Below are 60,948 nucleotides of genomic sequence, written 5' to 3'. Positions count from 1 at the left end.
TTATTAAAACATTGGTTGTGGTGCAGTTTCACCTAGGCACTCTTTATTGAAGATATCCATATGTTGAACTTCTCTGGACTATATTAAGGCACATTAGGTAGAACCTTAGTTCACACGTATAAACTTGGGTGGCGTCTTATTCATATGATGTGGTGCACCAATCTGGACTCCCTTGGTGCAGTATGGATTGTCATGACTTTAGGTCCAAAAGAAATGCTGATTGTTTAACTTTTTTATTGAATGAATTGATTTTAATTTGAGACATATTACCATATAATGTTCTCAGAAATTGTATGAAATGTTTTTTCCTCTTAGCCCTGATTGCAAACAAGCAGTCTTGCAAGAAAAACAGCGCATTTTCATCTATACTTTTCTCTGTATGGACTATCAGACATACTTTCAAGGCTTCTGTTGGCTTTATTGGATGGAAGATGCCTCAATGCTACCTTGGAGTCTGTGGAAGTATTTCAAATAGATTTAAATATTATTAATAGGTTTGAGTATTCTGATGGTACACATTTTGATGAGATTGCAAGAATTCCATATAGTATGTCACCCTTGAATTCTACTGTACAATTTGGGACCACCAGTTATGTCTAATATAGTTGCACGCAAATTTTGGAAATAAACCATATTACAGATTAATAGAAATCTTGCAAGTACACATTGTTTCAAAAAAATTTTAGAAAATATGAATGTATTATACAAGCCTTCTCTTTATGAACTTGTAAGACTCCCAATTCACCTGCTGTGAGCTGATATCCATAAGCAAACTAATTGCAGATTACATTGTGTTCTTGCCTTCAAGATGCTTCATATTAAGTTATGGATTTTCAGCCTTCCAGATTTGTTCCATTGATGGGATCAGAGATTGGTTACAATCCTTCCACGTGTCCAGAAGTCCATGTGCTGCCTTGTGTGAACAATCGGGATATGGTTAATCTTTGGCCAATCTGGTCCATCTGCAGTGCATCTCATGAGAAGATTTTCATCTCCAAATAGCTCCAGCGTCTGTAGTTGCCTGATGTCTCCTAACCATTCTGGCAGAGCCTTCATATCCTTATTAGACAATCTTAGAAATTTCAATGCTTGAAGGTGGACCAAATTCAATAATACTGGACAATTTTTAATTTTCAATCTTTCCATTGCTAGAAAATTTGAAAGGATCTCCTGGTTGGGATTGTCGGTAATCTTCAGATTTGTAACCGAGAAAAGGTTCTTGATTTCCTTCAGAGTTTTAGCTTCAGTAATCTCCAACTTCCTCAGTGTAGGAATATGTTGTAAACCCTGTGGAAGAAATTTCAGCTTAGGACAGTTGATCAGTCGCAACTTTCTCAGACATGGGAGTGATCCTGCATCTTTAAATCCACTCCATTCTTCCAAATTTGGCATCTGTTCAATGTGAAGGTCATGCAGCTTGCAGAAAACTCTTGCACTGCCTAAGAATTCATAATCAATAGTCGATGCAGAGAGCATCCTATTATACTAAGGAATCTTAATTGTGGCAATTGACCCAAAGGTGGAAGTTGTTGGCAAAGCTCACAATCTTTCAGTTGCATCCAGTTTATGTTGGGAAGTACCTGACGAGATATCCATTTAGGGAATTCTCTACCGAAGAATCCTTCAAACTCTTAATCTTTTAAGGCATGGAGGTGGATAGAGCTCTTCAGTAATTTCCTCAATTTTCTTGATCTCTTCGTCTTCCAATTCATCAGCGTCAACTCTACTTCTGAAAAAAAACTATAAGAATTCAAGGTTGCGCTTGTTTCTCAGTGCTGCTTCAGCTGCTTCTTCCCTGCTAGATGGTCTTTCCAAGTTATGCACTGAAAGTGATCTGAGCTCCGACAGGTTTGTCAACTCTTTTATGTTGCTTCCTGGAAGATCATCTGTGTTCTCATTATTGTCATTCAGTACAAAACCATCCAGTGTATGGAGTTGCTTTAATCTTCCTATTCCTACTGGCATGCAATCCAGTCCAGTTTCACCAATGTCAAGATGTCGTAGATTTTGTATTTGTGTGATACCCTTGGGTAGGTTCTTCAGGTATATGCACCAATAGAGGTCCAAGGTCAGAAGGTCTTGAAGGTACTCAATGGATTCTGGCAGCTCCTTGAGTTCAGTCTTAGAAAGATTTAAATATCTTATGTGTATCAGCTTTCCCACTCCATCTGGCAGGTTGTTGATCCCTGTGCCACTAAGATCTAAAACTCTCAGGTGCCTAAATCTTTCAAAAGGTGCATTCAAAGCATCTCCTTTGAGGGGATTATCAGAGAGCAATAAGGTCCTTATGATCTTTTGCTTCTGAACTGATTCTGGAATTGTTGATAGGCCTTTTTTCACAACAGATAAATGGCGAGGCTTCACTAAAGTAGTCTGTAAATGCTGAGGATCACCAGAAAAATACTGATGTTGTGCCACAAAAAGAGCAAGGGCTCGCAGAAGATCATGCATTTTACAATCCATTTCTCCAAAGCCTTTACCAATTATTTGAAGGCTTCTTGTGACTAGTTCACTGTAATAATTGTCTGCCAAGTCTTCCGCCGCCACCTGCTCCTCAGCTCGTACAAAGCCTTCTGCAATCCACATCCGTGTAAGTTGTATCCTTGAATACTCGTAGTCCTCAGGAAACAAAGAACAATAGATAAAGCACTGCTTTAGATGGGAAGGCAAATCCTCATAGCTTAAATATAGCACTGGCATTATCCCATGTGGTAGCTGATTGAAGGTCCATGTTTGGCTAAGAAGAACCTTTTCCCATTCCCTGTTGTTCCTCTCTTTTGTCTTTAGGACTCCTGAGATTGTTTCAATGGCTAGAGGAATTCCATTGCACTTCTTGACTATCTTCATCCCAACATCCTTCAGTTCCTCGATGTCTTCTACCTCACCATCACTAAATACCCTTCTGCAAAGCATCAACCAACCATGTTCAACAGATAGTTGCTTCAGTGGGTGGCAATAGACAGCACCCATCTGTTTGGCAATTGCTTCATTCCTAGTGGTCACAAGGATTCTGCTATCTGCTGCACCACTGAGCAAAAGAACCCTTAAGAAATCCTCCCAGGCTCGTTCACTCCATATGTCATCCAACACAAGAAAGAATCTCTTCTATCCAAGAGCTTTTCTTACTAATGGATAGAGATGGGCAACGGCCCGGCCCACCCATGACACGGCCCGGCCCGGCCCGACACGAGACGGGCCGTGCCTACACGACCCGTCAGCTACAGTGCCATGCCGTGCTTGGGACGGCCCATGAGAGGGGGCCGGGCCGGGTTAGGATTTTAGGGCCTGCGGCCCAGGTCCGACATGGCCCATAAGGGCCTCGGTCGGCATGACCCGTGGGCCAGGCACGGCACGGCCCGCGTGCCAGCCCGGCCCCCTTAAAATGAGCTGTGCCATGGCACGGCTTGTTTGGGGTGTGGGGTGCGGGCGCAGCGACCGGGAGAAGGCGGAGGGGCTTCCGGGGAGGGCGGTTGTCCGCGCCGCACCCACCGTACTCCGCCCCGCCGCCGTCCACACCGCACCCACCGTCCGCCTCTAGCTCCACATGACCACCACCCTCCCTCCCCTCCCTTCGAGCCCCGGCGTCAGTCCGCGCAAAAGCCGGACCCCCCCGAAACACCCTCCCCTCCCCTCTCTCTCCTCGCGAGGCACCTGCCGCGGCCGTCCGCACCGCACCCGCCGTCTACCTCGGGCTCCGCACAACCACCACCCTCCCTCCCCTTCCCTCCCCTCAAGCCCCGGTATCCGTCTGCGCCAAAGCCGCCCCCCCAGTCGGAACCCCCTCCGTCCTCCCTTGGCTGCTGCGCCCGCATCCCACGCCCGTAACGGACCGAAATGGGCCGTGCCTGGCACGACCTGTTTGCATTTTTTTTTTAAAAAAAAAAAAGGTCCGCGGGCCAATGGGCCAAGCACGGCCTGCCACCCACTGAGCCTAGGGCCGTGTCGGGCTGGGATCTGATGCTAATCGTGCCGTGCCTGGCATGGCCCGTTTAGTAACGGGTCATGTCAAGCACTGCCCGTTTAACCTTAGGCCCGGTGGGCCTAAGCCGTGCCGTGCCGTGCTACGCACCGCCCTGTGCCCTTCACTACTAATGGATCAAGTTCGGCCTTGGTTTTAGCATCACCATAGTAACCACCTACACATCTGATGATTTGCTTCAGCAGATGGATCCCTACAAAATCCTGGGAGACACACACCCAGATCTTGATGTCAAAGTGGGCCTTGATCTGTTCAGTACTGAAAATCTTTTGTGCAAGACTAGTCTTACCAATTCCTCCCATCCCTACAATTGCATAAACAAGGTTCCTCCCCCTGTTTCCATTCATTAAAAGCTGAACCAGATTGCTAGCCTCCTCATCAATTCTAGAATATATGATTCTAAATATTCTGAAGATGTTTCTCGACAAATTCTACGTGACGTTTGAGAATTTCTTTGCTCACCAGTTATAGATACTAGTTGCAATTCCTGTCTCTCTTTGGAGATATTCTCTAGTTTGATGTTTAAATCCTTAATTTTCTTTCCAATTTCATGATGAAACGCAACTCTACTAAAGCAAGGGAACAAGAAAGAGTAGCATCTTACTGGTGTATTCAACTTCGATGGTTGCAGCTGCTTGGATGATTGAACCTTCCAACCCTCAATTCTGCACTCATCAATGATGTCACCGGCATCGTACATCACTTCTCTGAGCCCAGTCTGCCAGTGGCTGATGGCTTTGTCCTGAAGCTTCTTGTTCTCGGCATCATCAAGGACATCTCTGATCTTTTCTAGCTTCCCCTCAAGCTTTTTCAGCTCGTCTGTTACCCCAAGTGACATGGTTGCCTCTTCCCTCGATTAAAGCGGTTAATTTTTGGACAAACACATTGACGAAGGCAGTTGCGATCATTGCCATTTTTTCAGAGATGTGGATTCTCCAAAGGCTACAGATGGTGTGTATTAGATCTGTTTTCCTCTGTGATACAGCAAAGACATCTTCCTTAGGCATATATGATAGGATGACCATTTCCATCTCTTTGCTCTGCTCTTGTAATAATTATTTAATAACTTTTTCAAGAAAGAAAAAGTCATTTGAATGTAAGATTACAAGAACTAAGCAATTTCCTAGTGTCTTTATATCCACTTGCCTGCTTGTTATTTTATTTTTATTTCCTCATAGGACAAGTGTTTTTTATAAGGTTATTTTATTTTAATAATTTATATCCACTTGTTTGTTAATATTAATGACCTTGCATGTTTCTGTATAGTATATCCAGGGTTGGAAGAGATTATATAAGAGTCAATGGAATAGAAGTTACACATCTACCCAATGGAAAGCTAACGTTATTAAAATACTATTATCCTGACAAGTAACAATCTTTGGAGTTTGGCCTACATTTATTTGAATGGCTTGTTGCAAGTAGATGTCTCTTCTTCCTCGTGACCAGGTCTTATACTGCCTGGTATACTATAGACCTCACATGATATCCATGCTCATTTCTAACTTAGTACCTTTGGCCTCTATTTATTGGATGGTGACTCAACTCGACCTGCCATATATAAAATTCAAATGTTGGAACAAAGTTGTGCAGGCAGTTGTTTCTGAGTCAGCATGTTACTCAAATACAGGTCTTCTGTTGGTTATGAATCCAATAAATCAATAGAAAGTTCTAGATTCATGGTTCCTATATTTTTTGTGGTGTTTCAATATTGAAGCATTAATTATTTGGTATGCTAAGAAATGATTGCTGATGCATCTATAGTTCATTGATGTTCCAGCAAGTTAATCTGTTATATATGCTCTTTCTGAGTAGTATGGAATTTTCTATTGATCACTATGCTACATGATTTTCGGACAAAAGTTGCATTGTTGAATATATTTACAGCAGTGAGATACAGCATTTTTGCACATGTTTCCTTCTTTAATTAGAAGTCTGGTTAGTTCAAAATTATTTTTATTGAAAGCAATCTTCTATCTACTAATATAATATATGCTATGTACCGATATATACCCATAATTTCATACAACAGGAGAGTCCTGTCTTAAAAACAAAAATGAGAAGTAGGCTATCTGTCACCATCTTCAAGTCTGGTAAGTTTCTACCATGACTGACAACAAACTAAAGCAAGAAATGGAGATGAGAGGATGGATGCAGGAGCTCTTTCAAAACTGATAAATGATGTACACAGTGTGGCATCTCTAATTAACAAGATTCTCGCAATCGCTAAGCCCTTTTCCCAACGAATGAATGTATGATTGAATGAATAAAGTTGACTTAGAAAGGTTGAATTTGTTAAAATTGAATCTGTTTTCAGAATGGGTAGAGGGATTAAAAGGAAATCTTGGGCTAGAGATTGGTCTTACTGTAAAAAGAGGATGGCTAACTCCTTTGCCCTGCTTCGGTGGTGGCTTTTGGAGTATGGGCAATCTTGAGTTAATCTGGGTTTACATCCTGTGTCACTCTTGCAGGTTTAAAGCCTAATCATATAAAAAAAATTGTATAGTGTAGTAGGGTGGAAATAAAAGCCAAAAGGCTATGCTAAATTTAGCAGCGAGGAGTCATCGATGAAGATATAACCTTCTGCTTCTGTCAGAGTCGCTGATCAATGGATCAATGATTAACCATGCTGCTGCTTTTGCCGCTGCAATGAGCTTGTGGCGGTGACAAATTTTTATGTAATTGAGGGAGAAGAGGCTTCTAATCCCTCAGTGATATCACCTCTTTACATTTGTAATTTGCTTGATCTTTGAAGCATCAACAACCTTCCAAGAGAAGGGACGTGATGTTTTAACACACTGCTAATTCCAGCTCTAAAAGAGTGGTGAGGTTCTTCAGCAGGTTGAGCAAAGCTAAAATCCAGATCACCACCACCTTACATTTACTTCTTCCAAGTAATGAGGGTAGAAGGGAATCCGAGGTCGTCATATTTTTGATAGCTTTGTTCATTTATATACAAGGAGATTTCTAAGTAAACTGGAGAAGGGCTTGAACGACTATTGCACATATGCGCTACGGTGCTACAGAAGGATGGCAACTTACATGACATATTGTTATTATGGAGAAGATTAAAGCAATAAAATATACAAAGTATTGCACTGTTGTTGCAAATTTAGATATTTTCTGCAAGTGGGTAAAGAATGGCGTCTAATGATGATGACGAATACATGTATATGTCCCCACAACTAGCTCAGTCTGTAAACCAGACATGGGAAATGCTCACCTCCCCACATGATTTTCCCTTGGTTTCCTCATCGAAGAAAAAAATAACGATGAAGCAGGAAGATAACCAAACATGAACACATCTATCAAAGTTACTATTGACATGAAAGGGCATCACCCTCAACATTATGTGACTGGATACTTGATCTATCAGAGATGAAGTGACATTCCATGATATGATGAAAAAAACTGCATCAGGCCGCTAAACATATTACAAGCTGAAGCCCATCCTTCATTGCCAAAAACATGCTAACATCATCTGGAAAGAAGACTGACAATTGGGTCGATCAGATATTTGAACCACCTGTTAAGCAACTAGAAACACATCAACCGCCCCCTGCTCAACCTGCGATCTTCCAGTTCATTCAACTCCAGCAGACAAATTGCATTTAAATATTTAGTGCAGTTTTGAAGAAACTTGTGATTGGCCCACATCAATGTAAAACAATCTAACATGTTCAGGAAAGTGGACTGCTATTGAGCTCTGTCAGACTGAATTTCAGGTGATGCCTCCGTTGCCTGCAATTTAGAAATTCCCAACATTTTCTGGAAAGCAGAGCAATATTTGCCTCATTCTACTAGATTTTTTGGTTTTACCTATAACATGACCTGTATATCATTATCAGCAGCCAGACAAAACCATGATGTTTCAAAGCATTCATTTAGCTGCATTGAAGGAACATCAAATATTTGTTGCAATTTTCAAGAGAACGCACAGTTGCCTACATTGATTAGTGCAAGGCAAATTTAGCTGTAGCCTTCTGTAAAGCTAAGACTCATGTCTTCACAATTTGTCCTTATTTGCATTTGTTAAGGGTATTTTACAATTGTTTCAAATTAACTACAACAACAATATATACAATAAGAAAGAAAATGGGAAAAATGGAAATGACATTAGAGCTACTTGTGTAGCTGAGGTGAAGATGACTGCTCTGGTGAAGATCGTGGAGAACCCCCAAAGTATGTGCCATGTCTTTGCTCATATAATCCACTTTCTGAATTTCCATCATTTGGCCGGGGTACTTCATTGGTACCAGATAGATGCATTGGCCCCAAGGATCCAAACTCGAGTGGTTCAGTTGATGAATCATACCCAACACTGTGATCATGTGAATACACCATGAAAAGAGGAGGAATTGCAGGCCTGGCTGGATTGACACCTTCTGAACCTGCAACAGGCGGTGGATGCAGGGCATATGCCATATTTGTTGAGCTATGTGCCGATTTTGTAGACACAAAGGAATTGTTCGGGACTAAATAGGATGCAACCGGCTCATGCCTTTGTGACTCCCATTGTCTGTCAGCATGATGCTCGGATGCAGCCAGTTGGTCATGCCATGAAGTTGGCCTCTCAGCTTGGCTGCGTACATGGCTTCGGCCAGCAGCTCGTGTTTTTGAGTTGATCCAGCTTCCTTCTCTGTCACCGTGGTCACTCCGGTCATAGCCATAATTCCCTCTGTGGTTTCTACTAGTTGGTTGTCGATCTCTGAATGACATCTTCTGTGCCAAAAGAAGGGCCAAGAGAATCAGCTCCATGTCTTAGCCAATGCCCAACATTACCCGAATTTTAAAACATTCTGTTAACTTCTAAATGAAGTTTGCACAGTCAAAAAGCATTGCAGACATCAATATTCAAATGGATGGAACAAGTAGTGGTAAAAATGTCTCAAACAAAAAATATCTAAACAATATCACGAAACATGTATGGAACACAAGGTAACACGGTAGAACACAGCAACCAATGAAAATTGTTCATCAATGCTTTCTCAGCTGTTCCTTGTACTCTCTCAGCCACCCTCCAGCAACTTATTCTTTTAATTTGTCTTATGCATTTTAATAGTGTTTCCTGTATTCTTCCCAGCTTGCGGAAGCCAGACTGCACCCACCTCGCAACTATACATCCTCTGGAATGCCTAGTGCCATCAAGGAACCTAGCTGCATGGGAGGACATCTTCCAGCAAAAATTCTTCTAATTTTACTTATTAGAGTTAAAGCCTTGTTGCTTGCAACCAAGGTTTTACATCCCAGCGGGACAAGGGGCGTTCCGGCCGTCCCATCCTATTCCTGTGAAAAAACAGGATTAGGATTAGCTCAAGACTCTAAAACCCATCTACGCAGGGAGAGAAGAAGAAAGAAGGAAAGGAAGAAAAAAATGAAGAAAAGAAAAAATAAAAAAAAGAAGAAGAAAAATGAAAAAAAAGAAAGGAAGGGAAAAGGAAAAGAAAGAAAAAGGAAAGAAAAAGACAGAAAGAAAGAATGGAAAAAAGAAAGGAAGAAATATGGAAGATATCCACCAGGACTACTATCGGGATGAAACAGTGGGGTGTCCCATTCTAGAGAAAAATGGGGACACCTTTGTCCCACAGAATTTAAAACCTTGCTAACAACCACTATCATATTTCTGTTGTTGATCAAATGAAAACCATATTATATATGGAAAAATATTTAGTAAACCAGGTCCGGTCTCTCATCTGCAATAGTTCGATGTTCCAACATGACCTCATCTTCTAATTGGCACGACAAAAAAAATGACAAGAAAGCAGTAACATAGACCTTCCCAGCTGTTTCTGCAATGGTTTCACTATATTATCCTTTCTCTAATTGTATTTGTCGTGTTCTTTGAAAAAAACCTATCACCAATATTTGTAAAAAGAAATATTCCTCTGGTTCCTAAATACAACATGCTCCCTCACTGAGGTATAGAATTTCAATATGCCTGCTTCCATGATAGCCTAAAGTGGAGGCAAGGGGGGAAGCAGATTCAGGTGAGAACAAGTATTTCTACTAAAAAATGTAGGAAATAATACTGGAAAAGCATCAGATGGTCATTTACTTACCTGGATGCAATGCATCAAAAATTAAATTATAAAACAGTTCAGCATATGACCAAATATGAGATACAAATTAATAAAAAAAAAATTTACACAGAGGCATAGGCTTCATATAAAAAATTAACAATGATATGGTAATATTTAAGAAAGCCCAGAAACACTAGGCATGAGCAAAGTTTTGGAGCTGTGACATGTTACGAAGAAGATCTCAGCAATAGGAGTTTGTCGCTGCCACATTTCCCTAGAAAGTTGCAACATTCCCAACAGCATAACTCAGATATATTAATGCTGAAACTAGAGAAACAAAATGCACGAGCTTGACTGAATTCCCAGATTAATGTTCTTCACGACATATGCCAAGTATCTTTCGAATAGCAACTATAAAAACAGCAAGACATACAAAGTTTTTGTGTTTAAGAGGATAACGTGGATTAGTTCTTTGCTTCCATACAGGAAAGGTTTGACAAACATGGCCATTGCATGAAAACAGTATTTTAGGGACCATTACGAATGAAAATATTAAGGCTATATGGTCAATCTGGTTGGCTTGTTAAATATTAACAGCAACCAATGGTAGGAAGCAAAAAGAATGTCACTGTAGCCGCTTATTTCAGATATACAATTATTAGGAATAACCAACGACAAGAACAAACCAAGGAAAATCTGATGTGCAATCAAACAGTGCCCTAACTTGACAATTTAACAAGTCAGAAGTCAAATCATCAAGCATCAACTCACAGTACTTAAGTTGCGAGTAACCAAATCCCTTTCCAAAGTCCAAAACCTTAAACACAGAAGATGCAGACACAATGTGGACTTAACAATTAAAAGAGAAAAGTTAACTGGAGTACTATCAAGAATTCTCGTAGGAAGCACGAGAAGGTCATGGAGATGTTAACATGCCTTACTCACCGGATTTGGCAGGTAGGTCCCAGTACCACCACGATATCTTGGTGCTTCATCCCCATAACGCTGGAAAACACCGGCAGTCCTATCAGGGACCGGTTGGATAGGCATCACAGGAACTAGTTGAGGCCCATAGTTCATAACCTGTGTAAAATTTACATTGGCAGAAAGTGGTCTGCCCGGACCATCCAATGGAAAATGGCCTTGTAAATATGACGGTGGCACTACGGCAGGAGAGGGGTAAATTATAGGTCCATGAAAATCTTGGCAGAATCGTCCATATAACAGGTTTTGCAAATGGCTGGCAAAATCACTGTTCAAAATGTCAGACTTCTCCTCTAAGGGCTCAAAAGCAGCACCTCCTGAAGCAGTTGAAGTCAAGGGGGCTTCAGATCGATCCAGGTCCCTTAGTGAATCAAAATTCTGATCCGGTGGGTTAGTTTGACAATTGTCAGCTCTTTCATCATTATCAAATTGCCTTGCCAGTCCATCAGAATTTTCAGTATCAGATGTGAAATTATAAACTGGAAGCATTAAGAATGGAACTGGTGGACCTGTTGGGAAAAATGTCATCGGTACCAATCCAGAATTATCCGCTGTTCTCTGCTGCGAAGAACCAACAAGCACCGGTGCAACCGGAATCATTGAATCTGGTCCACTTATATGTGCTGGTTCATAGCCAGGCAATTGATGGTTGCTAACATGTGAAGAAGTCGAAGAAGCAGATCCTGCAGTTCTCTCAGATATGTCAATACCCATGGTTGACAGAGGAATCGAATCTCTATTGTCATCCTCCACCTCCGCAGAATCATGATCAGATGAACCCTCAACTAGCCATCCACTCCTTGCCTTCCCATAAAGGGATGTTGGACCTGCAGAAGAAAATGGTTTTCTTCCCCATTTGTCCCTTGCTGATCTGAAGACCCTAGAGGCAGATCCATCCTTAGAACTTTCATAGGCAGGCTTGTTTCTTGAAGAATGTGACACAGGAAAAAACTTAACATTTGCATTCCTAGCATTGGAGTCAATATCATTCCTAGCATCAATATAATCTTCTCTAACTGGTCCTCTATCCTCTCTTGCAAACTTGTGCTGACCCCATGATCCAGCACCACTAATACTGCCTCGTGATGAAGAACTAAAGTTAGACCCACTTGGAGTCAACTGTTTCTTGCCATCAAAATGAAGCATCTGGGAAGTTCTATTTTCAGGGTTAAACCCTCTGGTGGATCCAGCATCGTCTTTCCAGAAATCTTGGTCATCATCTTCTGTGTTCAGTCCTGTCATGCCAGAACTCTCACTAACAGACTCAACCATGTCATCATGGTTTGAACTAAGGCCAGCAGGATGGTAATACTGGGACAGAGGTGATGAGAAAAGACCTTGAGGAAACTGCATATTGGAACCCCATGAGTGTCCAATCAAAGACAGATTACTGGGTACCATGCCTGCAAAGTTTCTCGGGACATATCCCATTGAAGCTAAGAATGGAGATAAGGTTAGAGGTAGATGAGGAGAAGGCCAATGCATTGGCAGCTGAACCTGTCCATTCAAGTTATGTAACTTGGATGATGCAATCATATTTACCAGATCCTGCTCTTCCTGCTGCACCTCCAATGCCTCAGATACAGAGGCAAGCTCTTCCCCCATAGATGCAAAGTTAAAATCATCATAACTATTTGAAACACTATTTGCATCTGAAGCAGCTTCAAAGCTTTGATGGGATGTGATGTGCCTTATTGATGTGGGATCATCAAGAGAAGACCTCACACTATGACTGCCTGTAGCCTCAGAAACCAAGTTCCTTGTTCTTCTGCCAGAATCCAACCTTGCAGGAGTATTCTGGGTTTTTGTAGCTCCTACTACTCCATTACGCCTTCCTCGAGACAAAACTTCAACAGATGCCTCTGTCAGTTCAGGACTGGATCTTGTCCTTGCAAAGTGAAACCTAGGATATCCTTCTTGATCATTGACAGAATTTTGAGGCCTTAATATTTTCTGATTTTTGTCACTCTGAACAGATCCACTTGAACTGATATTTCTTTCAAACTGACCATAGGCCCTAGAGTTCATTTGCACACCATTATTTTTCTGGCTCTGATTGCGAGAAAGTGTAGATGGGTTGTTCGTCCTGTATATATTCTGAGAGCGTTGACTGATGGAGTAAACAACCTCAGATGAGGGGTCTTCAAGATCATGACCACTTCCTGTCACATGCTCATGACCATCTTGGAACACAGCATTTCTACCATTCTTGGTGCTTCCAGTGTTTCTGGAACTATTTGATTCTTCAACTGGAATAGTTTTTAATGGTCGCAAGTGCCGCAAATTTGGACATGGAGCATCAGGACGATGGCCACTCCCATGTCTTTCCCATGTGTTCATGAAAAACTGATTCACTTCAGCAATCAGGTCTTCTTTTGGACAGTCAAGTAACCTTGCCAATTTTTTAGCTCCAAATGCAAAGGCACTGCGTATTCTAAAAAAGTTTCCTGGCAAAAAAAAGTTACACGTAAAATGTAACAGACATATATGCCACAATATGGCAACATGGACACATATAACAGCACTTAATATCTTGTAAACAAAAAGATAATATAATTGAAACATGCATAAAGATGTGCATATGGTCATGCATAATACCACAATTTACATGCAGACATGACAAACATGCATAAGCTGAAGTGATAGAGATGTAGGCCGCAGACATCATTCAGTTTTTGAATTCTCTAAACTTAATTTTAAAAAAATAATAATAAGGTTCAGAAACATTAGGTATTATATACATGCAAATATTGGAGTTAAAAGGCAGGGACACTAGCACAAAAAAAAACAAAATAAGCCTCTATGCAGTACAACAGACCTAGGGTGAAAGGAAAACAACAGTCAAATGAAGCCAATTTTTAACAAAGTTAATTTCCTGAAAATCCTAAGAGACAAACAACAGTCCCAATGTTGATATACAACTGATACAGTAATTGCCAGGAAAAAAATCAATCTGACAGTTGCTCATGAGCAAATTCAGTTTTCATTCATGGTTAGACAATATGTAATCAATAGATGTTCAAGAAATTCTTCAAATTTCAAAAAATATGCATATGAGCATGCATGTTCTGTGCATGTGCCACATATGCACATATGCAAGCTAGCATGTTCATATACATGATTTCTTGAATGAGTGCCTAGGTCTAGACAGGAGCCATGGGCAAGCAATCGCAACAAAGAAACTGCTGGTGCCACCCTGCCACACTGCTATTTTACTAAAAGACCCAGAAGACATATTGCAAAAAGTCTGTAGCAAGTACTGTCAAGAAATATATATAACCTATCATCATGGATTGAACCTGTCAAAAAAATTAAGATATCGAGTCTGACACTAGATATGTGATGCTAGTAAAGGAAGCCTATTCCTAGCAGAAAGAAATAAGATATTGTTAGCGATGCCAGGGCTTCAACATTTGATGAAGATTTCCTTTGGTGGTGGTGGTGTTTTTTTGTTGGGTGAAGCAGGAAGGTAATGAAAAATTGCTACTCAAAATCAACAAGAGGCTGTTCGTTTCCAGCATTATCTTACAGTCCTAGAAGATTAAGCAATTCCCTATACCCAATTTGGCTCTAGAATTTCCTTGTCAACTCATAACAATATGGCACTAAGTGAAGGATAAAAACAGTATATGACAGTTAGGGCTGGAATTGGGCCTAGGCCGGCCACAAGCTCATCGGGCCAAGCTGATTTTGGGTCAGGCTCTGGGATAGGCTCGAAAGATTTTGGACCAATCTGGACTTAAATATAAAGCCCATATGTTTTTCAGGCCGGGCTCGAGCATATCATTGGCCTAGCCGGGCCTGGCTCTAGCCCAAGCTAGGCCCGAAATGGAGCATTTGCTTTTTTGGTAAACATGTTTCTAATCATCAGATGGTTGCTAACATGAAGCTATAGTATTTCCTCAAAAAAATGTGAAGCTACAAGTAGGGTGGCAAAATATGAGCCAACCCGCCAACCCGAACCGCATTCGACCCGCCATAAACAGGTTTAGGTTTGACTTAAATGGATTCGAGTTATAAACAGGTCGACCTGTTTAACCCATTTATTAAATAGGCCGGACTTGGGTTTAAATTTCTCAACCTGCCCAATCTGTTTAACCTATTTATGATTTTTATTTAAAATATTTGGGCCTATAGCCCCATGGGCTCCTGGTAAAATTGAAACAGTCCACCTAAATTTCAGTCCATTCCCGTGGTGATCCACATTTTTTGTTTTTTTTTTTCTGTCGCCCTCCTTTTCCTCTTCTATCTCTCCAAAACCCTAAGTTCTCACCTCTCCACCCTCCCAACCGCCACCTCTGCCTCTCCAAACCCCTCCAATCCCACTCCCTCTCTCACCAAAATCCCGTCTCCTCCTCGATTGCCCCGATGGAGAAGGCCATCAGGTGGGCGACGTCGAGGGCCCGAGCGAGGTCGGCGAGGATCCGGTGGGCGGCGGTACCCGCGAGGGCAAGGATGATGCCTAACGGGCCAGGAATCAAACACGAGGCCTTGGAAAGTGCCCATGCGACACCATCGAAGAGAGCCAGACAGTGGTGAGCGTGATGATTGTCGATAACCAGAGAGAGGATGATTGAAGAGTCGAAAGATCTGCAGCTTCGTGGCCGCCTGGGTGCTGCTCCCCTTCCTTAGCCATGCCCTCGCGAGCCACGGCAGATGCTCTCCGATGCTGCCTGAACGAGCTTGCGGCCGTGATCGGGATGGAAATTTGGAGCTCTCCGCCTGAACGAGCTCACGACAAAGGTGAGAAACCCTCTCGTCCTCTTCGGTCTCTTTGTTGTCCTCTCCAATCATCACTTTTTTAAAAAAAAAAAAAAAAAACACATAGGCGAGGGCAGAGCAAAGGGGGTTCGGACAGAGGGGCGAGCGCGCAGCAATGCCAATGAGGGCGGAGGGACAAGCCACGGTCGGGCCAAGAGCATGGGGAGCCGCAGAAATCGGAGATAGAGGTGAGAAGTAGATTTTTATTTTTTTTTATTTTAAATGGACCACAAATGGTTTTTTTTTTTAACTGGGTTATAAATATAAACAGATTAAATAGGTCGGGTCGGATAACCTGTTTATTAAATGGGTCAGATTCAGATTTCAATATCTGACCTATTTAATAAACAAGTTAGGTTCAGATTTGGACATTTTTGACCCGACACGCATTTGATCCGACCCGTTTATGATCCGACCCGACCCGATTGCCACCCCTAGCTACAAGTATGAAAGATTGAAAGATTAAGCTTCAATCAGGTTTGGGTTGGCCCAACTTTTAGCCCAAATGGATAATTCAAATTAGCCCAATCAGTCGGGCTTAGGTTCAGGTCGGGCTTGGGCTGGGATTTTCCAAAAGTTTTCAGACCTAAGCCTGGCCCAAAGCTCCAAAAAAATTTTCAGGCCAGGCTTGCAGAGGGGAGTGGCTCCAGCCAGTTTCCAGCCCTACTAAGAGTACAATTAGCATCATAAATTTAGCCTTGTTGCAATCTTAGAACCAAGACAAGGGTGATAAGGTGCAGCAAATCACAAGCTATACATTCAAATGTATCATGGACAATAAACACAATCTTTAATCTATACCAAACTATGGTAATGGCTGCTTATCAATGAAAATAACCCTTGAACTGAACAGCAGACAACCTTTTGGTTGGAAATGCTCATTAAGGATGTAACAGTACAGACAATGAAATGAATTAGACAGGGAACATGCAATGTCTGATTCATTTATAGCCATTTCTGCAGAAATAGTTAGTCATTCTTACAACTTTTGCATATCTAAATTCCACATTAACAATGGCAAACCTGTATATAATGTGTAAGTTAGCTTGTTATATATTTGAAAACTCCAAAATTTGATAGCAATTTGGGTCCAACTTATATTAAATAGCTCATACTATTTTGCAAAAGCAACACTTGCTTGAAAACATCATTTCTTGTGTAATCACACACTTAGCTAATGAAAGCTGATGAAAGTGGGTGATAATTTGAAAGGCCCACTCTATTTAAGGTCAGCTTTATGGACCCTTGTCTCTATAGTTCTTGTTATAGGCCACATCCTCTGTTGCCCTCTTTCCAAATATTCACCTCCCACAAGTTCCATTCTATATATCTCAGGTCTATCTATTTGATAGACCAAGGATCATCATCCAATTATTCTTTCACGGAAGCAACCATGCAGATCAGTTTACAAACATTTCATTCCCAATAAATGTAACACACTCATTTCTATCCCTCCTTTCCCTGCCACACATTCACTTCAGCATTCTTAATTTTGTCATGATCATCTTATGTGCTTGGATCTCAGTGTTATCAAACATTTTGATCCACTGAAACTTTGCTGGTATAGCGGATGCCATACCAAATTTTCCTTGTGTTTTGCAGGCATGTGGCAATCATTAAACACCGAAATACCCTTCTTCACATTGTTCACCTAAGTCCATTCTATTTCAAAGATCTTCTTCACCTCTCGGTCCTTTAAAAAAAAAAACAGAGAGAGTTCAGAACAGGTTTTTTATTTGCTTCTGTCAAAATGTACAATGAAAAAAAAAATATTAGGGCAAAGCATTGCATTAAGTATACAATCTGCATCTTCTATCCTCTTCGACAATGTTAGATAGTGTAAAATCACATTTGGAGTCCTGCAATAGAAGCATTTCTAAGGGCTCTCATGATTCCTCTATAAAGTAGGTAATAACCCAGTTCCCTTACTTGCACAGATTAATGTATTAAGCCTCAATCAATACATAGTTTGTAGTCTGCTTCTAGCTTTATAATGGTATTTTGAATAAGGAAACTAAAGCCATGAAGGATGATTTCACAACTTGACGTTATGACTTTAACTTGATGGCCCTGTGGTAGAGTTCCATCATGATTTCTCAAATTATGTGTCATGTTTAATTTGGTAAAAAGCACAGCTCTGATTTCTATCCATCTAACACAACAAAGAAGGATCACATCAGATACCTCTTTGACATCCATTAGACTCCATGTTCATTCACTAGAACAATTCCAAATACTCCATATTGATTTTTATGCACTCTAGACAATTGGCCCCAAAAAGGTTCTAACCAGTATTCCTATTTGCATTCAGATATATTCTCATCTAACTGACACTAAATTGATGCAAATAAGAAGCACCATGGCACTATTACTGTACTCTAGTGGTGACTCATAATAGGTTAGCATTAGGGCCAAAACAGGTCAGATCTGATCCATCTGTTTCCATATCCAGTTCGGATCAGATATGGATAGAAATTCTAATATCCAATTGGATCAAGATACAGATTCAGATAGTTACTTATAGATCTGCTAGATTCAGATCAGGATTTGGATTTTAAAGATTTTTCAGATCAGGATATCCAGTATAAAAACCCTCCATATAAGCTCTTAAACCCAGAGTTCTCAAACCAGTGACCTTTCAATTGGATAACAAGCACTCAACCACAAAGCCTGAATATTCAATTTTGTTTTCCTAAGTGTATTTTATTTGTTGAAAAACCTAGTTATGATATTTTCATCAAAAAAGATAATATATTGTGATATTTCATACTTTAAACATTATTTTTTAAAAATAAATTCTTTTCTCTTTGATAAAAAAATGTGCAATGAAAATACTTTATTTTATTCTTTATGATATTTTCAAATTTTTATTATTAAAAATATTTAAAAATATCAATATCTTCTATGCATTCTTACATTTATATAAGATATAAGCTCTCTTAAAATATATAATTCATGATTTTTTTTTATTAACTGCAACTGAAGAGCAATGGTAGTATTTCATGCAATATATATATATATATATATATATATATATACACACACACACACACACATTATATATTCTTTAAATATTCTTTTTTTTATAATATAAACCTGATCAACCCAGTGACATGGATCCTAGGCAGGTGAGTTTATGTGTGGTTTTAATAACAATGCCTTAGACCCTTAGTTACTTGTACATAGCATATGATTTGGATAGTGGATTCTATCGCCATCCTTTATGACATATAATTAATGTTAGTTTTCATGACTTAATTTCCTTAAAAATCCAAATTATATCCAAATAATATCCACTTATATCCGTATTTGGATAAAAATATGGATATAACTAACATCCAACTTGTATCCCTATCCGCTGTGAACAAATATGGATATTAATTTTGGTATCCGTTTAATATCCGTATTCATATTCATTGGTAAAGTATGGATATACCAATATCCAATCCGTATCTGATCCATTTTCAGACCTAGTTGACATAGACAACAAAAATAGAGAACACATCTTATGGTTATTTGTAATGCATATACTTGACAGTTTGACCTTTTCCATATCACTTATAATTTTAGTATACCACCGTGAAGACTGGGAGACTGCCTCAGACCCTGGGATTCTGGGATTCTGAATATCGGTGTATACCATTTAGCGCTCTTTGGTAAGTAACTTTGGAAGTATGGGTTCGAATAAATCATGTATGTATAAAGGTCATTCTAGTGAAGCACAAAGTATGCCAGAGGATGGACAAAGTACATTTAGGTAGGTGTATCTCAATCTCCAATATAGTTATGTTCGAAAACTCTCAAAAAGAAGTCACTTTCTTGTGTGATGACGTGATTAATCAGTTTCATGATATGAACTTTTCTTGGGTCATGGGCCCTATAGAACCATTTCCTGCATCTTTGAGGGTGAGCATGAATGGACATTTCTTATAGATTAGTTTTAGAATCAAAAAATGGTCCTTTGGAACCAAAACATTTGAAAAAAATATTTACAGCAACCCATGTGTCATGGTACACTGTACAAGATCTAAAAAACTAACAAGAAATTCCCAAACTTAACCTTTCTTGAGTCATTAGAAGTTTAACATTTGAATTGCTATTGATCATTATTAATCTATACAAAATGAATGAACATGGGGAGAAAGGCATTAATAATGCCTGAACTGCCTCATCCAACGACAAATTAGAATAGAAAACAATACAGGAAACCAAGATATAGATGAAATTAGGGACCAAAGAAACTCAGCATGCAATAAAAATTTCCAAACCTTAATTTCCCCCTTGGTACAACTTACAGGTAAATTCTAATGAAATCCAACATAGTAATTTGTTAAGCGAAACCATCACAAGTTATCTAGGAACTAACAGAAAATGTACGTGGAAAGAATTTAAGAAAAAAAAGGAGGATAGATCGTGAGATGCAACCTTGGAAAAGGAAAGAAGAGAGCAAAAGATGTGTGTTTGTGTTTGCAAATTAAATAAATATTTAAGATACTGGGAGAAACTAGAGAGGTCTAATGGATACAATTATAGAAGTATTTGAGCTGCATCTTATCTTGATTTGACTGAATAGTTTATTTCAGGAAAGTTTGCTCTTCTTTCGAGTTTACACAGTCAAATGCTCTTCAAAAAGAAAGATAAAAACTCAAAATCAGAAGAGGTCATGTTCAGATACATGGCATGGTGAATGATTTCATTTTAAAATTCCATTTCACACCAAAATTTGAGTTCTCCAAATTATAAGCAATTTTGTATTTAGTTAAAAATGAAAAACAAAATCTCTCCTTGGAATTGTGCTTCATGTTCTAAAGGAATAACAGAGTCAATTATTGCCTGAAAGAAGGAGAAATAATCTATAAAATAATAAAAATCAAAAGTTAAATAGTGAAACTTAAGTATTGGAGCATTTTCCACATATCCGTACCATCAATGAGAACAAGTTGTCACTAATAAAGGCTAATCCCATTCACATGCTAGTTTTTAATACCTTTGCTGACACTGCGTCCGAGATTGTTGTTTGTCCGTAGAGGATCAATAACATTGAAATGCTTTGAAACAAAAGGTTGGCCCTGGTTTTCTTGACCACTTGGCTTAACAGCATACGCTCCACTCAAGGCATCAAGAAAGGGCTTACTAAGTAACAATTCACCACGATCCTTCCGAGGAGGTACCGCTGCAAGATATTTCAAGGACAGATGAGACTACACATTCTATAAGAGTGTTCCTCCAGTAGTTGCGATAGATCGTGATGACAAAGTTACCAGTCATATCTGGGAGTGAACTGATAGGGACTGGACCCCAGAGGCCAACACAAAAATTGTCCCAGTCAAAATTGCTAAAAAATTCCAGAAAACGATATAAGACCTGTAATTGCATGACCATAAATATTGTTAAATTCAAAGAACACAATAAAATAGAAAAAATTAAAATTTAAGAAACTAAAGTTACCTCAAGAGGTCCAGCAAAAGAATTATTAAAAACATGAAATATGTAAAGAACCAAGGTCTCTAAAGCATATGTAGAAATGAGCCCATGATGAGCACCCAGTATACGACTCTCATAGTAACACCAGGCCTTGACCAATATAATACTGCGCTTGAAGAGATGATTTTGATTTATCAGATGGTCAATCTACAGTAAACAGATGCACATCAGTAGAAACTCATACAAGCCACTTAAACATCAGACTTCATGCTCCTAAATTAAGTTCAAGAGATGTTCCGGCAGCTCACCTCTTCAAGGAAACAAAGTGTACATAACCCACCAACTTGATTAAAAGATATGTCTACAACAATGTCCTCTACAAGACACTTTATTATCTTTACCTGCACATAGTTATGAAAGTAGGGCAATCAGAAAATGCAGAGATGTCTAAAACAAAGTCTGAGAGCTGTTCCAACATAGAAAAAGCTATGAACATTATCCTGATTCTCAATAAAGAGAAAAAACAAGCTTTCAACATCTACATGTCACCAGTTGCATAGGAAACGATTTGCAGAAAGTAGGTGCAAAACCTATTCTTGATGAAATAACAGAAGACATTGTCTAGAAAAGGCTTCTTAGATTAAATACAGAATAAGCATACAACCATGAATAATTTTAAATTACTCTAGAAAATAAAGAACATTAGCTAACAATCTAATATCAAGCATACATCAAAGCATTCGACATAATGAATTCCTGTTTATATAACAATGATGGAAACCAGGGAAAAAAGGAGCATCAAGAAATAATAAGAAAAAATAATATCTGCACTTCTAGGCTGAGGACCTGGAGTCTATTCCATCTTGTCAACGATTCATCACAGAAATTGGTTCGTTTACTGGAGATTTTGGTATCTAATCACCTGATTTTAATATGCAGTACAGTAAAACAAAGACAATGTTTACAAACATCACAAGCATCACATTAGAAGAAAGTGAGGGACAAGAGAAGTGAGTTAGGAGGTGTCCCGTGGTTTTAGTCACAACCATGTGGTACTTCATACTTTTTTGAAGCAAGATCTAGCTCACAGGAGGAAATAACCTTATGTTCTAGACATGATAACTTGACATTATTAGTTGGGGAACAACTGGATCAATCAAAATCTTTAAGTGAATCTAAAACGAAACAAAAGCACTTCAATTTAATTTTGAACATCTATGTTATTGTAACCCAGCTTGGAATAACCATAGAAAAACTAGACAAATCATAGCATTTTGGTGCAATATTGGCTAGTCGATTCTACGATATGATATAGGGATCGTAAGTATCCTCATTTTCAAACTGTCATGCATAAAGTAACAATGCACTTTAATGTCCTCGATTTATCATTACAGAAAATGATTGGCTATCCAAGACAGCATAGCCAAACTCATTCTTTCAGCATAAAACGATAAGAATATCATAATAATCAAATAAACTCTTTCATTATGCATATCCAAGTTATTGAAGGAAAATATTACAAATAATACATAATAATAAACCCATAAATCTTAGGTTGTGTTTGGTAGCTGGCAATCTATCCAGATTGCTAGCAATTTAATATGGTAATCTGGATTACTGCGTTTGGTATGCTTTTTGGGTGGTAATCTAGATTGCCTTAGCAATTTAGATTGCCTCCCACCATATTGCCTTAGCAATTTAGATTGCCTCATGGGAGGCAATCTGGATTGCCTTGGGGAGGGATAGCTATCCAGATTACCATTTCTTTGGCAATATTGCAATAAAAATTTTAGACAAAATTATCCTTCAAAAAAATCACATAAAACCCATTGCTCAACCCTTCCCCCCCATGCATGCGGCCCTGACCTGCGGCTCTTCCATCTCCCTTTGCCTGCCTGCGGCTCCTCCGCCCTTGTCTCCCACCCCCCCCCACCGTGGCTCCTCCACGCCCGTCCCCACCACCCCCACGACTCCACATGCGCCCGCCCTTCCCATCCCCCAATACCTGCAGTTCCCCACATCCCTCAGCCCGCCACTTTTCCGCACCACTATCACATCCACATCACTCCTGTTACTTCTCACCAGAGAAAAAGAAGAGCACCAGGGCAAAATTATTGGGGATATTTTGAGAATTTGATTTCATATTACCAGTAATCTGATTGTCATACCAAATATATCAATCAAGATTTTCATTTAATTTTACCGTCACATTACCTGTGTACCAAACACAGTAATCAACATTACTAGCAATTTAATGGTGACAATCTATCCTGAAGGCAATCCACATTACCTTCCAAGATTGCCTAGCGATGCACCAAACGCAACCTTAAAGATTTGCATTGACCTAGCACATCAGAATGAGCAAAAGCCAATGAACTAGTATTACAATTTCTACCCAAAAAAGAGAACAAGTATTACAATGATCTTTCAGAGGAAATGAAATTGTACAATTGTCTACAATTGTTTCCTAATCACAAGTTTTACATTATAGCTCAGATAGGAGATAAATAGGGAACTAGGAAACTAATCGTTTCAAACTATAAGGTGGAAACAAGTGTTGGAAATAAGATTGTAGAATATGTCTAAGGAATCAATCAGCGAATTCACAGCAAAGAATCTTTATTAAAAATTTTAATGTACAAAGTTGCAAAAAAGATAAGAAAGAAAAAGAATGTTTTGCACCCACTCTTAACTCCAGGGAGCTGCCATTACCCACAATAAATGCAAAGAAAAGTGTAATCTCAGCTTGTGGTCAGCCTATCCCTCACCAGGCTGACCACCTCTATCACCATCAGCTTTTTCACATCCTATCACATAAGATGTAACTTCCATCTATGTTAAGTTGTTAACATAGGTCTTTCCCTCAATAATCATTCAACACACATCCAAATGGCTTTCCTAACCAAGGTTTCCTCAGACGTTTGTTGCAACTACCATATGAGTCAGCTTAGCACCAATTCAACTTGAGCAACTCTTGCACTTCTTTAATATACTTATTTCTAAAACTGTCCCTTTTCGACAGACATCCACCTCAACAATATCTGAATTTTTGCCATGCTACTTGTGCTTAAGACTTTTTTCACAAAATTCTCATATATGCCTTACAGGCCTTGTTACTGTTTTATGAAATCTTTGGCAAGCCATAATAGTGTAGGCTATCATGAGAAATAGGTGAAATGGCATACATGTCAGTAACTACATTGAAATATAATTGACATGATCTACCGTACCATCCGGTATAGGGCGGACCATACCATACTAGGAGGAAACTGGTATGAAACTCAACCTTGAGTTGATACAAGCCTCGTCCACCCCCATACCAAGCTGTACGGCCCTATACCATGGTGTACCAAACTATATCGAGGCATACCAAGGTGTACCGACATGTACTGAAGCGTATTGACCTGTAGCTAGGTATATCGAGATAAAAATTGAAAAAATAGTTAAAAAGCTATTTCGGTATAAGATGTGTACTGTAATGTATCAATCGTACTATGTCGAACTGATATGCTTCAAGATAAAAATTGAGAAAAATAGTTAGAGAGCTATTTCAGTATAGGATGTGTACCGTAATGTACCAACCGTACAATGCCGAACTGGTAAGGTACCGATATGGTATCTGATACAGCGATTGCGGACCTTGAACTTGATATGTTTTTTCTATGTTTCTAATAGATTTAGGATAACGATGATGATTGCCTAATGTGCTCTGGCCTCAAGTGCATCTCCAAAACAGTTTCACCAATGTCTCCAATAAGATGCATAAACTATACTAGTCCAACTAACTTGTAGACCCTTGCACTCATAAGTATTCTCCCAAGATTCAATGATGCACTAAATGATGTTCTCATCTCATTAAACAGCATGTTGCTAGTCATTGGCCAAGGGAATGGATTAAATTTAAGTAGACTTATTCAATCAAAGAAAAGACTCACTAGTCATATAAATCAAAGGAATATTAATTAATGAGCCAAGGGACGAGCGTATCTAGTAATATTTGATATATCAAAAGACTGATGCTGAAGTTTGAGTAATAAGTGGTTTGCATGCTCTTCACTTTACCCACTGTTTGGCACAAAGGATGGATCAGGGAGAGGATGGATGGAGAATGAATCTTCCATCCATCCTCTCTTGTTTCTGATGAAACATGGAAGATTGAATGTGAATGATTACCTCCTCTGTTTGGTATAGACGGAATGAAAGAGAGGATGGATGACATTTGCATGACATTTTTACTAAACTATCATTTGATAAAATATATCATTATTATTAATTTATAACACTTATTTATACTAAAGAAGCAAGCAATATATAAACTTATTATCTTTATAATTTATAATTATATAAAATTATATAAATATTTAATTTTAATTTAATTTTAATTTAATTTAATTTAATAAATTTATAAATTAATTATTAATGAATTAATTTTATATACATTAATTTTATAAATTACTAATTACTTTATAATTTAATTTAAATAGTTAATTAATTTTATACAAATAATTAATTAAAAATAGTAAATATAAATAAAAAATAAAAGATAATTCTAATTATTTAATTATAATTATGAAAATTATGTACTAAAATTAAAATAATTAGTAACAAAATATAATAGTATAGGATTAATAGTATAGATAAAATAAAAATATATATAAATAATATGAATGAAAAATTGAAGAAGTATTATAGTTTTGTCCAAAAAAATTTTAATAAGAGATAATTTATCAATGCAGAAATCCATCCGCTTCATCCATCCTTTCTTGCATTCTCCCAAATGCTTCATTCATCCTTTCTTGCATCCTTCCAGTTTGGAAGGATGCAAATTGATGAGCCAAGATGGTGGGCAATTCCTCCTTTTCATCTATTCTCCTTAAAATTTTTTGAATCAAATGGTAAATGGAGATCATCCATCCTTCCACTGAAAAAAATGCAAATTGATGAGCCAAGATGGTGGGCAATTCCTCCTTTTCATCTATCCTCCTTAAAACTTTTTGAATCAAATGATACATGGAGATCATCCATCCTTCCAATCCCATCCATCCTCCCTCTCATAACTCCAACCAAACATAGGGTTAATGTGATGGTACCGTGATTGGAGCTGGAAGATCAAATCAACACAAATACTAATCTTTAGAAATGGTTTGATCACCAAGATCTCAGGTGCAAATAGTTCTTGCACATATACAGCAGCAAATTACAGACCAGAATTATTGCATAATGAAAACATCATTATGGATCCCTCTCTGAAAAGGATCTGCAAGATCAAGATTGGTATTTTCGTGATAAAGTGCGGTCATGAACACATATAGATACCTTGAGCCAATAAAGCACGAAAAACAATAGAATGAAACTGAAACAAATACTGTTTGAAAATGCTCATGGGTTAGTTTTAAAGAAAGACACACCTCTGCCTGAATGTATTGAACTTCTTTTACACGAAATTCAGCATTCTCACTCTTCTCTTCGTTCTCTAGCACATAACGCACTTCATTGGCCCATGTATCCTTCAAATTTTCATTATTGCTAAATGCAGTCAAGTCAATATCTCCATCAGGTAGATAGGTCTTGAGAGGTACTGACCCAAATGTGAAAACCTGCAAAAACACCACAAATCATAACCATAGTTGTAATCACACATCGAGACTTGTCCCAATTTCCATGAAGATTAAAATGACAAAGCAACAGGAATACAGAAAGAGAACACATTGGGTGAAAAAAAGTTGATAATGCAAGTAAACAAGGAAAAAAAGAAAAGAAAAGAAAAGAAAAGATTCATGTCACTAAAATATATTCATGCTATCCTTTACAAGGACATGCTTGCTGCTGAGGGACTATATATGGTTTCAATGTGATCATATGTAGCATTTATACTTTCTAGTCGCTATACCAAATGACAAAACAACAGGAAGGAAAAAAAGAGAAAGCATAGGTTGGTCGATGATACAAGTCAAAAAAAGATAAGAAAAGATCAGAAAAAATTTATGTCACTAAAATTCATTCATGCTATCCTCTATAAGGACATTTTTGCTGAGGGACTATATATGCTTTCAATGTAAACATATGTAGGATTTATGCTTTCCCCTTTATGGTTCCATGTCTAAACAAATTGACCGTGAATTGCATCTTTTATAGCAAGATCAAAGCAGTTTTTGGTTAGAAATATAGTATTAGACACAAAAGCACATACAAATATGAGGACAAAATGCAAAGAACAAATATGAGAACACACACGAATAAAAATCCAGCACTAAGAAAACAAGAGTGATCATTCAACAACAATGATCAAAATAAAATTGGTGACTGATCATTCAATGTGCTCACACACTAGAAATCAATTGTCTCATAGATCTCCCATTTTACCTTCTCCCAACTCCTACCCCATCTTACATGACTTGGACAATTTAACCCTGATTTCTACATGGTGCTTTTTCCACATTCTTTTAAAGATATGCCAAGTTTTCTCACCTTCAACAAACAGGTAAAACTTTCACTCACCATATCCATGGCTGCTATTATCCCCTTAAATATTCCTAATGAAATCACAATCATCATAAATTAATGTTACTTTCAAATAGCTTCACAGCCACCTCTAACTGCTTCCATTCATCATGCTTCTTATTGTCCAGTAATAGGATCAACATCTCAATGATACCAAGATGGCACGATGGCATATAGCCAATTAAGTTTTTTTGCAATGAGATTACAGAACTTAAATAACCTGAGAAATAACGACCTATGGAGTTGGGGCTATTTTGACCATGACTCTTTTCCATGACCAAGTTGATTGAGTTTTTGAGGAAATTGTCCCATATACTTGATTGTAATATTAATGGCTAACTGGCAATTATGGTAGCAACTGATGTCAGCATAATAATGTAACCTGAAAAAATATGACTAAATGAATGGGGAACAAAATGCAATTGATGCTGACAAGTTCATTATATTCATTCTACTGACTTATTTGGTGAATAATTTTTCAAAAAAAAAAAAATCAATATGTGCAAGTTCGATGGTGCAAAACTAAATATAGGACAGCTCAACCATGTGCTTTCCTCCATGCAGCAAAACTATAAAAAGCATCATGGAACCATTAAAAATTTTGAGCAACATTCTCCCCATTTTCTTCAATAACTACCAGCTGGTCATAACATGCAAAAAGCACTAAAGCAAACCAACCTGACAGGAGAAGCACTTCATTATAAGACGCTGGACATAGTTTGCCACAGCATTCCTACGCTCCTCTGACGGTTGATTGGGCTGGATACGTGCAATCAGCTCTACAGTTCTCTCTTCAGCCTTGGACCATCTTTCTGCATCAAGGACTCGGGTCACATTGGCTACTTCATTGGGCAAAAGGCCATTGGGCAAAAGGCCACTAGCCTCTGCCCAGCCTTCATGCTCGCCCATGCAGGGCTACTTAAGTGTAACTGCCCCGTGCTGTCTCAGATGCCACCTCTCCCACGTCCTTTGATACAATAATCTCAGGAAACAACTCTCCGTGCAATGGAATCCAATACTCTGTACATGAAAAGTTGATGAATTAAACTCGAGCCAATATGAATGAAGGTATCGAAAATCTTCGACCACAAAACAAGAACAACTTTTTCTATTTCCTCAACACCAAGAAGCCAGAATTTGAATCCCAAAAGATGAGCTCTTTTTTCATCACATGGACCTTAAAATCGTCGGCTTTAGGCATCTAGTTCTTCTGAAAGACCCCAACTTGCGGCATTCTCTAGAGAATCCAGTAACCCTAATTCTACCGCACCAATCCAATCAAAACACCCAACTTTCTTGAATCTCCACTGCCGCCGAAAGATGGAAACCAAGGAAATGGGAATCGAAACAGTAACCTCAAAAAAAAAAAAAAACCGAAAGCAAATCCGAAGCCAAAAAAGATCAAAGTGCTCGCCTTTCCCGCCACGCCCTTTAATCCAACCAACGCCCAATCGATCCAGGCCCTAACCTCTCGAACAACCCAAGAAACCTCGACGCCGAGAGCTTCGCAGCGAGATCTCTCCAACGCCGTCGACCTCGACCGCCCGATCAAAGCATAGAGAAGCCTTTTATCTCATCAAGTGCGGAAACCCTAGGGACAAAAGGGGATGGGGCAAAACCCTAAAGAAATGCAGCGGCTCCACGCACGAGTTTACGGAGGAACTCGCTTTGCGCAAGGATTTTTGCTGATGGAATGTCGAGATTGGCGATCGGGAGGTGGCCCGAAAGGTTTATGGGGATTCGGAGAAAATCGAAGAAGACAACGATAGAGAAAAGAATAAGAAACGAAATGGGTGGAAAAGAATAAAGAGAGAGAGAAGAGAGGAGAGAATCGGTTTCAGAGAGACAGGTTACGTTGACACAACGTTTCGATGGAATGCCATCATGCTTAGGTTATATTTTTGGCTTCTCCTCCCACATCTCTTTGGTTCATTTGGTTGGGGTGTATCGGAATAATCTGATAATTTTAAAAAGATATTTATCTGACAAAATAATTATAAAAAATAAATTTTATTATATTTGAATGATGAAAAAAATTATTCAAAAATTATTATTAAAAAATTATTTTTTTAATCAAAATTAATTTTGTATGAGAATAATACTAAATTTTTAATAATAATTTTAAATAAATAATTTAGATAATCATATTTTATCTCAGCTATTTGTTGGCCTTCATGGCCTAATAGTATTCACTAGTTCGATATTGGAAGATATTTATATTAGTTAATAAGTATTTTTTAAATTAATTATATATATTAAAAAATATATTTTTATTCTAAATAAAATTTAGTATTTTTGATAAATAAATAAATATATTAATTATTAATAAATCTTATGTTAGATTTATTGATGATTCATAAATATTTGTTAAACAGTTATTAATAATTGATGTTTATTAAGAAATAGATTAATATATTAAATATATTATTTATAAATATTATTAATCAAATTATTGGTATATTTATAATACATTAATAAAGTATAGGCTAATATAGTTAATATTAATTATCTTAAAATAATTAATATGGTATTAATATAATGTAAATAAGTGCATTTCTATCAAGAAATGATATTTTTAGGTTACTGTCATTGTGTAATCCAACATGAAAAAAACTAAAATCATACTCTCAATGGTATTTATTTTATCTTTTCTCTTCAAATATAAACATGAAATTCATTATTTATTTTACCATCTTTCTCATCCATTTTTTATACAAAAAATAATAAATTAATATGAAAATTATTTTTTATGCAAGATGACCTCCAACCAAATTGGTCCTTTGAATTTTTTAGTTTTTAAAACCCCCTCATTCTCCGATCAAAAAAAAATACATTGGCTCATGTATGACAATAATTTCAAGAGAAATTATGCTATCCTACATTATATGAATGTGCATGCCATTGACTACACCTATTCATTTCTAAAGCAATACACAAGATATGTGCTTGATGAATGGAGCCCATACAAATAAGTAATTATGATTGGTGGCATGCATAACCATACAATGCACTCAGTTTAGGATATAATTTCTCTATTTTAGGGTTTTACAATTGGCTTTCTATTTTTGTCTTGATTTGGGAAGGCTAGATGAAAGTTTAGGTTGGCAGTGCCTTTGGATAGAATGTGAGGCATGTCTAGGGTAAAAATGTCTTTTGAGAGGAGGGGTGGGGGACCTGCCTCCAGAAGAAGTGGGAAAACAAGAAAAGGTGAGGGTGTGGGGTTACTGTTTATGACAACGCTGGTTGATGGGTTCGGTGAGGGATATGGATGGTATTGAGATATTCAACATCAGCATTTCAATCGTGGATGGTGGATTGATGCTAACAAAGGTAGAAGAAAATGTTGTCACGTGTGGTCAACTAGTGGGTATTGTGGTCTAGAAGGTGGGCCAACTTGATGTCTTTACTGTTGTCTTATAAAATATTTTATAACTTGATTTGTGATGTATTTTACTTTCTTATAATTTCAATATAGCTAATTGTTTGTCACTCTACGACTAGCATGCCTTTCCACAGGCACAAATCTCACTCATCCCATTCTTTTTAGATTAGCCATCCCAAACTTAACCCAAGGGTCTTATAAAAAAAGATTGCAAGCATGACCTAACACAAAAATAACAAGTACCAATTTATGACTTGATTTTTTTTTTCAGGAAATAAAAAATTTTATTTATACCAATTCAATCTAACCAGATTAAGTCCAAATTATATTTGGGTAAAAAATTTGGATGCAATTTTTTTTTTTTTTTCAGCTTGGCTGATGAATCATATGATTGTATATCTTGTCAACCAAGTTGTACTTCTCATGACTGTTGACCTATTCGACTTACTCAAATTGCACTCCAACATGTGATACAGGCTGGCCTCCAAGTCTGATTTAGACTGTGGACGAAAATAGTGGGTCTTTGGACCATCACTTGAGATAGCAAAACAAATAGCAAAACAGAAAAAAATAAAATCTCTAAAATCTCCATCAGATGTTAATACATTCCAAATTATGGTGAAGACTTTAAGCTTTATTGCCACTTCAAGATTTTATTTATAGAAGACCATTAGGGTTTTAGCCTTCAGATTTTAAACCACATCAAGATGTCCTTTTGCAGTCCTTATAATTACCGACATAGTTTGATCTTCAATGGGTCATTATAATCTTATATATCTCATCCTAATTAGTGTAGGATGAATAGAGCTGGCAAAATATGATCCGACCCACCAATTCGATCCGTATTCGATCCATCATAAATAGATTTGGATTTAGACTAAATGGGTTCGGGTTATAAACGGACCGACCCGTTTAACCTGTTTAATAATTGGGTCGGATATGGATTTTAGATATCTGACCTGTTTAACCCGTTTAACTCATTTAATATTTAGGTTGGATTGAGTCAGATAACCCATTTAACCAATTTAACATGTTTAACCTATTTCTGACCTATTTAACCCTATCTATTTAACATGTTTCTGATCCATTTAACTTGATCCGTTTAATCTATTTAACCCGTTTAACCTAATTTGATCTATTTAATAAATGGATCGGGTCGAATTACCTGTTTAATAAACAGGTCGGATTCATGTTTGAATTTTTGACCCATTTAATAAACAGATCGGATTTGGGTTGACCATTTTCTGATCCGACCCATTTATGACCCGACCCATTTATGACCGATCCAATCCGTTTGCCACCCCTAAGGATGAATGATAGAAAAAAAGCTTCTGGATAACATACTAGAGAACCATATGTTAAACTAATTTGCCATTTTATGTCCATTTTTTCTTTATGATACTACTAACGGAGTGGATGACACAAGTTTAACTTTTACAATGTAATTTAGAAATCTAGTCCCAAAAGCTTTCCACTATGTAACCTTTACTACGTATTTTAGGGAAATGATCAAGGGCCCATGATACAGTTAGCAACTTATCAAACCCTAAAAGAGCCCTTTTAATTATTTTAACTATGTAAATGAAATGGCCTTTCTTTTTTTCTCTCTCTCTTCTTGCGGCCAACTCTTTATCGTCTGTCATCGGTGAAGAGCACCTACAAGATCAAGTCCTCACAGACCGGAGTTATGTCCGGCGGGGATCCTCCGATGTTTAAGTCAGAGAGGAGTTGGTGAACAGTAGATTAAATGAGTAGCAAAGTCTTAGCTCAAAATTTTCTCCTCGGTGCTGCTCACTTATCCTCTTTTTATAGATGATTCTGATGTAACCATTGAGCAAGTGGTCTCACTTTTTATAGCACTAAATTATCGGACCATTATTGTGGAGTTAGTAGGTCGTTAATTTCTACTAATTGCTGTGACACGTAGTTGATAACCGTTCACAATAGTTAGGATGTGTTGAACAGATAAGTCGACTGTATGTCGGTAATACTGATAAGTCAGTAAAAAATTCGAATGTTCATCGGCTGGTAACTCTGATATGCCGATGGTCTTCAATCAGAGGCTTATTAAATCATATGTTGTTGGTCGGTAATAGCCGACTCTTGATCGGTCATGGTCAATCGATTGTAAGTTGGCATAACATATTCATTTGATCGATGTAGAGTCAGAGTCGGGGGTCGGTTGTATTGTCGCAATAGTTGTCCCCCACTCTCAAGTCCAAGATGGCTTGACATGTATTTCATCACGCGGTCTATCATATTGGACAAAGAGAGTTGTCATGTGTTCGAGCCCCGACTTGGTTGCTAGTTATTTGAGTACGAGGGTTCTTCGGTCGTTTTGTCATTTCAGTGGCTGTAAAATCATTATTGGGCTGTTACGTCGATAGGACAATTAGGTACCAGACATCTGTATCGGACATCATTTCAGGAAGATAATTCGACATCGAACGATATGACTCTAACAAGTAAATTTTGGCCACATGACCGAATATCACTGGGTCGAAGCTGTTTACACAGATGATGGTGAGGTGGCACGATCAAGAGCAGGTACATCGAACCATCCGATCAATGGTTCATCCAAATATTGTCACGTATTGTCATCTGATGATACTTCGATTTGATCACTTTTATCCTGACCGTTGAAGGATCCTATATATATAGGGTCGCTTTCGATCAGACCTTTACTTTGCATTTTGTCTTCATCCCTCTGTTGTTGAAACCCTATCGGAAAGTCGCCCCAGCATCAGAAATCCTTTCCTTCATCTTCTTTTTGGTTTTGTTCATTTTTGAACTGTGCTAACCTTTTATTCTGATTGCAGCAATGCAGCCGAGGGTATGAGTATCGGCCTCCGATATTCGTCATCATGCTGCCAGAAAAAGGGCAGCATCCGAGGCTGGACCTTTTCGACCACCAAAAAAGGGTCGGGCATTTACATCTGGGCCGGTGAGAAAATCTGACGTACCATCGATATTGGTTCCCGAGCCGATTCTGACGTTGTCGGCTCCGACAGCGCTCCCCAATGTGCCGTCTGCTGAAAAAGAGACGACGAGAGAAGATGGGGCTACCGCAGCAACATTGGTAGCTCCACCAATCGAGGTTCAGGCCGAGGTGGAGGCCGTGGCCAAACCCGAACCATTCATAGCTGCGCCAGTCGCTCCTTCAGCAGGAGTTTCTCAGGCACAATCAAGTTCAAGCTTCCCCGTGCTTTCAAATGTGAGACCGCCAACAGGAGACCAGGAGAAGGCGTCGATGACGTCGGTGGATGATGCAATGTCTGTGGGTCACACAGTTCATTTTGACATTCAGCTTTCTAAGGATGAGTCGGCTTTGATCAATTCGACGTTGGCCAAATGGCTTATCCAAGCCGCTCTTCTCCCGATCGATCGAGAGAATCGAAAGAATAAAATTGTGGCCAAGATGTTCTCTTCTTTCTATCCGATGATACTCGAGGTAAGTCTTCCTTTGCATTTGTTTTTATCTGAACTGACTTGTCTTCTACTTGCAGTTAGTACATGATATGTTCGACCTGGAGGCCAGCTATGGAAAGGTTGCTGATTTTCGTCGGACATGGATGAATAAGGTGGTAGCCATCATTGCTGAGAAGGCGGCTGCCCTTGAGCAACTTCGGGCGACGACTGAGCGGGAGGCAAAGCTTCAGGAGAAGGTCTTCCGTCTGTCTGCCGACCTTCAATTCTCTGGAGCCGAACTTGAGTCGGCTCGTCAAAATACCTTGACTCTCGAATTGTGGATCAAGAGCAAGAAATACTCCATTCACCGACTTCAACGGAAAAGAGACGGGTGCATTCTTGAACTCGAAGTCGAACGTGGGCGACATCGAGCCAGTCTAAAAAGGTTGACACTAGTCGATGAGGAATCATCCTCCACAAGAGCCGATGCAGAATTGGCGAGAGTGAAAACAGAGTCGGTGAGGGAGGCTCTGAACCGAGCAATTGAAGACTTCAATAATTTGGAGGAGTTCAAAGAAGAGATCCTCGAAATCGGGTTCGCCTCCTACTGCGTCAGGTACGAGACAGTCGAGATACGATCAAAAAATTATATCTAAATCTTGATTTGAGCAGCATCGTCCCTCCAGCGATGGAAGATGGAGTTGCTGAAGAAGATGCTGCGCCGACTCAAGATAGAACACCGACAGCACCAGAAGTCGTCCAAATCCTTGATGCCACATCGGAGCAGAGAGATGAAGATGGTGACTACTGATCAGTGTAAATTTTATTTTCTTTTTGTAATCATGAATTTTGTAATCAAACTTCGATCCACTTGTAATCTTCCTTTTCAACGAAATGAATAAAATTTTTTCTAAGTACCAATTCTCTTCCTTGTATACGTATAATATCGTAGAATAATTATTTAACTACCGAATATTGATCGATAAATCGAACGTTCAACAGTAGTTGAGTAATTATTTAACTTCTGAACATCGATCGATAAGCCGAATATTCGATAGTAGTTGTAAAATCATTAGTTAGTTGCATATCTATTTGACGTACTTGTAAATATTAGGATAAATGGTGATAAGCTGAATACCCTACGTCCGACTTTTAGTCGGGTTAGTACGTCAAGTTATTTGATAATCGGTGATAAGTTTAATATCCTTCGATCAACTATAGTCAAATCGATATAATTTCAATCTGATCTTGATCGTATTGGCATAATATTTCGCTTAGTTAAGACTAAGTCAGCATAATAGTTGTTCGACTAGAGTCGACTTTTATAATGAAAAATCGAGATATAGTCGGTACTGAAATATAGTCGGTATTTCGGCTTTTACAGTGAAAGCCGAAGTATAATTCATATGTCAGTTTTTATAATGAAAATTGCAATATAGTCGGTTGGAAGCGAACATCTATTTATCTGTCTAAAATCACTTCGTAGTTGACTGAAACTTATGATTCTGAAATTTAATATTTTATTCTGAATAATATATACACGAACAACTTTATTGATAATATATTTTCAAGTTGTCAGCATTCCATGTTCGGAGAATAACTAATCCTTCAAGAGTTTCCAACCGATATGCATCCGGTCTGAGTATCTCCGTTATTCTGTAAGGTCCTTCCCAGTTTGGAGATAAAATTTTTTACTCCAAAGGTCTTGAGATTTCTGCTTTTTTTAAGACCAGATCTCTTGGACAGAAGACCTTCGGCTTGACTTTCGCATTATAATATCGGGCTATCCTTTGTCAATATGCTGCCATACGAACTTAAGCTTGTTGTCGGACTTCTAGTAGTAGATCTAAATCAACTCTCCGACATTCAGAATTGCTCGGCTCACTATATTATTCAACCATTGTTGATGGCAATCCGATTTTGAGTAGGATCATTGCTTTCGTTCCATAAATCAGATTAAACGATGATTCTCCTATTGATATGTGAGGAGTCGTTCGGTATGTCCATAAGATCGGATATAGTTCTTCCATCTAGAGGCCTTTAGCTTCATTCAATCGAGTTTTGAGATCATGCAAAATCATTCGGTTGGTTACCTCCACCTCTCCGTTGGATTGTGGATGGTCGACTGATGTGAGTTTGTGCGTAATATAAAATTTCACACAGAACTCTCTGAAGTTCTGATTGTCGAATTGCCGACCATTGTCAAAGATGATAGTGTGTGGTAAACCGAATCTACATATTATTGATTTCTGAATGAAATCTTCCATCTTACTTTTAATAATTTGTGTCAAAGGTTCAGCTTCTACCCATTTGATGAGATAGTCGATAGTGACCACTATGAACTCTCTGATCAGATGCTAGAGGGAAAGGACCAAGTATGTCAATTCTCTATTGTGTGAAGGATCACGGTGTAGTAATTAATGTTAATTGGCTTGCCAGTTGGTGTTGAATATTTGTATATTTCTGATATGGTTTACATCTTCGGACAAGTTCGGCTACGTTTTTCTTCATGGTGGGCCAATAATTTTCTTATCGTAAGACTTTGTAAGCTAGAGATTTACCCTTTAAGTGATTTTTATAAATTTTTTATGAACTTCTCTAAGTGCATAGTCGGCATCTGTTAGTCCCAAATACTTCAATAAGAAAAGAGAGAATGACCTTTTGTATAGTTGATCATTCATCATAATATATTAAAAAATCATCCATCTAAGTCATTTGGCTTCTGAGGGATCTACAAGAAGAGTCCCATCAGTCAAGTACTAGACAATCGGATCCATCCAGCTTAGTTCAATAGTAAGTTGTAACACTTCCTCAACTTTATCAATACTCAGCTGTTCAAGGCATTCAACGAATATCCGACCCAGCAAGTTGAAAGAGGTAGTTACGAGTCGTGAAAGTGTGTCGACTCGAGCATTTTTAATCTTTGGGATATGAAGGATTTCAAAATATTTTAGAGTTGATATAAGATCTTTCATCTTCTGAAGATACTTCATCATAATAGGGTCTCGAACTTTAAACTCATCTTTAACCTGTCCAACGATCAATTGTGAGTCGGTAAAGACCTACAGGTTGTCGATATCAAGCTTCTGGATAATTTTTAAACCAGCTAAGAGTGCTTCATATTCGGTTTGATTATTCAAAGCTTTGAAATTGAATCGAATGGCATATTCAGTAATAACCCCTTCGGAGTTTGTAAAGATGAGACAAGTTTCACTGCCTTGTGGATTAGATGCTCCATCAATATATAGCACCCATGCCGATGTTAAGTTGGGCTCGGGAGTCGTGGCCTGCTTTATTGTGTCACTAGCTTCATCCTCAGATTTATTGTCGGATATTATACATTCGACGACAAAGTCGGTTAGAACTTGTGCCTTTAGTGACGTACGTGGGCGATATTGTATATCAAATTCACTGAGCTTTATTGCCTATTTTACCATTCGACCCGATGTATTAGATCGGTATAAGATTGCCTTCAATGGCTGATCTGTCAAGACCACAATAGGGTGTGCCTGAAAGTATGGGCGAAATCATTATGCTGATATGATTAGAGTATAGATCATTTTCTCCACTCTTGAATATCTCTCCTCGATATTGTGAAGCACCTTGCTGGTGTAATAGATCAGTCGTTAAATTCAATTTTCATCTTCTTGTACAAATATCGAACTGACCACTTCCATTGAAGTTGCCAAATAAAGATACAAAGTTTCTCCCAGCTTCGGTTTCGTCAGTAGAGGTGGTGATGCAAGATATTTCTTTAGATCTTCAAAAGACTGTCGGCATTCATCTGACCATGAGAAATCCTTTGTCTGCCACAAGGTCTTAAAGAATGGCAAGCATCTTTCAGCTGATCTCGAAATGAATCGACTAAGTGCGGTGATTCTTTCAGTGAGTTGCTGTATCTCTTTCTTTGAGCTCGGATGCTTCATGTTGATGATAGCCTTTTTTTTCTCGGAGTTGGCCTCGATTCCTTGTTGTGACATAAGAAATCCAAAAAATTTCTCGAAAGTCACTCCAAATGCATACTTAGTCGGATTCAACTTCATCTGATATCGTCGAAGTATGCTAAAAGCTTTCTCTAGGTCCCGAACATGATTTGAGATTTAGGGGCTTTTCACCAGCATATCGTCTACATAAATTTTCATGTTTCGTCTGATTTATGCATTAAAGATCTTATTGACAAGCCATTGGTAAGTGGCTCCGATATTTTTTAAACCGAAAGGCATTACTTTATACAGTAGATGCCTTTGTCGGTTACAAAGGCTATGTGCTTCTCATCTTCGGGTACCATCTGAATTTGATTATATCTGATGAAAATATCTATAAAACTCAAGAGTCGGTGACTCGAAGTCGCATCAACTAGTTGATCAATCTTCAGTAAAAGAAAATTATCCTTCAGACAAGCTTCGTTCAAATTTGTGTAGTCGATGCAGATTCTTTATTTTTCATTGACTTTTCTCACCATTACGACATTAGCGAGTCAATCGGGATAAGTAACTTTCCTGATGAAGTCAGTTGCAAGAAGTTTGTCGACTTCTTCATCGATGACCTTCTGCCTTTCAGGAGTAAAAGACCTTTTCTTCTGTCTCACCGGCTTGACCTTCGGGTCAATATTGAGTCGATGAGTTATTACTTTCGAAGAAATTCCTAATATATTGGTTGCCGACTAAGCAAAAATATCGGCATTTATCCTCAGTAGATTTATTAATTGCTGCCGCTCCAGATCAGACAGCTGCGATCCAATTTGGACCATTTTTTCAGAATCTTCTTCTTTCAATGGAATGAAAATTAGTTGTTCGGTTGGTTCACCCCTCTCCTGATTCTCTCTTTGGTCCAATTTATCGATGGATAAAGAGTTCTCAGGTTTATTATTTTGTAAGGAGACCAAAAAACAGCGTCACGTGAGTTGTTGATCTCCACGTATTTTTTCGACTCTATTTTTTATTGAAAATCGAACTAATAGATGATATGTCGAGACTACTGCTCTCAGGGCATTAAGTCCTGATCATCCAAGTATGGTGTCATAAGCTGAAGGAACTTTGACAATCGTGAATGTCAAAAGAACAGTACTCTGATGTGGCTCTATTTCGACGGTCAAGGGGAGAGAGATTTTTTTCTTCCACAGTAATGACATCTCTAGTGAAACCGACCAATGGCATTGAGACACTTCTGAGTTGATCAATCGGTAGTCGCATTCGAGAGAAAGTCGAGTAAAATAAAATATCGGTTGAACTTTCATTATCTATAGAAATTTTTTTACATCGTAATTGGCTATCGTTGTCGAAACAATGACAACATCATCATGAAGAGTTTGTATTCTTTGAGCATCTTCTTTCGAAAAAATTATTACATTATCAAGTCATCGCTTCTTTGCCGACTCTTCTTCGGAAGTTGCCTCCCAGTCTAGTCATCCGGAGATCATGTTGATCACTCATGCGGTTGGTCGATTGTTGATAGTCTCCTCAGTTTGCGGCTGAGGTTGTCGGTCAGCAGGAGATTGAGTCGATTGATCCCTTTGAAACTTTTTGAGGTAGCCTCGTCGGATCAGGGCTATCTCGTCCCTGAGCTGGATGCACTGTTCGGTATCGCGACCGTGATCACGATGGAACTGACAGTATTTCTTCCTGTCTCGACTCCTCAAAGGTGCTTTCATTGGTGGAGGGTGTCGTAAGTATTCTGCTCCTTCGATCTCTATCAAGATCTACGCACAAGGAGCAGAAAGAGGAGTGTAGGAGTCATACCTGCCATAGTTCGGCTTCGACTCCGTCTTCAAGGTGAAGCTCACTTATTAAGAGGTGGCCGACTTGATTCAATCAGAGCTCTACTTTTCTTTTGTTTCTTCTTCAAACCTTTCCATCTGTTTGGTGTCGGTCAGAAGTAGCTTCATCCGTGCGAATATACTTGTACATACGCTTTAGAAGTTCAGCATAGATTCGAGGGAGAATTTTGTCATGAGAGTAAGTGAATCTGGATCTCCTCAGACCCCTTTTCATGATCGATATAGTCATATCTTCATTGAGATCTCTGACCTCAAGTGTGGCTATATTGAAACGAGCTACAAAATCTCTCAGTGTCTCTATCTCACCTTGCATGATTGAGAAGAGACTGTCAAATGTCTGTGGTGGCCTTCGACTTGTGCTGAAGTGGGCTATGAAAGAATGCTCAAGCTGCTCAAAAAAATTAATGCTTCCTGACTGAAGTCCAGAATACCAAGCTCGAGCAGCCTTTCGAAGAGTTGCCAGAAATCCAATACATAAGAGGGTGTCGGTTGCCCCTTGGATCATCATGAGAGCCTTATAGCTCTTCAAGTGATCGATTGGGTCGGTGGAGCCATCGTATGACTCCATCTGTGACATCTTGAATCGAGAGAAAATCGGTTCCTCCAGGATGTGCCGAGAGAGAGGCTAGGCAGTGTGGAAGTCATAGTCATTGGACGACTTTCGATCTTCCACTTGAAGTCGGATGAGCTGACGATCAATTTCTCGAAACATGTGTTCATAGTTGTCAAATTGTCGTTACTGAGAAACTCTGGAGATGGAACCCCCTGAAGAATTCGAAGAAGGAGAAGCAAAATGCATCCGTGGTCATTTTCTCTTCTTGATACTGTGTGCACGAGAAGGAGAAGAACACCACGAATGGTGAGTGGCATGATAAGAGTGACGAGAATATGATTATCTGTCTCGATAGGAGTGTCGAGATGATTGCTCCAGAGATGAGGAGGGTGAGCACCATAGAGGATGGCGGTTGTGCCTAGACGGCAACGACTGAGCCACTGGTTGCTCCACTGGCGGCTGCTACTGCTGCTGGATTTGTTGCTGTTGGAGACTTTTGACTGTCTCTGTCAAAACGTTCATCTGCTGTATGAGTGCAGCAATCTGTGCATCGTGGTGACCACAGACATGAGGAACTGGGCTCTGCTACCAGAGGTAGGGGAGGAGCATCTTTTCGACGGGAAGAGTGTCTCGCCGATCCAATCGAATGCTGGGCTCTAGTTTTCGGCATGTTTGATTGTAATTTCTCGCCCCCTTTCCTGGCATGTCATATTATTGTGGACAAGGGCTCGGTTCGTCACGTAAGGTATTGTCTGTTTTGGCCCATGGGCTTCATGGTTTTGCCCTTTAAAAGGCACCTCACGTGGAAAAAATTTTTTTCCTTCTTATAAGGATGAGTCCCTCTTGACTCACAATCGATATGGGACTATTAGTACCCTCCACATTATTAGAACCACAACAAAGCCCTCCAGTCAAGGAAGACTTCGATGTGTACAGTCCGAGGAGTTCTACAGTCAGCCGAGGCGGACCTCAGTCCCAAGAAATCGAGACGGACCTCGACCCCTATCTGGCACGCTATTGTGTTGCGACCAACTTCTTATCGTCTGTCACCGGTGAAGAGCACCTACAAGATCAAGTCCTCACAGAACGAAGTTGTATCCGGTGGGGATCCTCCGATACTTAAGTTAGAGAGGAGTTGGTGAACAGTAGATTAAATAAGTAGCAGAGTCTTGGTTCAGAATTTCCTCCCTGATGCTGCTCACTTACTCCCTTTTTATAGATGATTCTGATGTAACTGTCGAGTACGTGGTCCCGTTTTTTATGGCACTAAATTATCAGGTCATTATTATGGAGTTAGTGGGTCGTTAATTTCTACTAATTGTCGTGATACGTAGTTGATAACCGTTCACAACGGTTAGGATGTGTTGAACAGATAAACCGACTGTATGTCGGTAATACTAATAAATCGATAGAAAATCTGAATGTCCATCGGCTGGTAACTCTGATATGCCGATGGTATTCGGTCGAAGACTTATTAAGTCATCTGTTGTTAGTCGGTAATAGCCGACTCTCGGTCGGTCAACCGATTGTAAGTCGGCGTAATATGTTCATTCGGCCGATGTAGAGTCGGAATCGGAGGTCGGTTGTATTGTCTCAATATCTCTCTCTTTGATTAGTCCTTGATGACAAGGAAATGAGGGGGATTTTATTATGCCAACTTATATTTTAGCTTTAATCTTCATAATTTAAAACATGACGTCACTGGTAAGGCAACTTCAAACTTTTACTGCATTTCATTCAGTATGCTTTTACTGCATTTCGTTCAGTATGTTCTTATGTCAAGACAGAAGGAAACTTGTTTTCTTATTAAAGTTTTTATATAGATAGATAAATAACGAAACATTCTTAGGGCCTCAGCTAGGCTGCTAGCAATGAGTAACATCTCTTGAGGTGTGTGACGATGTGGGGATGCGTATCCGCACAGTCATACATGTATATATGTTCGCATGTATCACCATAACACTACTAATAGCATGTATATACGTTCATTATCCTTCTTTTTGTCCAGTCGCTACCCCATGCCCAGTTAAGCTCTCATTGGGAAATGCGTTTACAAGGCACTAAGATGACTATGCGTGCTTGTCTTTACAGGTATAAAAAATGGGAAACCGGCCAGCATCACTTTCAACCTGGGAACAACCCGACTGTGGGTGAGCAAAGTCTCTGCTTCACACAACAACTGCTCATTATATACATAATGGTGCTGTTCGGCATACGAGAAACATTAGGATCTGCTGCAATCTCTCTCAAAAAAAAGAACAATCTTCTTCAGCTTCAGCACTAGGAACATGATTGTGTTGCTTCAACTTTTGATAAGAATTTGGCTGAAAAAAGAAAGGTGAAAGTTCTATATAATATGCTAAAAAATAGATGAGATGTGCATTTAAACATCACTATCTGTAGTACTGTTGCGGTCAACTCCCCATCACCTGTCATCGAAAACGAACACCTACAAAACAGTGTCCGCATAGATCGGATTTATGTCCGTCGGGGACCCTCCGATGCCTAAGTCAGAGAGGAAAGTTGGTGAACAGGAGTTGAATGTAAGAAGTAGCAGAGTTTTGGCCCAAAGTTAGCTTACCAGCTCTGTTTTTCTTATCCCCTTTTATAGATGAGGTTCTCGTAACCGTCGAACGTGGTCTCGTGTTTTATGGTGCTAAATCATCGGGCCATAATCGCATAATGAATCATTAATTCCCACCGATTGCACCGTGATATGCGGTCGGTAACAGTTCATGACGGTTATAGTATGTCTGAGTTGACTAGCCGACCATATATCGGTAGAATCTGTGAGCGACCATCAGCTATTAGTTCTGTTATGCCGACGGTCAAATCGTATGTTGTTGGTCGGTAGTCGATAGTCGAATATTAGTCGGTCGATCAATCTTAATCGGCAAGCCGATAATAGGTCGGCACAATTAGCATCGGTCGGTCAATGAAGAATCGAAACTGTCTGTTTGGCCGATGCATAGTCAGAGTCATGGAGACCAAAGTCGGGGTCGGTCGGTTTATCCCAACAGTTGTCCCCCACTCTCAAATCTAAAGTGATCCAACGTATAAATTGTCACATGGTTTATCATGTTGGATGAAGAGAGTTCTGTCACATCGAGCTCTAATTTTGATGTCATTTTCTTCGCGATACAGGTGGTTGGCTATTTTGTCGTGTTGGCAGGTACAGTCATCTATCATACTGACCAGACGATTCGATATCAGTTGTCAGTGTCAGGCATCATTTTGGAAAGTCGATTCAGCATCGGATGATATGATTCTGACATACTGACCAAACGACTTTCCGAAACGATGTCTGACACCTGACATCGGATGATATGATTCAGTGTCAGGCACCGAATGTTATTGGGTCGGAATTGTTCATGCAGATAGGGGTGATGTGGTTCAATCTGGGACAGGTGCATCGAACCGTCCGATCAATGATCGGTCCAGATGTTGTCATGTATTATCATCTGGTAGATCTTCGATTTGACCGCCTTCATCTCGACTGTTGAGAGATCCTATATCTAGGATCACTCGCAGTCAAATTTTTACTTTTCACTGTTTTTGGTGCTGGGACTCTATCGGATTGTTGCCCCAACGCCCAAAGTTATCGCTCCCAACTTTCACGTTAACTTTATCTTTCTTTTGAGTCCTTTCCTCTAAAGTCTTTGTCTTCTTCAGAGTCATTCTCATGGCTATGGCTTCTCCTTCTCGGGAAGATCGGTCGGAGAATCCGACTGATGAATCTCAGTCGAGTCCGGATGTGGAGGCCTCTTCACTTTCGGGACAGAATGTTGAGCGGCTTCGGGAGCAGTTCTGTATTTCGGAGCAGTTTCAACTTTTCGCCCCTGGAGTCGATGGTCGGGTGAACGAGCTACCATTATGTGCTTCATATCCTTGTCTAAGCTACGCAACCAAAGATGCTAATGACGGTGGATGAAGATCTGAAGCCCCTCTTTGCTCCTGTATGAGTGGGTTGGGCTATTGGCCAGGTGAGACCCTCTCTGTTCCCGCACGAATGGGTCAGGTTGTTGATGTGGTCGACCAAGCGAGATGGTCGGAGAGTTGTGTCCAGATCTCGACTTGAGCAGCATCATCCCTCCAGGGTCGGAAGGCGGGTTGTTGAAGAAGAAGTTGTGCCGACTCAAGATGAAACACCGATCGTGCCTGAAGTTGTTGAAGTCGCCGACACTACACCAGAGCAAAGGAATAGGAACGGCGTCGCAGCTTAGACGGTGTATTTTGCTTTCCTTTTTGTAATCAGATACCTGTAATCGGACTTCAGTCCAATTTTGTAACTTCTTGTTTTGACAATGAATGAAAGCATTTTTGAACTTTGTTTGTCTGGAATATTGTCTGCAATGTAAAGTAGTCACCGAACATTAATCGGTGATCCAATCATTCGGTAGGACTCGTAGAATATCCATTAGTCGCGTAGCCTTTGACATACTTAATAGAAGTTAGGATATCCATTAGTACTCGACGTTTGGTCAGATTTGTACGTCGGACCATTTCATAATCGGTGGCAAACCGAATATCCTTCGATTGGCTGCAGCCATATCGATACAATTCCAATCTGACCTTGGTCATTTTGGCATTTCATTCCGTTTAGTTAGGACTAAGTTAGCATATTAGTCTTTCAACTGTAGTCAGTTTTTACAGTGGAAAGCCGATATTGAAAACCGAGATATAATCGACACTATGGCTTTTACAGTGAAAGCCAGTATATTTGATGTCAGTTTGAGATTGCAGTCGGTATGTCGATTTTTATAAGAGAACCAAAATATAGTCGACATCGAAGCAGTTGATTCTCTGACTTTTAGTGAAAGCTGAAATAAACTCCATGTCGAAGTACAATCGATAGTTCGGCTTTTACAATGAAAGCCAGAGTATAGTTGAAGTCGAGATAGTTGATCTTCTAGTTTTTACAGTGAAAGTCGAAGTACAGTCGGTGTCGAGATAAAGTCAGTCTTCTGGCTTTTATAGTGAAAGACGTAATACGGTCCATACGTCAGTTCTTTACAACTCTGCAGTTGATTGAAAATCATGATTCTGAAATTCAATATTTTATTAACGGATGTGGGCATTGTAATATATCGAATTCGTCGAGTAGTTGCATTCGGGAGAAAGTCAAGTAGAATAAAATACCCATTGTGCTTTTATTAGCTAATTGTTGAAATAATAATAGCCTTGTCATGAGGAGTTTGAGTTCCTCGAACATCCTTCTCGAAAAAGTTATTACAATGTTGAGTCATTGTCATTTCGTCGACTCTTCTTTGAAAGTTGCTCCTCAATTCAGTCGTCCAGAGATCATGTTGATCACCTCCGCAGTCGGCTGATTATTTACAGCTTTCTCAGTTGGTTGAGGTCGTCGATCGGAAGGAGGTTGAGTCGGCAGATCTCTCCAGTATTTCTCGAGGTAGCCTCATCGAATCAGGGCTTCTATCTCATCCCTGAGTTGAATGCATTTTCGATATCGTGACTATAATCATGATGGAACCGGCAATACTTCCTTCAATCGCGGTTCCTCGATGATGCTTTCATCGATGGAGGGTGTCGTAGATATTTTGCTCCTTCGATCTCCATGAAGATCTATGCACGAGGAGCAGAAAGAGGAGTATAGGAGTCATACCTGCCATAACTCGATTTTGGACTTCGTCTTCAAGGCGAAGTTTGTTTATTAGAAACTGACCAACTTGATTCGATCGAAGCTCCTCCCTTCTTCTATTTCTTCTTCTTTTGACCTTTATCTTCTGTCTGGCATCGATCAAAAACTCCTTCGTCCGCGTGCATATACTTGTATGCACACTCCAGAAGTTCAGCATAAGTCTGAAGGAGAGTTTTGTCCAAAGAATATGTGAATCGAGGTCCCTTCAGACCCCTTTTCATGGCCGATATGGCCATATTTTTATTGAGATCTTTGACCTCAAGCGTGGCCGCATTAAAACGAGCCATGAAATCCTGAAGTATTTCAGTCTCTCTTTGCTTAATCGAGAAGAGACTATCAGAAGTTTGTGGCGGCCTTCGGCTGGTACTAAAGTGAGCCACGAAAGAATGTTCTAGCTGCCCGAAAGAATATATGCTTTCCGACTGAAGTCTGGAGTACCAGACTCGAACAGCTTTCCAAAGAGTTACCGGGAAGCCGATGCATAAGAGGGCGTCGTCGCCTCCTGAATCGTCATGAGAGCCTTGTAGCTCTTAAGGTGGTCGATCGGATCAGTGGATCCATCGTATGGCTCCACCTGAGGCATCTTGAACCGAGATGGGATCGGTTGGTCTAAGACATTCGAGAAAGCGGTTGGGTGGTGTGAAAGTCGTAGTCGTTGGAGGACTTCCGATCTTCCACTTGAAGCTGAGCAAGTTGGCAATTGATCTCTTGAAATTTACATTCATAATCATCGAATCGCCATTGGAAAACTTCGAGGGTAAAACCACTCGACGAGTTTGAAGGAGACACAGAGGGCATTCGCAGTTGTTTCTCCTTTCTAATACTATTGAGATGGGAAGGAGAGGGGAACGCTGGGAATGATGAGTGGCATACCGAGAGTGCCAAGAATGTCATTGTTCGTCTCGACGGAGAAGCCGAGACGGTCGCTCCGGACAAGGAGACGGTGATCACCCTGGATGACGGCAGCTGTGCCTGGATGGCATCAACTGTGCCACCGGTGGCTGTTGCTGCTGGGTTTGTTGCTGTTGGAGGCTTTTGACTGCCTCCGTGAGAACATTCATCTGCTGCACAAGTGCAGCGATCTGGACGTCCGTGGTGATCACAGGACGTGAGAAACTAGGCTCTGCTACTGGAGGAGGGAGAGAAATCTCTTTCCAATGGGAAGAGTGTCTCGCCGATCCGATTGCAGTAGAATGCTGGGCCCTGATTTTTGCCATAGTGAATACGATCTCAACCCCTATCTGGCACGCCAATCTGTTGCGGCCAACTCTCCGTCGCCTGTCATCGAAAACGAACACCTGCAAGACAGCATCCACACAGACTGGATTTATGTCCGACGGGGACCCTCCGATGCCTAAGTCAGAGAGAAAAGTTGATGAACAAGAGTTGAATGTAAGAAGTAGCAAAGTTTTGACCCAAAGTTGGCTTACCAACCCTGTTTCCCTTACCTCCTTTTATAGATGAGGTTCTCGTAACCGTCGGACGTGATCCCGTGTTTTATGATACTAAATCATCGGGCCATAATCGCATAGTGAATCATTAATTCTCACTGATTGCACCGTGATATGCGGCCGGTAACCATTCGTGACGGTTATAGTATGTCTGAGTTGACTAGCCGGCCATATGTCGGTAGAATCTGTGAGCGACCATCGACTATTAGTTCTGTTATGCCGACGGTCAAGTCGTCTGTCGTTGGTCGGTAGTTGAATATTAGTCGGTCGATCGATCTTAATCGACAAGCCAACAATAAGTCGGCACAATTAGTTCGATCGATCAATGAAGAATCGGAACTGTCTCTTCGACTGATGCATAGTCGGAGTCATGGAGACCAAAGTCGGGGTCGGTCTTTGTTGTGATTTTAATAATGTGGAGAGCACCAATAGTCCCACATCAGTTGTGAGTCAAGGGGGACTCACATTTATAAGAAGAAAATAATTCTTCCCATGTGAGGCATCTTTTAAAAAGAAAAATCGTGAGGCCTATGGGCCAGAGCAGATAATACCTCACGTAACAGGTCGAGCCCTTGTCTGCAACAATGGTGCGCCAGGTAGGGGTCGAGATCCGCCTCGATTCTCTGAGATCGAGGTCCGCCTCGATGACTATGGGGCTCCTTGGACTATACACATCAGAATCTCTCTTGACTGGAGGGCTCTGTTGTGGTTCTAATAATGTGGAGGGCATCAATAGTCTCATATCGGCTGTGAGTCAAGGAGGACTCGCATTTATAAGGCGAAAAAAATTCTTCTCACGTGAAACATTTTTTAAAGGATAAAATCGTGAGACCCATGAGCCAGAACGGACAATACCTCACATGACGGACCGAGTCCTTATCCGCAACAAGTATATTACACCTTCCACAAAATCCTTGGAAACTTTTATAAGAGTACGAAGATAAGCATGGAATCTGGAAACAGTTCATGCACATATGAATATTGATGTACTTAAAGTTATTTTTGTTTTTAAGTTCATTTACATGCCCGTAAAACCGTGAGGCCCATGAGCCAGAACGGACAATACCTCACGTGACGGACCGAGCCCTTATCCGCAACAATGACGCACCAAGTAGAGATCGAGGTCCGCCTCGATTCTCTGAGATCGAGAACCGTCTCGGCTGACTGTGGGACTCTTCGAACTATACACATCAGAGTCCCTTTTGATTGGGGGGCTCTGTTGTGATTCTAATAATATGGAGGACACCAATAGTCCCACATCGGTTGTGAGTCAAGGAAAACTTGCGTTTATAAGAAGAAAATTTTTTTTTCAACGTGAGGCGCCTTTCAAAGGGTAAAACCGTGAGGTCCATGAAACAGAACAAACAATACCTCACGTGACGGACCGAATTCTTGTCTGCAATAAGCATATTATATCTTCCACAAAATCCTTGGAAGCTTTTATAAGAGTATGAAGATAAACATGGAATTTGGAAACAGTTCATGCACATGTGAATATTGATGTACTTAAAGTTATTTTTGTTTTTATGTTCATTTACATGCCCGCAAACTTTGCGCAAGTATGTGCATTTACTGGATGCTATTCATACAGGTACACATGTTACACCAGAGTTCATTTTCACATGCAAGCATATAAGACATATTCAAATGTTGACCGGCATAGCAGCATCTGCTGACCATTTACATCAACAAAGGAATAATTGCAAGCATTTCCAAATAAATCCTGCAGTCAGTTCGCAAATGTCAAATATATACAAAACCCGTGGGTTCCAAAAGAGTTCAAAAGCTTACAGGAAAATTTCAGCAGCTAAACATGAAGAACAACACTCCTAAGCATGATGAAATTTTCTTTCTGCGTTAAACAAAAAGGAAAGAAACAAATAAAAAAAACTCTAATTAGTTCTCATTGGGGATGAAGAAATCAAATGTGACATCAACAGTCTCAGATGTCTCTCCTGTGTCCTTGTACGTGATGCCTGTTATTTTCCCCCTGTAATCCTCCTCAGAATCTTGGTATTCGGGTTTCACACGCCGGACAGGGACAGTCACGGAGTATACCATACCAAGGTCTGGATCTGTTGAGACATTAAGTTGGACTTTATCCTGAGATTCTATCTCAACAAATTCAGACAAGGATTCAATGATATTGCGAACAATCTTTTGCCTTGCTTCATCACTGACCGCACATCTATCAGAGAATAAGATCATCTTAAGCCTCTGCTTAGCAATCCTTGCATTGGATTTTCTTCTTGCAGTTCTGGTGGGAAAAAGAATCCTCCATGCCAAGCTCAAACGATCAAAGAAGTTCATGTTGATAGCATTAAGAAGAAATCCTTCAGCATCTTGACTAATGGTTGCTGAGGAGAGTTTGCTTCCTCCAATCCCAAAGCACCGGTGATCATTTTGTGCTGTACCAGAAGATGGGGGTTCCATATGTGGCCATTTAGGTGTGATCCTAAGATCATTAGATCCTCTATTAAGAAATCTACCAAGCTGTACCTGTATGATAACAGCAACCACTTAAAATGTTTCATTGGGATATGCCCCAGCAAAAGGCGATCATATAATCACAGATAGAGTTGAAGTATAAATGACAGAATGTCAACATGATAACATGATGATTTTGAATTATAGAATGAAGCCTGCAAAGCTAAAACTCTGATGCAATAATGACCTTTGAATACTACCAAAAAAAAAAGGGAGGGGGAGGGGGGGACAAACCAGAGACTCTTCACTCTTATATTTTCACCAAATGGTGACAATAATGGATATTCTCAGTAGTATTGAATACAGTGAACAAAGAAAAACCAGCCCACTAGGTTCAGAAAAGCCAGCTTCAACATGTATATTTTGTGCCGTTAATGTCCTGTTAAACCTTTAAAGTACATTTTCAATCATAAACTTTAATAGAAATTGATTGCATTGATACATGATATTCTATATGCATTTTATTTGGAAGAAAAGAGAATGAAATGCATGGTTAAACTTAACTACTTATGCAGTAATGCAGTTTTTTTTTTTTTTTTTGAAAAATAGTAATACAATAATTTTCTATTCAACATACAACCATGGAAAATGGAATTATCTAGGGATTTCAAGATAGCAGTTGTAAACAAAAAATTCAGGGATTAGCAAGACTCATATGAAAATAAATTACTTTGTCATAAGAAACTAGATCCCAGCTTGCTAAACTCTGCAACCATTCAAGATTTAATTCTGCCATGGTATAGGTTAAAAAAATATTTAGATCTGCATCACTTAAGGAATTCATAACTTAGAAAGATGTCTGAAGGAATATTTAATTTAAGTGTCACTGGAGCAACTTGTCAACGGGCCTTTTATTGCAACTAACTTGGGCAATGGGGGGACCATTTTCACTCTTCCAACGCTCATAGGTAGACCAGTTCATGACTTATAAGCATTCGATGCCTCTTTAACAAACAGTAACGGGAAAGTTACTCCATGAGTTAAATACCATAGTTTATGATATGGTAATTCCAATATTAAATACAAAATTCTTTCCATACTCTATGTCAAAAGTCAAAACGATAGTGCAAGCCTGACACAGGGTGTTGTCATACATGACAATCACATCATCGCACACCACAAAGGATTCATATGAGAATCCATTATCATATAAAATTGATAAATCTTAAGACTTGCATCAGTTTATATTTTCCCACACGCTCTCACCTTAAGTTTGAAAAATAAAAGATACATGCATTGTACACATAGTTGGTAGGTAAAGCAGTCAAGTAGAGCAACAACAAGCTGCTGTGACCAAGAAAAGCTTCATAGGAAAAAGATACACATGGCTTCTGTATAGACTATAAATAAGTATCAAATTCGGAGCCAAACACAAGTCATAGGTGAAAACAGAAATTGAAAACAGGGTCTAGCTATCACATGCTCACTCACATCATGGCACCTGAAAAAAGTGCATATTATACTCTTCTGGACTGCCAGAGGCCAGGAAAGAAAGGCAAAGTGTTGAAAATACTAGCCGACCTTTTCTTAACATACACTTTCAGCTTATCAGACAGACCTTTAATAACAATCAGAAGCATAGACAAAATAAAATAATGTTTAGGAGTTGTTTATTACTGCAATTTGCTAGTCTTGCACAGCAAATCAAAACAGACTTGCTGTAAAACTGAAAAGTTGAAAAATGGGAAAGAAAAAATCATCATGGAACTTTGATTCATATATCATGATAGTGGGTAGGTTCAGCCCACTAAAATGACTACAATTGTCGGTTATGCACTGGATGTTCAAATAGAAAATTTTCCTGTTTAAGCAGGTAATTGCATAACTTTTTCTTGTGCCTTTGTAAGTTCTACCAAATAAAAATCTCAACTTTCATGTGTTTCAAGATGGAATCAGGTAGTACAGACAAGTCTAAAATAGAAAGAACGAAAGGAAATGTCTCAGATGTTCACCTTACTGGTATCCAATGGTTTACACTTGCATATAGAGTGTCCGTTAAATGAGAAAATGCAAATCAGCATACACATCTTACAACCTGAGCAGTGATTGAACCAGCAAAAGCTTATCCTAGAACAAAATGCTGCAGGGGGTAAGACCCTTACGAGAACACTACCAAATTTATTATTGGAGGCCACATACTCTACTGAGGTTCTCGTCTCCAATTTTCTCAAACTAAACAGCAATCAAGTTAGCATGAATTCCCAGAGCAAACCAATTTTGTGAATAACATGTGGCAGCCTGTGGTTCAACAAATATTCTTCAATCTAACTGCTGAATCCAGAATGCTGCATTTGACTATCTGCAAGCCAAGCCCAAGGCTTTTTAAATTTCTAGAAATGACATTAGTACGAACATGTAAAGGTTGTAAGTCTTTCAATTCATTAACGCAATGTCTAGAAGAGGGGAGATTTGAAGGAAGTTGCAGAGGCTGATAAGTTGCCATCATAGCATTATATTTAGTAAAAGGAACCAAAACAGAGGAAAAGATGAGGATATTTTTATTGCACATAGACTATAATTCACCATAAGAGAAGTCACTGAGATGGAGTTTCTAGCATTAGATGCACAAGAAAATGAGTAGTCAGGTGAGGATGATGAAATGAAGATTAAGGCTCAGACAAAGACAAAAAGAGAGAGAATGGAAATGAACATAGCAGTGGGGAATGATGAATATGGTGCTGATAACAAGAGTAGCAATAATCATGTCATGATAGACAAACCCTATCCAATTTACATGAGGCAGGTATTGCCAACCAGCATGCAAACGAAATCTATAACATCAAGCGGCAGGCTAGAAAACCTACTTATCTTGCAATTTAAGTTCATCAAATTATGGAAGGATATAAGTCATGTACACTGCTAACAAGATATATATTAAACAAGTATAATGAGAAGTTCATGGCTACAAATTTGACATGGTCAAAATGTAAGTCTTGGCATATGGAACTCAAGGTTCATTTAGCTATTTTTTAAAATTCTGAATCCAAACCCACCTCTGGAACTGGAGCATCAGCACTGGTCCAAAGTTAACGTTAAAATCAGGGCGATATGATGCATTGAAATAAGAAGATGCCAACCAAATAAGTTCATAAAACATGGTCAGCTTCTAGTGAGAATGGATGCATTTCGTTCACGGAAGCCTTGCATCGATAAACTGAAAAAGGCCACCGCATGTTCCTTGCTTCCATAAGTTCTTCCCCTTTCCCAAATTGCTGCTTCTGCCTCAATTATAATAAGCGATTCAAGTAGAAACTTCATGGGGAGGACAACAAAGGGTTTATAGTGGGGCTTTTCTCCTAAAGCACAACCAGAGTTTCTTAACAATATTACCACAAATCACTCAAACATAGTTAAAAAAAAAAAAACCCTCGAATGTGCAGCGATTAGAGCAATAAAGAAGGTAAAAGATTAGATCTTGACCAATAAAGCAAATTAAAATAAGAAAAAATGATTAAAATTGGATCCTTTTGCAGCTAAAATAACCAGAATTCACCAACATAGACAGGTTGAAACGGATTCAATACGAGATTTTTTTTTTGTTCGACAAAAGATAGGAGCAAACAGACCTTTGAGGAGGAGAGGGCGGGTCGCAAGGGGTGCTTGGGATGATAAGAGGCGAAGGTGCCGAAGGCCTTCAGATCTCCAGAGATCGCCATGGCTTCTCCTCCTTTGATGAGCTCACGCGATCATCGATCTCTCTCCATCTCCTTGCACTGTTCTTCTCAGTGGATTTAGTAAAGATTAGCGCTGGTTTTCAGGTGTTCTGCGTTTTTTGAGCGCCCCTCCTCGCAGCATTCGGGTGAAGGGTACCGCAGTCGATAGGATTACGTAGGAGGGTATTACTGCCATTACGAAAATAACGAGTTTTTTTTTTTTTTAGATAAATTATGCCTCAAGACCATGAATTGGATCTTCTTAAATGTTGTTGGAATTACAAAACTCTAAACTTTAATTCTTAAATTATCTAAAAATATTAACCATCTTCTCCTTCTTTATTATAAGCTATATCGTCTTCTTCTCCGAATATCAAAAATTATAATATTTTATCTTTTCAAATCTTCAACTTTTTTTCTTTTTTTTTTTTTTCATTCTCAAAATTTCAATGGAGAAATAAAAAAAAAAAAAAAATTTCTTCCCTCCATGATCGGTCTCATTTTCTTTTTTTCCTCACAATCATTTTTTCTTTATTTCTCACTACTCTATCTTACTAAACTCTTTCTATCCATTCTTTTTCAAATCTCTCATCTCCTACCTTTCTTTTCTTCATCTCTAAAATACCAATAAAAAAAAATTATTTTTCCTCCATGACTCCATTTTCCTTCTTTGCTCGATTCTTCTCTTCCATTTATCTTCCATCGTCTCCTTCCAACATCTCCTGCCGAGCTGACGTTGGGCCCCATCCTCCTCAAAGAAGATAGATCGAAGGAAAATTGTAATACCATATAAGTACTTAATGTTGTCACATAGAATTTTCGATGAGAAAAAATTATCGAAATCACACGTGAGGATAACATTAAATCAGTTCAAATAGTTGAAGAACTAAAATTTAAGATTTTATAGTTCAGAAACTATTTTAAAAAATTTAACTTAATTCAGATATTAAAAATATAATTTAACTTAATTTAAATATTAAAAATATAATTTATCTTTTTTTTCTTCGGATGTGAGCTATTCAAACCCAACTCGATTAGAAAATGAGTCAAAATTAAACAGTTATGAGCTCATTTCATAAACTGGTCGAGCCTAAACAGATGTAGACCATGAATTAAAAAGAAGCTTGGCTCGGATCAACAAAAACTTGGCTTAGGACATATATAAGCCAAAGCTCAAATAGCGTATGTCAAGCTCTAACTATATTAGCCACTTTCTTATACCCCAAGACAAGGCCAGACAATCTTTTGGCTTGTGTGTAAGCCAAAATATTAGAGAGAGAAATTGAAACGTTTCCTTATCTTTTTCTCTAAAATTTATTTTTAAATTTTATTTTTTAAATTTTAAAATATAAAAATTTTTAATTTTTATAAATAATATTTATTTTTATTTTTTATCAAATATAATAAATATGAAATTAGATGTATACACTGATCAAGAATTAAACTTAAAAACTCTAACAACCGAGGCATCCGATAATTAGAACAAATCCCAATCTATTAAAATAGTTTTCTGTTTAATAGTGAGCTGTACTATTATCTTATAGCTAGATAACAAAAAATTATCTAAAAGTGATCAGTCCTAAAAAAATTTTATTTACTATATAATTTTTTTCTATACAAAAATTTTGATTAACCTTTATTTTTAAACATGTAAAAAAAATAAATTTTTTCTAATAAATCAAGATATATTAAATCATTCTAATAAAAATACAATCATATGAATCAAAAAATAAAATATTTAAAAAATTTAATAAAATATCCGATGAAATGATCCAAAATATATTTTAATATAATTAACTACATATATTGCGATCTAGCCAGCTACATTATTTATTTTTCTATAAATATGTTTAATTTTACATGACAGAAAAGAAGCAATTCTTCAATAAACTCTTAATAAGGGACGGCCATTGGCATAAGTGGTAAAGTGACCGGAGAGCAAACAAATTACAACCAATAAGTCATCTTCAAGTATATAATATATGTGTCGCCTTCAGATGTCTCATCAGAAATTTCAAACCTTCCTATACGGCAGGTAACTCAGCCATAGGTGTTGTGAACTCGCCCAGTTGCCACTATGAAACACGGACCTTTTCCAAAATAGCAAACAAAGTGCAGGACACAAACGATAGTGTTTGACCATGCAATATGTGAGGATGCCATGCCATGGAATGTATAGAGTTACGCTAGCATTTGGTCGATCTTAATTTAAATTGCTTATAATGTAAAATTTGGACCAAAGTGGGTTTATACATGGTAAGCTTGGATACATTGGCTAAATTCTATAAGGGACCAGCATTTATACATTTCAAACTTCTTGCTTAGTATTTAATATTAAATAGTAGTGAGCATTGTCAATGTCGATGTAACCCCAACAAGAAGGCTTCACATTTCCTAAAACAAGAAAAAAGAAAAAGAAAAAAAAAAAAGAAAGAAAGAAAGGAAAGACTTTGTACCATACAAAAGTATTGAAATGCCAATTGGAAGCAAAAAAAAAAAAAAAATTTAGAAAAGATACCACATCAAATCTATAAAGACCAAACCTAGGTGGCTAAATTTTAAAGCTTTATAAAAGCACTCACTGGTACAATGTTAAAGACCCTATAGCTCCCCTCACAAGCTGCTTGTCTCGCATTATTTTTGGATTATATTCCATGACAGTTTAGGCTTTTTACCCCAAACAACCTTTTTCCTTGTATGCCCACCCTTACCAGCTCTGCCTTTATAAGCCAGCTATCCGTTGAAGAAAGACTTCACACCCAAGACAATGCTAATTTTAAATATTAAAAACTATATAGTAAATTGATAGCTGGTCACTCCATTAGCTGAATTATAACTTTTAGTTTATGTTGTATGGGACTTTCACATCTGCCCTAAAGTCCAAAATTTCTTTAATTCCTTCTTCCTAATGGTTGTGTATACTTATTCTCCAATGCATACATAGTTATAAATAATAACTATGTATAGGAATAATATAACTGTGTACATGTGTACATATGCAAGAACTAGCATAATTATGTACGGTATAAGTGGAAGTATGTGCTGGACTAAAAATTAAACGATAATGGTCAACAGACCTTACGTTGAAAGCCGGTCAAAGAAAGGATTAGATCTTATGTTCTCCTATAAACAATTCTTCAGAAAGAGATGCCAAATGAATAGTACGGTTTAGGAAGCACCTTAGATGCTCACATGTGTGCTTCAAAGATCTCAACTCCTAGATGGCATTTTTAAGACAATTTTAGTTATTACAAATATTTGTATCATCCATAACAATTAGTTGAACCTTTTCAGCCATCAAAATGAGATAAACCTGTCATTCTAACAAGAGCTCTAACTAGTTTAGTTGCTGCGATACTTTTAGCAAAGGCTGCGAGGACAAAGATCAACGGTGGAAGGATGTGATTTACGCGAGTGTATGCTTGGTGTATAGGCTTCATTCTAAAAGGCTTCGATGTGTCAAAGCTGCGTGCTGTCCCCAGCCACGTGGCACCAAGTATTGAAACAGACAAGACCCAACTTTTGTCACACTTGTCTCACCTCCTCCCATGCGATGATGAGACCAGCGAGCCTTGTAAGCTACGGGAATATCGGACGGTCCTGATTCTTCGCCCCTAAAAATCTCGCCACCGGTGTTCTCTTTGCCAGCCAAAGCCACAAGCCATTCACGTTCGCGTCCCGCCAAAAGACTAAAACACCCCCGATATTCCCAGTCAAAGCCAAGATTTAAGGGGCATATTCGTCATTCCAACCTGGTCAATTCTGGGACGAATGCAAAAAGAGCAAAAGAAACCGGCAATCTTCCTCGGGAAAACAACCGACGCTCTAATTCTAACATTATGACTAAAATACCCCTGCCATCTCCGCCATATTTACATGCAAACCATTACTATTTTTTGCATCCAAAAGATCTTTAAAAAGTAATAAAAAAACATAGAGCCCTATCGTCCATCCATTCAAAATTTTAATACTCAAAATTTGAAGTAATTCTAGCAAATATAGCTATGAAGCCAGGAAATCTCCATTGTCTCAAAGCAAACAATTGTCATGTAATTAAGATAAAGTACAAGGGCATTCATGGAAAACCGATAAAGAAAAACACACTGCCCTGCTACACACCACCAAGGACGAACGCGGCGAAACCCAGGACGGCGACGGCGACCGCGGCGGCGCTCCAGGCACCGGTCCGGCAAGCGGCGCTAGACTGCGACAGCGGAACCGGGGCCGGTGCCGGGGCGGGGAGGGGCTCGACGAGGATGGACAGCTTCATGCCGTGCCAGCAGTACCCACCGCCGGAGATGAAGTAGTAGTGTCCGGTCTCGTTCAACTGCATCGCGTAGCTCCGCCCCCTGTCGTACTTATTGATCGGATCCTCCTCTGAGCACCGCTCGTAGTTCGTCTCGTTCACTTGGATCACGCTGTAATACCCCGGCTGGTAGTAGAACACTGAAAGAAGGGAAAAGAAAGTATCAAAGATCGGTAGAGTACTGAAACGCCGATTAATCGATAGATCTGAAGGAAGGAAGAAGAGGAGGAAGAGGAGGAGAAGGGAATGGCGGCGGACCGAGCCAGTCGTGGAGGTAGAAGTGCTCGCCGGCGGCCCACTCGGTGTAGTTGACGTTGGGGGCCCAGTGATCATTGCCGCCGATGACGTGCATATCGGCCGAGACGGCGGCGGCGGAGGAGGAGAGGAAGAGGAGGAAGAGGAGAAGGGCGGCGTGGCGTCTAGGGTTGATCGAAGTTTCCATTTTGGGCAAGGGACGGGGAAGAAGAGTCTGGAGAATGTGGACGGTTATGCAGTGTGGATGCTTTGCTCGCTGGTGAGCATCAGAGCATTTATAGGCCCAGGGTGGAATTGAAGGGCAGATGATTTGATGGAATTTGGTTAGAGGTGAAAGTGAACCGGGTAATATCGATCCGGATCTGGATCCGATCCATTTCCACGTCAAAATCTTTCCGAATATACAAATAAAAGATAAATAATCCGGCTAAATATTACATCAAAAAAACCCAACTAAATGGATAATCATCCAACTATATTGCAGTATCCGGTTTTATTTGTTATTCTATTTAGTTATATATCATCATGAATTATTTTAAAAAATATATGACTATATTAGTATGCTATTAATTTAATTTACTATCTATAATGGAGTTATACCATCTCGGTCTTAGTCTTCAAATGGATTTTTCGTCCAATAGCTGAGGTGCCGAGGTAGATCTTGGCAGTAAGTATTATCTAGATGTCCTGCGATCTTTTACGAAAGAACCCTCATTGCCGTGGCTCCAACTTAGATGGTAGGTTCGATGACTTCTGAAGTCTTAAAAATACTGTGCCATTACAAGGAGAACATGACCACATCCCTTAAATGTCGGATGGTCACAATGAAATTTTTGATGGTTATAACAAAATGTAGTACACGAGTTAATGCCACTAATTGATCACTATCCACAACAACATCGTAGACCATGATTCTTCGTGGTAGTTACCGCTAATCAAGGTGACATACTCTCCCCCTCTATAAAAAGAAAAGATAGAGGATCTTTCGGTGAGCTTTTTTAGAGAGCCCAAAAAGTACATTCTTATTGATTCTCTCTCTTACAGTTTTCAAAGTTCCGATTGACTTAAGCATCGAAAGATTTTCCACTAAAAAATCTCTGATGATCGGACTGGGAGTATTTAGTCGTCCTCGAATCCAAGCCGACCACTGAGCTTCACTTTAGATGACCGCCAACCTTAGTTGCTGCTCCTTGATTTGGAGCTTTGCAACAACACTTAATAAGACTTGATTTTATGGTCATAAAGTTTAATTATTCAACTTATATTCATATTTATATAAATATTTTTAGTATTTAATGTGAATATGAATTTTTGTATCTAACTAATGTCTTTTGTATTCGTCAAATAAAAAAAATTATAAAGACACCCTTCAGATTTGATCCATTTACACTTGGATCCCAAAAGTTAAAAATATGTTAATTAGATTTTAAAATTTTAAAATTATTATAAAATAATCTATTATTTATCTCTGTTAGAGAACATTATCATGTGGAGGTCATCTGATAGCTTAATTTTTATAAAACTTCATAACTACCTATAGATGGGCAATGGGCCATGCATGGTATGGAGAAAGTTTAACGAGTCATGCTAGGCACGGCCCATGTAGTAAACAGACCGTACTAGATATGGAGAAAGTTTGACGAGTCATACTAGGCACGGCCCATGTAGTAAACAGGCCGTGCCTAGCACAGCCTGTTTTAACAAACCCTTTGGCCTGGCACAGTCCTAGGCCCAAGAGTGGTAGGCCATGCCAGACACGGCCCATTGGCTCGTTAGGCCTGTAAGTTTGATGGGCCCGTTAGGCACAGTCCATAATGACTTTTTTTTTTAAATTTTCAATGATTATTTTTTAAATTTTTACAATTTTAACTTCCCTAACAGCCATAAAATGATTAGTTTTAAGGATAATTTGAAAAAGTGATATAAACAGATATAAACGGACTATGCCAAGGCACGTCCCATCTTAAAGATACTATTATAAAAAGGGACTATAGCAGCGCTTATATGACAGCGATTTTTAAAACTGTTGTCATAGACCCTACGGCAGTGGTTATTCGTAACCACTATGGTAGGTCATACCTATCGTAACGGTTTACCGTAATCACTGCAGTAAGCTCACCTACTGCAGTGGTTATTCGTAACCGCTGTGGTAGGTCGAACCTACCGCAGTGGTTCGTAATAACCACTGCCTTAGATTGGACCTACGATAGTGATTACGGTAACGGCTATGGTCGATCTGATCTATCGTAGTGGTTCATAATAACTGCTATCGTATGTTAGACCTATAGTAGCAATTACAATAACCACTGTGGTCAGTCCGACATACGGCAGCGGTTCATGATAACTACTACT

The 60,948-nt window shown here is 39.0% G+C and overlaps 3 protein-coding genes and 1 long non-coding RNA gene across 12 annotated transcripts; 1 reads left to right on the top strand and 3 right to left on the bottom strand.

Annotated features, from left to right (window-relative positions):
- Positions 1-1,856: 1,856 nt before the first annotated feature.
- LOC140853251 (uncharacterized) lies at positions 1,857-5,156 on the top strand. Its single transcript, XR_012136276.1, has 2 exons — positions 1,857-2,590; positions 4,555-5,156. It is a non-coding gene; the product is annotated as an uncharacterized lncRNA (long non-coding RNA).
- Positions 5,157-7,977: 2,821 nt separating this feature from the next.
- LOC105056012 (uncharacterized) lies at positions 7,978-29,557 on the bottom strand. Of its 9 annotated transcripts, none has more exons than XM_073247554.1 (9): positions 29,081-29,555; positions 28,345-28,686; positions 26,574-26,762; positions 21,474-21,566; positions 21,190-21,372; positions 21,003-21,105; positions 20,729-20,914; positions 10,933-13,427; positions 7,978-8,698 (listed from the first exon to the last, which is right to left on the bottom strand). In XM_073247554.1, the coding sequence occupies exons 2-9, from the start codon at positions 28,573-28,575 to the stop codon at positions 8,099-8,101; spliced, it is 4,080 nt and encodes a 1,359-aa protein (XP_073103655.1). In that variant the 5' UTR covers positions 28,576-28,686; positions 29,081-29,555; the 3' UTR covers positions 7,978-8,098. The 9 variants fall into 9 exon arrangements, with proteins under 9 accessions (XP_073103655.1, XP_073103659.1, XP_073103661.1 ...); XM_073247558.1 differs by having other exon boundaries at positions 7,978-8,695; XM_073247560.1 differs by having other exon boundaries at positions 7,978-8,695; positions 10,942-13,427.
- A 20,047-nt stretch (positions 29,558-49,604) lies between these two features.
- Positions 49,605-54,191, bottom strand: LOC105056013 (cell division topological specificity factor homolog, chloroplastic). The gene is made up of 2 exons (XM_010938075.4): positions 53,949-54,191; positions 49,605-50,394 (listed from the first exon to the last, which is right to left on the bottom strand). The coding sequence occupies exons 1-2, from the start codon at positions 54,036-54,038 to the stop codon at positions 49,792-49,794; spliced, it is 693 nt and encodes a 230-aa protein (XP_010936377.2). The 5' UTR covers positions 54,039-54,191; the 3' UTR covers positions 49,605-49,791.
- A 3,843-nt stretch (positions 54,192-58,034) lies between these two features.
- Positions 58,035-58,839, bottom strand: LOC105056014 (early nodulin-like protein 19). Its single transcript, XM_010938076.3, has 2 exons — positions 58,600-58,839; positions 58,035-58,481 (listed from the first exon to the last, which is right to left on the bottom strand). Exons 1-2 carry the CDS (start codon positions 58,781-58,783, stop codon positions 58,147-58,149), a joined length of 519 nt encoding a protein of 172 aa, XP_010936378.2. The 5' UTR covers positions 58,784-58,839; the 3' UTR covers positions 58,035-58,146.
- Positions 58,840-60,948: the final 2,109 nt, after the last annotated feature.

Source organism: Elaeis guineensis, chromosome 13 (genome assembly GCF_000442705.2).
Source record: "Elaeis guineensis isolate ETL-2024a chromosome 13, EG11, whole genome shotgun sequence".
In the NCBI taxonomy this organism is placed as follows: Eukaryota; Viridiplantae; Streptophyta; class Magnoliopsida; order Arecales; family Arecaceae; genus Elaeis; species Elaeis guineensis.
The sequence above is the reverse complement of the archived record's forward strand: the minus strand, read 5'-3'. Positions and strand labels throughout refer to the sequence as shown.

Coding starts and splice junctions, on each gene's coding strand:
- LOC105056012 (XM_073247554.1), bottom strand. CDS start 28,575: ATGGGCGAGCATGAAGGCTGGGCAGAGGCTAGTGGCCTTTTGCCCAAT. Junction 21,373..21,473: donor CACTTTGTTTCCTTGAAGAG/GTGAGCTGCCGG, acceptor TGTTTACTGTAG/ATTGACCATCTGATAAATCA. Junction 20,915..21,002: donor TTCACTCCCAGATATGACTG/GTAACTTTGTCA, acceptor AATATCTTGCAG/CGGTACCTCCTCGGAAGGAT.
- LOC105056013 (XM_010938075.4), bottom strand. CDS start 54,038: ATGGCGATCTCTGGAGATCTGAAGGCCTTCGGCACCTTCGCCTCTTAT. Junction 50,395..53,948: donor CCGCCCTCTCCTCCTCAAAG/GTCTGTTTGCTC, acceptor GTTATCATACAG/GTACAGCTTGGTAGATTTCT.
- LOC105056014 (XM_010938076.3), bottom strand. CDS start 58,783: ATGGAAACTTCGATCAACCCTAGACGCCACGCCGCCCTTCTCCTCTTC. Junction 58,482..58,599: donor CTACCTCCACGACTGGCTCG/GTCCGCCGCCAT, acceptor CCCTTCTTTCAG/TGTTCTACTACCAGCCGGGG.